Source organism: Triticum aestivum, chromosome 2A (genome assembly GCF_018294505.1).
Source record: "Triticum aestivum cultivar Chinese Spring chromosome 2A, IWGSC CS RefSeq v2.1, whole genome shotgun sequence".
NCBI lineage: Eukaryota > Viridiplantae > Streptophyta > Magnoliopsida > Poales > Poaceae > Triticum > Triticum aestivum.
The window spans coordinates 22448092-22520180 of NC_057797.1; the positions used below are offsets into that span (position 1 = coordinate 22448092).

General features: G+C 44.2%; 2 protein-coding genes and 2 pseudogenes across 2 annotated transcripts; 1 reads left to right on the forward strand and 3 right to left on the reverse strand.

Moving 5' to 3' along the window:
* Positions 1 to 30821: 30821 nt before the first annotated feature.
* On the reverse strand, positions 30822 to 31679 carry LOC123187142 (transcription factor PCF1-like). The gene has a single exon (XM_044598918.1). It carries the CDS (start codon positions 31642 to 31644, stop codon positions 31144 to 31146), a length of 501 nt encoding a protein of 166 aa, XP_044454853.1. The 5' UTR covers positions 31645 to 31679; the 3' UTR covers positions 30822 to 31143.
* Positions 31680 to 36665: 4986 nt separating this feature from the next.
* Positions 36666 to 40751, forward strand: LOC123187143 (ruBisCO large subunit-binding protein subunit alpha, chloroplastic). The gene is made up of 8 exons (XM_044598919.1): positions 36666 to 36880; positions 37103 to 37256; positions 38127 to 38248; positions 38344 to 38551; positions 38763 to 38908; positions 39043 to 39349; positions 39457 to 39908; positions 40230 to 40751. Exons 1-8 carry the CDS (start codon positions 36824 to 36826, stop codon positions 40518 to 40520), a joined length of 1737 nt encoding a protein of 578 aa, XP_044454854.1. The 5' UTR covers positions 36666 to 36823; the 3' UTR covers positions 40521 to 40751.
* Positions 40752 to 41087: 336 nt separating this feature from the next.
* Positions 41088 to 41688, reverse strand: LOC123187144 (putative invertase inhibitor; annotated as a pseudogene).
* A 27878-nt stretch (positions 41689 to 69566) lies between these two features.
* Positions 69567 to 70167, reverse strand: LOC123187145 (putative invertase inhibitor; annotated as a pseudogene).
* Positions 70168 to 72089: the final 1922 nt, after the last annotated feature.

A 72089-nucleotide genomic window follows, 5' to 3' on the forward strand; every position in this document is an offset into this window, starting at 1 on the left:
ACCCTCACTGATGACTTGAGTAGATATGGGTATATCTACTTAATGAAACACAAGTCTGAGACCTTTGAAAAGTTCAAGGAATTTCAGAGTGAGGTTGAAAATCAACGTGATAGAAAGATCAAGTTTCTACGATCAGATCGTGGAGGAGAATACTTGAGTCACGAATTTGGCACACACTTAAGAAAATGTGGAATAGTTTCACAACTCACGCCGCCTGGAACACCTCAGCGTAATGGTGTGTCCGAACGTCGTAATCGCACTCTATTAGATATGGTGCGATCTATGATGTCTCTTACCGATTTACTGCTATCTTTTTGGGGCTATGCTTTAGAGACTGCCGCATTCACTTTAAATAGGACTCCGTCGAAATCCGTTGAGACGACACCGTATGAATTATGGTTTGGGAAGAAACCTAAGCTGTCGTTTCTAAAAGTTTGGGGATGCGATGCTTATGTCAAGAAACTTCAACCTGAGAAGCTCGAACCCAAGTCGGAAAAATGCGTCTTCATAGGATACCCAAAAGAAACTGTTGGGTATACCTTCTACCTCAGATCCGAAGGCAAGATCTTTGTTGCCAAGAATGGATCCTTTCTAGAGAAAGAGTTTCTCTCGAAAGAAGTAAGTGGGAGGAAAGTAGAACTTGATGAAGTGTTACCTCTTGAACCGGAAAATGGCGAAACTCAAGAAATCGTTCCTGAGGTGCCTGCACCGACTAGAGAGGAAATTAATGATGATGATCAAGATGCTTCTGATCAAGCTGCTACTGAAATTCGAAGGTCCAAAAGGACACGTTCCGCACCAGAGTGGTACGGCAACCCTGTCTTGGAAATCATGTTGTTAGACAACGGTGAACCTTCGAACTATGAGGAAGCAATGGCGGGCCTAGATTCCGACAAATGGCTAGAAGCCATGAAATCCGAGATAGGATCCATGTATGAAAACGAAGTATGGACTTTGACTGACTTGCCCGTTGAAAGGCGAGCCATAGAAAACAAATGGATCTTTAAGAAGAAGACAGACGCGGATGGTATGTGACCATCTATAAAGCTCGGCTTGTCGCTAAGGGTTATCGACAAGTTCAAGGGGTTGACTACGATGAGACTTTCTCACCGGTAGCGAAGCTGAAGTCCGTCCGAATCATGTTAGCAATTGCCGCATACTATGATTATGAGATATGGCAAATGGACGTCAAAACGGCATTCCTTAATGGTTTCCTTAAGGAAGAATTGTATATGATGCAGCCGGAAGGTTTTGTCGATCCTAAGAATGCTGACAAGGTGTGCAAGCTCCAACGCTCTATTTATGGGCTGGTGCAAGCATCTCGGAGTTGGAACATTCGCTTTGATGAGATGATCAAAGCGTTTGGGTTTACACAGACTTATGGAGAAGCCTGTGTTTACAAGAAAGTGAGTGGGAGCTCTGTAGCATTTCTCATATTATATGTAGACGACATACTTTTGATGGGAAATGATATAGAACTCTTGGACAGCATTAAGGCCTATTTGAATAAAAGTTTTTCAATGAAGGACCTTGGAGAAGCTGCTTATATATTAGGCATCAAGATCTATAGAGATAGATCGAGACGCCTCATAGGTCTTTCACAAAGCACATACCTTGATAAGATATTGAAGAAGTTCAATATGGATCAATCTAAGAAAGGGTTCTTACCTGTATTACAAGGTGTGAAATTGAGCTCAGCTCAATGTCCGACCACGGCAGAAGATATAGAAGAGATGAGTGTCATCCCCTATGCCTCAGCCATAGGTTCTATTATGTATGCCATGCTGTGTACCAGACCTGATGTAAACCTTGCCGTAAGTTTGGTAGGACGGTACCAAAGTAATCCCGGCAAGGAACACTGGACAGCGGTCAAGAATATCCTGAAGTACCTGAAAAGGACTAAGGAAATGTTTCTCGTTTATGGAGGTGACGAAGAGCTCGTCGTAAAAGGTTACGTCGACGCTAGCTTCGACACAGATCTGGATGACTCTAAGTCACAAACCGGATACGTGTATATTTTGAATGGTGGGGCAGTAAGCTGGTGCAGTTGCAAGCAAAGCGTCGTGGCGGGATCTACATGTGAAGCGGAGTACATGGCAGCCTCGGAGGCGGCACATGAAGCAATATGGGTGAAGGAGTTCATCACCGACCTCGGGGTCATACCCAATGCGTCGGGGCCAATCAAGCTCTTCTGTGACAACACTGGAGCTATTGCACTTGCAAAGGAGCCCAGGTTTCACAAGAAGACTAGGCACATCAAGCGTCGCTTCAACTCCATTCGTGAAAATGTTCAAGATGGAGACATAGAAATTTGTAAAGTGCACACGGATCTGAATGTCGCAGATCCGTTGACTAAACCTCTCCCTAAGGCAAAACATGATCAGCACCAGAACTCTATGGGTGTTCGATTCATCACAATGTAACTAGATTATTGACTCTAGTGCAAGTGGGAGACTGTTGGAAATATGCCCTAGAGGCAATAATAAAAGCATTATTATTATATTTCCTTATTCATGATAATTGTCTTTATTCGTGCTATAATTGTGTTAACCGGAAATCGTAATACATGTGTGAATAACAGACAACAACATGTCCCTAGTGAGCCTCTAGTTGACTAGCTCGTTGATCGACAGATAGTCATGGTTTCCTGACTATGGACATTGGATGTCATCGATAACGGGATCACATCATTAGGAGAATGATGTGATGGACAAGACCCAATCCTAAACATAGCATAAGATCGCATAGTTCGTTTGCTAGAGTTTTCCAATGTCAAGTATCCTTTCCTTAGACCATGAGATCGTGTAACTCCCGGATACCGTAGGAGTGCTTTGGGTATGCCAAACGTCACAACGTAACTGGGTGACTATAAAGGTATACTACGGGTATCTCTGAAAGTGTCTGTTGGGTTGACATGGATCGAGACTGGGATTTGTCACTCCGCTTGACGGAGAGGTATCACCGGGCCCTCTCGGTAATGCATCATCACAATGAGCTCAATGTGATCAAAGTGTTTGATCACGGGATCATGCATTACGGTAACGAGAAAAGTGACTTGCCGGTAACGAGATTGAACGAGGTATTGGTATACCGACGATCGAATCTCGGGCAAGTAAAATACCGATTGACAAAGGGAATCGTATACGGGATTAATTGAATCCTTGACATCGTGGTTCATCCGATGAGATCATCGTGGAGTATGTGGGAGCCAACATGGGTATCCAGATCCCGCTGTTGGTTATTGCCCGAGAGCCGTCTCGGTCATGACTGCATGTCTCCCGAACCCGTAGGGTCTACACACTTAAGGTTCGGTGACGCTAGGGTTGTGAAGATATGTATGTGCAGTAACCCGAATGTTGTTCGGAGTCCCGGATGAGATCCCGGACGTCACGAGGAGTTCCGGAATGGTCCGGAGGTAAAGAATTATATATAGGAAGTGCTATTTTGGCCATCGGGACAAGTTTCGGTGTTATCGGTATTGTACCGGGACCACCGGAGGGGTCCCGGGGTCCACCAGGTGGGGCCACCTGCCTTGGGGGGCCACATGGGCCTTAGGGGGTGCGCCTTGGCCCACTTGGGCCAAGGGGAACCAGCCCCAAGGGCCCATGCGCCAAGGAAACTTGGAGGAGGGAGAGTCCAAAGGGGGAAGGCACCTCCGAGGTGCCTTGGGGAGGATGGACTCCTCCCCCCTCTTGGCCGCACCCCTTCCTTGGAGGAAGGGGCAAGGCTGCGCCCTCCCCCCCTCTAATGCATCTATATAAAGGGGGGCAGGGGAGGGGGCAGCGCACCCTATTGCCCTGGCGCCCCCTCCTCCCTGCAACACCTCCTCCTCCTCCCGTAGTTGCTTAGCGAAGCCCTGCCGGAGTTCTGCTGCATCCACCACCACACCGTCGTGCTGGATCTTCCTCAACCTCTCCTTCCCCCTTGCTGGATCAAGAAGGAGGAGACGTCTCCCGTCCCGTACGTGTGTTGAACGCGGAGGTGCCGTCCGTTCGGTACTAGATCATCGGTGAATTGGATCACGGCAAGTACGACTACCTCATCCACGTTCACTCGAACGCTTCCGTTGCGATCTACAAAGTGGTATGTAGAAGCTATCTAATCTGAATACTCGTTGCTAGATGAACTCATAGATGGATCTTGGTGAAACCGTAGGAAAAATTTTAATTTTCTGCAACGTTCCCCAACAGTGGCATCATGAGCTAGGTCTATGCGTAGTTCTTCTTGTGCGAGTAGAACACAATTTGTTGTGGGCGTAGATGTTGTCAATTCTTCTTGCCGTTACTAGTCAATCTTGATTCAGCGGTATTGTGGGATGAAGCGGCCCGGACCAACCTTACACGTACGCTTACGTGAGACCGGTTCCACCGACTAACATGCACTAGTTGCATAAGGTGGCTGGCGGGTGTCTGTCTCTCCTACTTTAGTTGGATCGGATTCGATGAACAGGGTCCTTATGAAGGGTAAATAGAGATTGACAAATCACGTTGTGGTTTGAACGTAGGTAAGAAAACGTTCTTGCTAGAACCCTAATTCAGCCACGTAAAACTTGCAACAACAATTAGAGGACGTCTAACTTGTTTTTGTAGCAAGTGCTTGGTGATGTGATATGGCCAAAGTTGTGATGAATGATGAATGATATATATGTGATGTATGAGATCATGTTCATGTAATAGGAATCACGACTTGCATGTCGATGAGTATGACAACCGGCAGGAGCCATAGGAGTTGTCATTATTCTTTTATGACCTGCGTGTCGCCATGTAAATTACTTTACTTTATTGCTAAACGTGTTAGCCATAGTAGTAGAAGTAATAGTTGGCGAGCAACTTCATGGAGACACGATGATGGAGATCATGATGATGGAGATCATGGTGTCAAGCCGGTGACAAGATGATCATGGAGCCCCAAGATGGAGATCAAAGGAGCTGTGTGATATTGGCCATATCATGTCACTATTATTATTATTTGATTGCATGTGATGTTTATCATGTTTTTGCATCTTGTTTACTTAGAACGACGGTAGTAAATAAGATGATCCCTCATAATAATTTCAAGAAAGTGTTCCCCCTAACTGTGCACCGTTGCGACAGTTCGTTGTTTCGAAGCACCACGTGATGATCGGGTGTGATAGATTCTAACGTTCAAATACAACGGGTGTAAGACAGATTTACACATGCAAACACTTAGGTTGACTTGACGAGCCTAGCATGTACAGACATGGCCTCGGAACACAGAAGACCGAAAGGTCGAGCATGAGTCGTATAGAAGATACGATCAACATGAAGATGTTCACCGATGTTGGCTAGTCCGTCTCACGTGATGATCGGACACGGCCTAGTTGACTCGGATCATGTAATACTTAGATGACTAGAAGAGGGATGTCTATCTAAGTGTGAGTTCATTAAATAATTTGATTAAATGAACTTTATTATCATGAACTTAGTCTAAATCTTTACAATATGTCTTGTAGATCAAATGGCCAACGTAGTCCTCAACTTCAACGTGTTCCTAGAGAAAACCAAGCTGAAAGACGATGGTAGCAACTATACGGACTGGGTCCGGAACCTGAGGATCATCCTCATAGCTGCCAAGAAAGATTATGTCCTAAGAGCACCGCTGGGTGACGCACCTATTCTCCCTGCAGAACAAGACGTTATGAACGCTTGGCAGTCACGCTGCGATGATCACTCCCTCGTTCAGTGCGGCATGCTTTACAGCTTAGAGCCGGGGCTCCAAAAGCGTTTTGAGAGACATGGAGCATATGAGATGTTCGAAGAGCTGAAAATGGTTTTCCAAGCTCATGCCCGGGTCGAGAGATATGAAGTCTCCGACAAATTCTTTAGCTGTAAGATGGAGGAAAATAGTTCTGTCAGTGAACACATACTCAAAATGTCTGGGTTGCACAACCGCATGACTCAACTGGAAGTTAATCTCCCGGAAGAAGCGGTCATTGATAGAATCCTCCAGTCGCTTCCACCTAGCTACAAGAGCTTTGTGATGAACTACAATATGCAGGGGATGGTAAAGACCATTCCTGAGGTATATGCTATGCTGAAATCAGCAGAGGTAGAAATCAAGAAGGAACATCAAGTGTTGATGGTGAATAAAACCACTAAGTTCAAGAAGGGCAAGGGTAAAAAGAACTTCAAGAAGGACGGCAAGGAAGTTGTCGCGCCCGGTAAGCAAGTTGCCGGGAAGAAGCCAAAGAATGGACCCAAGCCCGAGACTGAGTGCTTTTATTGCAAGGGAAGTGGTCACTGGAAGCGGAATTGCCCCAAGTACTTAGCGGACAAGAAGGCCGGCAAAACAAAAGGTATATGTGATATACATGTAATTGATGTGTACCTTACCAGTACTCGTAGTAGCTCTTGGGTATTTGATACCGGTGCAGTTGCTCATATTTGTAACTCAAAGCAGGAGCTGCGGAATAAGCGGAGACTGGCGAAGGACGAGGTGACGATGCGCGTCGGGAATGGTTCCAAGGTCGATGTGATCGCCGTCGGCACGCTACCTCTACATTTACCTACGGGATTAGTTTTAAACCTCAATAATTGTTATTTAGTGCCAAGTTTGAGCATGAACATTGTGTCTGGATCTCGTTTAATTCGAGATGGCTACTCATTTAAATCCGAGAATAATGGTTGTTCTATTTATATGAGTGATATGTTTTATGGTCATGCTCCGATGGTTAATGGTTTATTCATAATGAATCTCGTACGTGATGATACACATATTCATAGTGTGAATGCCAAAAGAGTTAAAGTTGATAATGATAGTCCCACATACTTGTGGCACTGCCGCCTTGGTCACATAGGTGTCAAACGCATGAAGAAGCTCCATGCAGATGGACTTTTAGAGTCTCTTGATTATGAATCATTTGACACATGCGAACCATGCCTCATGGGTAAAATGACCAAGACTCCGTTCTCAGGAACAATGGAGCGAGCAACCGACTTATTAGAAATCATACATACTGATGTGTGCGGTCCAATGAGTGTTGAGGCTCGCGGTGGCTATCCTTATGTTCTCACCCTCACTGATGACTTGAGTAGATATGGGTATATTTACTTAATGAAACACAAATCTGAGACCTTTGAAAAGTTCAAGGAATTTCAGAGTGAGGTTGAAAATCAACGTGATAGAAAGATCAAGTTTCTACGATCAGATCGTGGAGGAGAATACTTGAGTCACGAATTTGGCACACACTTAAGAAAATGTGGAATAGTTTCACAACTCACGCCGCCTGGAACACCTCAGCGTAATGGTGTGTCCGAACGTCGTAATCGCACTCTATTAGATATGGTGCGATCTATGATGTCTCTTACCGATTTACCGCTATCTTTTTGGGGCTATGCTTTAGAGACTGCCGCATTCACTTTAAATAGGACTCCGTCGAAATCCGTTGAGACGACACCGTATGAATTATGGTTTGGGAAGAAACCTAAGCTGTCGTTTCTAAAAGTTTGGGGATGCGATGCTTATGTCAAGAAACTTCAACCTGAGAAGCTCGAACCCAAGTCGGAAAAATGCGTCTTCATAGGATACCCAAAAGAAACTGTTGGGTATACCTTCTACCTCAGATCCGAAGGCAAGATCTTTGTTGCCAAGAATGGATCCTTTCTAGAGAAAGAGTTTCTCTCGAAAGAAGTAAGTGGGAGGAAAGTAGAACTTGATGAAGTGTTACCTCTTGAACCGGAAAATGGCGAAACTCAAGAAATCGTTCCTGAGGTGCCTGCACCGACTAGAGAGGAAATTAATGATGATGATCAAGATGCTTCTGATCAAGCTGCTATTGAAATTCGAAGGTCCACAAGGACACGTTCCGCACCAGAGTGGTACGGCAACCCTGTCTTGGAAATCATGTTGTTAGACAACGGTGAACCTTCGAACTATGAGGAAGCAATGGCGGGCCTAGATTCCGACAAATGGCTAGAAGCCATGAAATCCGAGATAGGATCCATGTATGAAAACGAAGTATGGACTTTGACTGACTTGCCCGTTGAAAGGCGAGCCATAGAAAACAAATGGATCTTTAAGAAGAAGACAGACGCGGATGGTAATGTGACCATCTATAAAGCTCGGCTTGTCGCTAAGGGTTATCGACAAGTTCAAGGGGTTGACTACGATGAGACTTTCTCACCGGTAGCGAAGCTGAAGTCCGTCCGAATCATGTTAGCAATTGCCGCATACTATGATTATGAGATATGGCAAATGGACGTCAAAACGGCATTCCTTAATGGTTTCCTTAAGGAAGAATTGTATATGATGCAGCCGGAAGGTTTTGTCGATCCTAAGAATGCTGACAAGGTGTGCAAGCTCCAACGCTCGATTTATGGGCTGGTGCAAGCATCTCGGAGTTGGAACATTCGCTTTGATGAGATGATCAAAGCGTTTGGGTTTACACAGCCTTATGGAGAAGCCTGTGTTTACAAGAAAGTGAGTGGGAGCTCTGTAGCATTTCTCATATTATATGTAGACGACATACTTTTGATGGGAAATGATATAGAACTCTTGGACAGCATTAAGGCCTATTTGAATAAAAGTTTTTCAATGAAGGACCTTGGAGAAGCTGCTTATATATTAGGCATCAAGATCTATAGAGATAGATCGAGATGCCTCATAGGTCTTTCACAAAGCACATACCTTGATAAAATATTGAAGAAGTTCAATATGGATCAATCTAAGAAAGGGTTCTTACCTGTATTACAAGGTGTGAAATTGAGCTCAGCTCAATGTCCGACCACGGCAGAAGATATAGAAGAGATGAGTGTCATCCCCTATGCCTCAGCCATAGGTTCTATTATGTATGCCATGCTGTGTACCAGACCTGATGTAAACCTTGCCGTAAGTTTGGTAGGACGGTACCAAAGTAATCCCGGCAAGGAACACTGGACAGCGGTCAAGAATATCCTGAAGTACCTGAAAAGGACCAAGGAAATGTTTCTCGTTTATGGAGGTGACGAAGAGCTCGTCGTAAAAGGTTACGTCGACGCTAGCTTCGACACAGATCTGGATGACTCTAAGTCGCAAACCGGATACGTGTATATTTTGAATGGTGGGGCAGTAAGCTGGTGCAGTTGCAAGCAAAGCATCGTGGCGGGATCTACATGTGAAGCGGAGTACATGGCAGCCTCGGAGGTGGCACATGAAGCAATATGGGTGAAGGAGTTCATCACCGACCTCGGGGTCATACCCAATGCGTCGGGGCCAATCAAGCTCTTCTGTGACAACACTGGAGCTATTGCACTTGCAAAGGAGCCCAGGTTTCACAAGAAGACTAGGCACATCAAGCGTCGCTTCAACTCCATTCGTGAAAATGTTCAAGATGGAGACATAGAAATTTGTAAAGTGCACACGGATCTGAATGTCGCAGATCCGTTGACTAAACCTCTCCCTAAGGCAAAACATGATCAGCACCAGAACTCTATGGGTGTTTGATTTATCACAATGTAACTAGATTATTGACTCTAGTGCAAGTGGGAGACTGTTGGAAATATGCCCTAGAGGCAATAATAAAAGCATTATTATTATATTTCCTTATTCATGATAATTGTCTTTATTCGTGCTATAATTGTGTTAACCGGAAATCGTAATACATGTGTGAATAACAGACAACAACATGTCCCTAGTGAGCCTCTAGTTGACTAGCTCGTTGATCGACAGATAGTCATGGTTTCCTGACTATGGACATTGGATGTCATCGATAACGGGATCACATCATTAGGAGAATGATGTGATGGACAAGACCCAATCCTAAACATAGCATAAGATCGCATAGTTCGTTTGCTAGAGTTATCCAATGTCAAGTATCCTTTCCTTAGACCATGAGATCGTGTAACTCCCGGATACCGTAGGAGTGCTTTGGGTATGCCAAACGTCACAACGTAACTGGGTGACTATAAAGGTATACTACGGGTATCTCTGAAAGTGTCTGTTGGGTTGACATGGATCAAGACTGGGATTTGTCACTCCGCTTGACGGAGAGGTATCACCGGGCCCTCTCGGTAATGCATCATCACAATGAGCTCAATGTGATCAAAGTGTTTGATCACGGGATCATGCATTACGGTAACGAGAAAAGTGACTTGCCGGTAACGAGATTGAACGAGGTATTGGTATACCAACGATCGAATCTCGGGCAAGTAAAATACCGATTGACAAAGGGAATCGTATACGGGATTAATTGAATCCTTGACATCGTGGTTCATCCGATGAGATCATCGTGGAGTATGTGGGAGCCAACATGGGTATCCAGATCCCGCTGTTGGTTATTGCCTGAGAGCCGTCTCGGTCATGACTGCATGTCTCCCGAACCCGTAGGGTCTACACACTTAAGGTTCGGTGACGCTAGGGTTGTGAAGATATGTATGTGTAGTAACCCGAATGTTGTTCGGAGTCCCGGATGAGATCCCGGACGTCACGAGGAGTTCCGGAATGGTCCGGAGGTAAAGAATTATATATAGGAAGTGCTATTTTGGCCATCGGGACAAGTTTCGGTGTTATCGGTATTGTACCGGGACCACCGGAGGGGTCCCGGGGTCCACCAGGTGGGGCCACCTGCCTTGGGGGGCCACATGGGCCTTAGGGGGTGCGCCTTGGCCCACTTGGGCCAAGGGGAACCAGCCCCAAGGGCCCATGCGCCAAGGAAACTTGGAGGAGGGAGAGTCCAAAGGGGGGAAGGCACCTCCGAGGTGCCTTGGGGAGGATGGACTCCTTCCCCCCTCTTGGCCGCACCCCTTCCTTGGAGGAAGGGGCAAGGCTGCGCCCTCCCCCCCTCTAATGCATCTATATAAAGGGGGGCAGGGGTGGGGGCAGCGCACAATATGCCCTGGCGCCCCCTCCTCCCTGCAACACCTCCTCCTCCTCCCGTAGTTGCTTAGCGAAGCCCTGCCGGAGTTCTGCTGCATCCACCACCACACCGTCGTGCTGGATCTTCCTCAACCTCTCCTTCCCCCTTGCTGGATCAAGAAGGAGGAGACGTCTCCCGTCCCGTACGTGTGTTGAACGCGGAGGTGCCGTCCGTTCGGTACTAGATCATCGGTGAATTGGATCACGGCAAGTACGACTACCTCATCCACGTTCACTCGAACGCTTCCGTTGCGATCTACAAAGTGGTATGTAGATGCTATCTAATCTGAATACTCGTTGCTAGATGAACTCATAGATGGATCTTGGTGAAACCGTAGGAAAAATTTTAATTTTCTGCAACGTTCCCCAACAGCGGTCGCCTCAAATTGGTCCAGGCGCGTCTTCAACGCCGCTCCAATCCGCGCCTAACACGCGGCCCCCTGTGACGGGTCTGGGCGATGCGCGATTCGGCACCCACCCACGGTGTTACGCACGCCGCGCCCCGGTTCGCCCGACCGGGATGGGGTCAGGAGCAGAAGCGGTCACGGCGCCCCGCGCTAGTGCTGAACCCAGCGGACCTGATCGCCCGACACGCGCATGCTCCGAGGCCGATACGCCATCATACAGCAATGATGAGCTGCGGGGATCTTCTGCGGCTGCTGCTGAGGATCCAACGTCGTCTCCTGCCACAGAAGATCCAAGCCCTGCAGATTCAGCTGCAGCGGTCAGCGAATTTCTCTCGGGATCGGCAACGGCAACTCCTATTCAGCCCACAGGATCTTCTGCGGCTAATCTACAGACCACCTCATCACCACCACGTCGCACACGGCTTCAAAAAGGGGTAATACAACCTGTTGATTACAAGCATATAACTAAATATGGCATGATCTATTCCACAGGCGAACCAGGTGAACCAAACACACTTGAACAAGCTCTTGGTGATGAACGGTGGTAGAAGGCAATGAATGAAGAGTTTATTGCATTAAAGAAAAATAATACGTGGCATTTGGTTCCTCCACAGCAAGGTAAACTTGATCGAATGCAAGTGGGTATTTTGAATCAAAAGAAAATTTGATGGAACCATTGATCGCTACAAAGCTAGACTAGTTGCAAAAGGCTTCAAGCAACGGTATGGTATAGACTATGAAGACACGTTTAGTCCAGTTGTAAAAGCTGCAACTATTCGTCTTGTCATGTCTATTGCTGTTTCCAGGGGCTGGAGTCTCAGACAACTTGACGTACAGAACGCGTTTCTCCATGGTGTTCTGGAAGAGGAAGTGTACATGAAGCAACCTCCTGGGTTTGAAAGTAAAAGCAACCCCTCTCATGTATGCAAACTTGACAAGGCACTATATGGTCTAAAGCAAGCTCCACGGGCTTGGTATTCTCGTCTTTGTCACAAAATGCAAACTCTTGGCTTTATTCCTTCAAAGTCTGACACCTCATTGTTTATTTACAACAAGTCCAACACATGCATATTTGTCCTTATATATGTTGATGATATCATTGTGACAAGTTCATCCGATGAAGCGATCACAGGACTATTGAAAGACTTGGGGGCAGACTTTGCTCTAAAGGATCTTGGAGACTTGCATTATTTCCTTGGAATTGAGGTGAAGAAACACAAGGATGGACTTCATCTCTCTCAGAAAAAATATGCCAATGACCTAGTAAAGAAGGCGGGTCTGCAAGGTTGTAAACCTACACCCACTCCATTATCCAGCTCAGAAAAACTATCTCTTATGGAAGGAACACCCTTGAGCCAAGAGGACAGCACAAAATACAGAAGTTTGGTAGGAGCACTTCAATATCTCACTCTAACCAGACCTGATATTTCCTTTGCTGTCAATAAAGTCTGTCAGTTCCTTCATGCACCCACTACTGTTCATTTGACTTCTGCAAAACGTATAGTAAGATATGTCAAAAATACTTTGAGTGTTGGTCTCAGTTTCAGCAGATCATCTTCTACCCTTGTCAGTGCCTTTTCTGACTCTGATTGGGCAGCATGCTTGGATGATAGGCGTTCAACTGGTGGTTTTGCAATATTTTTTGGGCCTAACTTGATCTCCTGGTGTGCTAGAAAACAAGCAATAGTTTCTAGGTCAAGTACAGAGGCAGAATACAAGGCTCTAGCAAATGCCACAGCTGAAATCATTTGGGTGCAGTCCATGCTTAAGGAACTTGGTGTGAAAAGTAAGCAAGCTCCCTGTCTATAGTGTGACAATCTTGGTGCTACCTATCTGTCTGCCAATCCTGTGTTTCATGCAAGAACGAAACATATTGAGATAGATTTTCATTTTGTCCGCGAAAGGGTTGCTCAAAAACAGCTTGATATTCGGTTTATACACTCTAGAGATCAGGTTGCAGATGGATTCACAAAGCCATTGCCAACAAGGAGCTTTGAAGCTTTCAAGTATAATCTCAACTTGATGAAGTTGTGATTAAGGGAGGGTGTTAAACATGTCATGTAACGTGTCAATGTGTGCACCGCACCACCTTTACCTAGCGCATCTCTTCCTGATGAGGTTGTTGTGATATAGATTAGATTGGTAGTTGTAACCAATTCTATCTCTTGTCCTCCAAGTCTCAATCTTTGTCACAACTCATGTATGCGCTGTATCAGGGAGGTGCGCCCCTGCTATTTAACACGAACCCGTCGCCTCCAATGAGGTAAGACGTTTCCGCCATCGCACACTCGTATCTTCTGAAAGTACCATTGTGCAGGAAAAAACAATGGTTAACCAAAAATCTTAAACTACAGCGATATTCTTGCAAGAGCAGAACTAGAACATAATCACCATCATCTCCACAACCAAATCTTCCGTCGCCAACATCTCAAGGGCTTCTCTGAAACTATATTGCCACGGCATGAATCAGCAAAAGATTGGCGTTCACATTAGCATGAACATTTAGGTATCCTATGTTTGTTTAAGTTCTAAAAAAAACTTGAGAAAACAGTCACCAACAGGATAGTAGAACACAGAAACTACAGCTTATTAGTTACATCATTTCTAAATACGAGGTGAAATAAGATGCATCTGAAAAATGACATTTAGGCCTTGTTCGGTTAGGAAGGGTTTTGGAGTGGTTTGATAGGGATTGAAGGGGATTAAATCCCTTGCAAGTCAAAATCCCCGCCAAACCTCCCCAATCCCCTACAATCCCCGTGGCGAGGGGATTAAAAGAACAGGGCCTTAAGTGGCTGGTGGTGATACCATCTTTGATCTGTGTTGTTCCTTACTGATCCAGTGGCCTAGGACTGAAGTTTTCACTGGATACTTCGCCAATCTTCAATGAATAAAGGTATGAAAGATTAGCTTTCAGAAAGTACATATCTGTGACGTAAATAAAACACTAGTACTGATAAAAAATGCTCAATTATCATATGAACGAACTCTGTCAAGAACACCATGCTCCTGAAGTGCCACACGCACAGCATTTCTCTAACATTATTACATGCCAACTCATGCCGATTCCATTGCAGTAAAAAAATATTGTTAAAGGAAGAAAACCAAAACTTAACGTTCGTCTGAAACTATGCGCAGTGGCTCCACATCCTAAAATGCCATCTCTTCTGCTCAAGCTGGGCATCAAAAAAGCTTTCGACTCCATGCGATGGGACTACATTTCAACCCGAAACTACTGGCATCGGCTCCACAGACTAGAACGACATGTCTTCTGCTGGAGGCGCAGTTCAAGGCACAGCTTCTCTAGTGGTGTGGACAAAAGCAACAACACTCTTGACGGAGCCATCGCTCTACGAAGCTTGACCTCGCAGGAACTTGAATCCTACACCTGTCAAAATGTCTACCGTTGTTACGGAAAACATAAGATCCCAATACCTCACATGCCTGACGAGTGACCAATGGAGTGAGCCTTCATGCTAAATGACTGGTATCTCCATGAAAAATATCAAGACTCATAGACTGGCTGCTCGGTCGACCCGTGTTTGTTATGTATGCGGGCAGAACATAGGATGGACCCTACGGTACATTTATGACTTGATTGTACACAATTATTCATGATTATTCAATGGTTCACCTACTGCTGCTCTACTTGATCTTCATCACTCCATTTAAAGTAATTGAAATGAAAAATGTGAGCTGTTTTAACAAGAGACTTACCTCCTATAGGAAGTAAAAACAGGAATATCATCTTAGCCATCCATCCACAATGTAAACATAAAATATATTGTTTAGGAGTTTTTGCAAAAAGGAGTGTGCTGATTAAGTTGGTTGGGGTTTCATCTCTGTAATGAGGATCTTATTTCACCTCGGATGCAAGTTCTCATGATATGTTATTCGCTCCTGCTCAAGTCAAGATTTTTATGTGTTGGTTAGGTGCACTTCTGATTGTGCTCTTTCCTACTCCCTCCGTCCCGTAATTCTAGTCGTGCCCGTAGTTTATTGGTAATTTTGCAAAAAAAAACTCGTAGCTTCAAAACCGTCGCAAACAAGTCCCTGCACCCCAGTCTTCTTCCTCCGTCGTCGCCCGTGCGTCGCTTTTTTTTGGAAATGGAGGCGTACCCCCGGCCTCTGCATCATGATGATGCATGCAGTCATCTTATTATAAATTCTCAAAGTAACACAAAGTCATAAAGGTATTACAGCTCACAAACGGAGCAAATTAAACAAAGAAAAAGAAAGTATAAGCTCCATATTACAACCGGTAAGGCAAAATAAAGGATAAGCTTCCTAGACTCCTATCCTGTTATGCGACCGCCATCCGAACCGGTTAAATATAACCCGTGCTACCATCTCCCACTGGTTGCACCCAGTAACCAAAGGCTCTCTGGAATCCATAGGAGTGAGTAAGGACCACATACGGATCCATGCGGTAGCTCTGAATATAACCTGCAAGAAAGTTAAATCGTACTGTCTGCTAAAATTCAAATCATTTCGACAATTCCATATAGCCCACAAAAGCGCACATATTCCAATCCGAATACGAGCTGCAGTAGTATGTTCAACCCCAGCTAACCATGTTCCAAACAATGATCCAATGTCAACTGGAGGATTAATGTTGAAGGCTATATGGATGGTTCGCCAAAGCAATTTGGCTAGTGGGCATTCAAGGAATAAATGTTGTATTGATTCGTCATGATCACAAAAACAACAATGTGAACTACCAACCCATCGCCTTTTGATTAAGTTGTCCTTGGTAAGTATGACTTGCTTGTGGACAAACCACATAAAAAAATTTGATACGCAGGGGAACCTTAATCTTCCAAATATGCAATGATCTTGAGATTGGGCCAGAATTAATCAAGTCCATATAGAACGATTTCACCGTAAAAATCACATTCTTAGCTAGTGTCCATTGCGTCGAATCCGGTTGGTCAGAGAGTTGAACATCTATCAATCTCCGAACCAAGTGCAACAAGGCCGTCCATCGCTTACCAACTAACGTACGTCTGAATTGAATATTCAAGGGAGTCGTTTGGAACACTGTGCCTACGTAATCCTTCTTGCTTTGCACAATGTTGTAAAGGGTGGGATATTGCACGGCCATGGGTGTCTCTCCTAACCACGTGTCCTCCCAAAATCTTGTTGACATCTCATTGCCAACCAAGAATTTGACCCTACGAAAGAACAAATCCTTCATTCTCATAAGCCCTTTCCAGAATGGTGAGTCAGTTGGTCTCATGGTGTCATAAAGGTATTACAGCTCACAAACGGAGCAAATTAAACAAAGAAAAAGAAAGTATAAGCTCCATATTACAACCGGTAAGGCAAAATAAAGGATAAGCTTCCTAGACTCCTATCCTGTTATGCGACCGCCATCCGAACCGGTTAAATATAACCCGTGCTACCATCTCCCACTGGTTGCATCCTGTAACCAAAAGGCTCTCTGGAATCCATAGGAGTGAGTAAGGACCACATACGGATCCATGCGGTAGCTCTGAATATAACCTGCAAGAAAGTTAAATCGTACTGTCTGCTAAAAATCAAATCATTTCGACAATTCCATAAAGCCCACAAAAGCGCACATATTCCAATCCGAATACGAGCTGCAGTAGTATGTTCAACCCCAGCTAACCATGTTCCAAACAATGATCCAATGTCAACTGGAGGATTAATGTAGAAGGCTATATGGATGGTTCGCCAAAGCAATTTGGCTAGTGGGCATTCAAGGAATAAATGTTGTATTGATTGGTCATGATCACAAAAACAACAATGTGAACTACCAAGCCATCGCCTTTTGATTAAGTTGTCCTTGGTAAGTATGACTTGCTTGTGGACAAACCACATAAAAAAATTTGATACGCAAGGGAACCTTAATCTTCCAAATATGCAATGATCTTGAGATTGGGCCAGAATTAATCAAGTCCATATAGAACGATTTCACCGTAAAAATCACATTCTTAACTAGTGTCCATTGCGTCGAATCCGGCTGGTCAGAGAGTTGAACATCTATCAATCTTTGAACCAAGTGCAACAAGGCCGTCCATCGCTTACCAACTAACGTACGTCTGAATTGAATATTCAAGGGAGTCGTTTGGAACACTGTGCCTACGTAATCCTTCTTGCTTTGCACAATGTTGTAAAGGGTGGGATATTGCACGGCCAGGGGTGTCTCTCCTAACCACGTGTCCTCCCAAAATCTTGTTGACATCTCATTGCCAACCAAGAATTTGACCCTACGAAAGAACAAATCCTTCATTCTCATAAGCCCTTTCCAGAATGGTGAGTCAGTTGGTCTCATGGTGACCTGGGCAAGCGTTTTTTACTGCAGATATTTATTGCGCAAAATCTGTGCCCAAATGCCCTCCGTCTCCGTCTCTAACCTGTAGAGCCATTTGCTCATAAGGCATTTATTCTTAACTTCTAAGTTCTCAATACCAAGACCCCCTGGTCTTTTGGCCGGCAAAGGATGTCCCATCGCGCCAGCCGGTATTTCCTTTTGGCCTCATCTGAACGCCAGAAGAAACGAGACCTGAAGAAATCAAGCCGCTTCCGTACCACTTTCGGAATTTCGAAGAAAGATAGTAGGAACATCGGCATACTAGTCAGTACTGAATTAATCAGTACGAGCCGACCTCCATAAGACATAAGCTTGCCCTTCCAGCAGCTCAGTTTTTTCTCAGTTTGATCTTCGATACACTTCCATTCTTTATTAGACAACTTACGGTGATGAATTGGTATGCCCAAATAACTAAATGGTAAAGACACCAATTCACACCCGAACATTTGTCTATATGTGTCTTGCTCGTCTTTGGCCTTCCCAAAGCAGAACAACTCACTCTTGTGAAAGTTTATCTTTAAATCCGACAATTGTTCGAATAGGCATAATATAAGTTTCATGTTGTGCGCTTTGGCAATGTCATGTTCCATGAAAAGGACAGTGTCGTCAGCATACTGCAAGATGGAAACACCTCCATCGACCAAATGAGGAACTAAGCCCTCCACTTGGCCATGATGTTTGGCTCTGCCAATAAGAATGGCCAACATATCGGCTACTATATTAAACAAGAGAGGAGACATGGAATCCCCTTGTCTCAAACCCATATGTGTCTGAAAGTAATGACCGATATCATCGTTGACCTTAATTCCAACACTACCATTCTGGACTTGAGAACCAACTTGGTTCCGCCAAGCCTCACTAAATCCTTTCATGCGCATTGCCTGCTGAAGGAAAGACCATTTAACTTTATCATATGCCTTCTCAAAATCCACTTTGAAGATAACCCCACCTAGCTTCTTCAAATGGATTTCATGAAGCGTTTCATGCAAAACGACTACCCCTTCAAGTATGTGTCGCCCTGGCATGAACGTTGTCTGACTCGGTTGTACCACTGAATGAGCTATTTGTGTCAATCTATTGGTACCAACCTTTGTGAAAATTTTGAAACTCACATTAAGAAGACATATTGGCCTAAATTGCTCGATCCGAATGCTACTTCTTTCTTAGGCAACAACGTAATCAAGCGAAAGTTAAGATGAAACAGCTCGAGATGACTGCTAAAGAAGTCATGAAACATAGGCATAAGATCATCCTTAATAATATGCCAACATTACCTATAGAATTCAGCTGGAAACCCATCTGGTCCCGGTGCTTTATTTGGTTTCATTTGTGAGATGGCATTCAGAATCTCCTTCTCAGTAAATGGTGCCGACAGAATATCATTCTCCTCGACCTGGAGTTGTGGTATGTCTCCAAAAACAGATTCATCAAGGGTCACCGTGCTTGCTTCCGGATGCCCAAAAAGTTGTTTATAGTAATTAGAGATATACGCTTTCAAATTCTCATGCCACACAATTGTCCCCTCGTCCTGTTCAAGCTGTATGATTTTCTTCTTCCTATGTTTACCATTCGCAATCATATGGAAGAATTGTGTGTTGTCATCCCCTTGGACAACCTTAAGCACTTTAGCACGCAGTGCCCACTTGAGCTCCTCTTCTCTAAGAAGAGCTCATAAGCCTTGCTCAGCTTCGGACTTGGAGTTTTGCTCACTAATTGTAAGGAGATTGCTTTCGGCTTTTAAATCTAGCGCCTCAATAACTTGAGTAAGTCGATATTTCTCTTGTTTGTAAATCCCACTCTCATTTCTAGCCCAACCTCGTAAAAACTGTCTCAGATGCCTGATCTTATTTTGCCATCGTCCAATACTAGTTCGTCCACTAATAGGTTTTGCCCATTCGCGTGCAATGATCTCCAAAAAGTTTTCTTTCTAGAACCAACCCAGTTCGAAAGAGAAAGCGTTCTTATTCGCGACGTGTGTAGCCTCTCCTGAATCTACAAGGAGTGGTGTATGGTCTGAGATCGCTCTCTGCAACGCATGAACCGACACCAATGGGTACTTTTGTTCCCACCCGACACTAGCGAGTACCCTATCCAACTTCTCATAAGTCTGAGTGGGTAAAGTGTTGGCCCAAGTAAATTGTCTACCGGTGAGTTCAATTTCTCTCAAATTAAGACTCTCGATAATCATGTTAAACATCATAGACCAGCGCCCATCAAAACTATCATTGTTCTTTTCCTCTCTCCTCCGAATTATATTAAAGTCCCCACTGACTAGGATTGGCAGATTTTCATTTCCACATATACGCACTAAGTCGGCTAGAAAATCTGGTTTAAGTTCAGGTTGTGCTGCTCCATATACAACCACAAGAGACCATCGGAAACCATCCAATTTCGATCTCACCCGGAACTTGACCGCAAAATCTCCCCGAACCACGTTAAGCACCTCAAGTGTTTCACACCTGAGCCCTAGCAAAATCCCACCAAATCTTCCTCTAGGGGGTAAGATGTGCCAATCAAAATCAATTCCACCGGAGAGAGTTCCAAGGAACTGTGAAGTAAAATTATCTCGTCGTGTTTCCATAAGTGCAATAAAACCTAAATGTTGTTCTATCCTTGTCTCAGCCAAGAACCTACGTTTAGCCAAGTCAGCTAGACCTCTGCTATTCCAAAAGATTCCTTTCGTAGGTCATCATGGAATTTTTTCTTATGCTTGACCCTAGCACTTCTACGAACAGCCAAATTAGGATAGATTTTCCGTTTCCGGGATCGTTTGGGCTTCTCCTCAACACCCTTCAGAAACGGAACAATGCCCTCCATCATTGGAGGTTCTACAGTGTCCGTAGTCTCCAAACCCTCCTCATCTTCGGCCTCCTCACTAGGCAAGAGGTTGTTGCAAATATTTTCAAGGGCTATAATTCCAAGGTTGTTTATGTCATCATTACTCATAGGTTTGACTGATGCGAGGTTTCTAATTATCTCAGAAGCTCGCTTTGCTTCTAAATCTAAAAGACCATTAACTGATTTTGCTACCTCCTTTTCATTTAAACCCAAGGTTATTCCTAGATCGTTTGCCTTATCAATAATTTCATGCTCGGTGAAATGCATAATTGAACATCTCGTATCAAAAGACATAACTGTAGTTGCCTCGACATCTCGAAGCATGGCCGCCCTCTTGGCGCGCGCTAGCTGCAGGTCATCAGCATCTGGCTGTCCCTGGATCCGGTGACTGACACGCCTGCAGCCGTGACCGGATCTGAGATCCCACCAAAAGCAAAAAGCTCCTTCGTAGTCCTCTCCCGAGGCATGTGGTCCCCACTCCGACTCCCTACCCTATCTGCCGGTGAAGAAGGGCAAGGCTCGGTCGAGCGGGTAACACCAGCCGGAGAGGTGGGAGAAAAAGACCGTGGAGCCACCTGCTCGACAGTCTCATTCCCCACCAAAGCACCTGCGCGCGTGGGGACGACGTCGGAGAAGAAGACTGGGACACTTGCCCGTGCTCCCGACCCTGCTGGCAGAGCCGTCCCTGTGGTGAGACAGAACGGGCCGCCAGCCCACGCCTCTCCTCCGAGCGGGAAGGGACCGTCGCGACCGGGCTGGGGTTGCAGGCCTCCTGCCCGCCCCCCCCCCCCCCCCTCCACCCACTAGAGGGATACCACTGCTCAAGGAAACATGTGACCCGGGATCCACCCTTTGTGACAAAACCTCAGGTGAACCAACATCAGTAGACATCACTGGCGGTAAGTCAAGCTCCGCTGGATCATCAGTCTCAACTCTGTTACTCCATAACCTGCTAGGCACAGACTGCGCTCCAAAAGATCCAAACCGAAGTGTGGTCATCGGTGTCGTGGAAGGTGGCGCCTTATCGGCCGCAGAATCCACCTTACTCTGTGACTCCGGTCCCTTGGTCGGCTCCCATGGTGTGCTCACAGGCCCCTTGTCCAGATTTCTGGGGGCGCCATCACCCTCAGTCGTATCCATGTCCTGAATCTCATCGCCCTCCTGGGGTATCGGGGTATCCTCAATCTCGATTTCCAGCACGTATGTGACCCCGGCATATGTCCATCTGACCACGTCCAGTACAAACTCCAAGCTAACCATGCTGATAAGTAACCTCGCTGCTCCATGTGCGCGAGTAAAAGCCATATCAACCTGCTCCATCTTACCAATGAGGGACCCCAAACTCCAAGCAACCACGAAATGATTAATACATTTGCGAGGTGCACCAAAAAAACGAACCCAGACCTTCTCTAACGGTGTACCCTCGGGCTCCTTCTCTTTCCACTCATCAAAGGTTATAATAATATTGGTACTTTGTACCCTGCACATACCCCACTTAAGAAAATGCAACTGATCCTCCTTAGTAGGGAAATCAACCTTGTAAGTCTGGTTCTCCAACTTGACAAGGTCCCACTGATGATTACCTGGTACTAAGTCCTGCAACTGACGCATAATCTGTGCCTCTGTCAAAGTCCCATTAGTAACCTTGACAACAGCGGGAAAGGAGCTCTCATGCACATGCGTCATAGGTGCCATCTTCGGTGACTCAAAGAACATAAGCTCCTGACAACAAACTCCATAGATAGTGGCCACCGGCTTGGGGCCAGAAAGAAGCGGACAGTCACCGGTCACATGCTGCGATCTACAACAGTAATCACATAATTCAGTGGTACACTCTGCCACAAAATGTCCCGCCTCGCCACATCGATAACACGGTAACTTCTTCTTCTTAATGGCCCACTTGGATAATTTCGCCCCATCTCGCTTATATGGCACCTTATCAGCACCGCCGTCACCAACTTGAACTCCGGTACTGGTCACCAGAACGCTGACCTCTACCAAGGCCCGGACTGTATCTACAACCACCTTGGGAAGGGGAGGCGGTTCCGCCTGCACTGAAGCAGCAGGCTCAAGTTGTGCCACCGTGCCTGTAGCAACCAGCGGTGGAGGAGACCGCGGTGGTGGTGGACGCCGACCCCCCTCCTCTCCCGCCTCGGAAAGTACGATGAACTCCCCGGTTATACCGGTTCATGGGGCTGGCCACCCCTTCAACGAAATTACCGGGAGGTCCATGAAAACCGTGTCCGGTCCGTCGACATTGTACCATCTAGAGCCACGTCCACTGCCCGATGAAGAACCACGGTGCAAACCCTCGCCTTATGTATTGTATCCGTCATCGCCCCACTGCCCATATAGGTTATACTTGTAGCCATCATCGCCATATTCCCGGGCATCGCCGGCATAGCCATCTCGCCTCTGACAGCCGCCCCGACCAGCGACCAGTGCACCGCCTCTACCATTGGCATGGTGACCGGCCCGCCCGGCGGTATGAGCGCCACCACGACTGGCAGCAGGAGCACCGCCCCTCCCAGCAGCAGGCGTAACGCCCCGCCCTGGGACCTGCCATCGGACTGAGCCGGCTGCGTTACGGCGTCCCTGCCAGGCGCAAGTGCTGAGGCAGCCCGGCTAGGCGCCGCCAAGCTGCGTGATTTGCCGCCCATCACGAAGTGCTCCGCCTCCGTCCCCACGTACCTTCGACGTTGCCGTCGTCGCCATGTACCTACTCCGCCAGCGCCGCCCAAACCTGCGCCGCCGCAATCCCCTCGTGCCGAATTACCTGCAGACGTCGCCGGAATTTCCCACCATGATCCGGCGGAGCAGGAGTTCCCTCTCATCTTCCTCGAGATACCGTAAGTCCTCCTCCAGCTCCCGCGAGTCCACCTTGAGCTACCTCCCGTGCGCCGCCGCGATCCCTCCCGTCGTGATCTCCTACGGGCATCGCCGGAACCGGCCTCCACGATCCAGTGGACAGGAGCTCGCGCGCGTCCTCCTCTATCTCCCGCAAGTCCTCATCGAGCTCCCATGAGCTACCGTGCTGCTCCTTCTCCTCTGCCCGTGTGCCTGCTGCTGCTTTGTTTCTCCTCTGCTTCTCCCCTGCCGCCAGTGGAGCTAGCCCGTGCTACTGCTGCTCCTCTGCCTGTGTTGATGCTGCTGCTCCTCTACCTGTGCTGCTGCTGCTGCTGATCCAAGTGACTGTGTTGTGTTGCTTTTGCACTCAGAAGAAGGTACAGTGTAATCTCTGATCTCTAGATTGATCTGTAGAAATGAATTGTTCGGTATGATATTAATGAGAGGAGTAGCACTAGATTTGTCCCTTCTAAAAAAGCACTGGATTAATCCATCTCAAGGTCCTGGATGTAGATTAAACATCAAATTAGAGACAGGCAGGTGTTATAGTCATTTTAGGCTATAACATGAGAATAAATACTCATCGTAAATTCAGTTGCTACCATCATGAATAACAACTGCAACTATTCATCATAAATTCAGTTGGCCGGAAAAACAAGGGAGGCCTGGGTGTAGATTAATCCATTTGAATTGATTTGGATTAATTTTAGTTATTCCAAAATTGCCTGGTTTCAGTTTTAGTTTCAGCTTCAGTCAATTTTCAGCACCATATTTTGTTGTACATGGTGCCAATGAATCAAAGCATGTAGTAGTTTTAACAGTAATATTGATAATTCAAGCAAATTAATTGAACCTATCCAGTAACAATGAGGCATTGCAAACTTCATTAAGAAGAATGTCTAAGTATTATGTATAGGATTATTAGAATTATTTGAATTTATATGAATTATTTGGGATTATTTGAATTATTTGGAATTTTCTGTTTTTTTGAATTTATTTGGATTATCTCCTAATAAAATGTACTCCATGAGCTACAAAACCCTTGCAGGGAAAACTTAGTCCATCTGCTCAAGTAGGGACCTAACTTTGTCTGCTCAAGTAGGGAGTCCCTTGCAGTGCCATGCAAATGTATTCCATCAAAAACAGAATCAAAGACATCACTTCACAGGGTTACCTAGTACCATCAAAAACAAAAACAAAGATGGCATGGCATGCTTGGCAATAGCAGAAGTAACATGGACATGGACCGATATGGTGGCATGCCCACTGACCTGTGGCTGGCATCTAGACAGCACACACACATACAGTACATTATATGTACTTTATATTCAACTCAAAATTTGCTTTCAAAATTTTGTTAACTGAATTTTGCTTTCAAAACTGCTGGTGATCATGGTCATGGTCATTTGCAATCTTCAAATTTTGGCTTGAAGATTTGTGTTTACCAGCAACCTTCAGCCTTCTACAGAGAGGAGCACAACTATGTGCACAACTTGGTTGATCTTTCACTATGTTTGCATAACTAACAGTCTTAACATCCTCAAGGGTGCTCCTAAAGCATTGTGCCGCGGCGAGCCTGGGCAGTGATGTGGACTGGAGCAACCCTGCTGACATAGCTCATAGCAGTAGGTATTTCAGAAAATATGGAGTAATGCATAAATTTGTACTCCAGCAAGTTTACTCCAGTACTCAGTTTAAAATTCAGTTTACGGTTAAATGACAGTAATTCAGTTTACTTTTAAATGACAGTACTCTAGCAAGGAGTAATTCAGTACATGGATTAGCTTGGAGCATTTCAAAAAATAATTTAATGCATACTCAGTTTAAATTTCAGTTTCACAGGCTAGTTTCCAACAAACAAAAGCCTATGCTTATGAAGAATAAATCAGCTGAGATGAGATACTGATCCTTTTTACTTTGTTTGTTCAGATTGTTGGAAATTTTAAGCTCTCAATCACTGAAGGCCACTGCAGTTCTTTGAATTCAACCATTTAGGTGAGCTACAACTAGGAGGATTTTGGAGTAGTACTCTGAAACTGTTGCTGTTAGAACATGATGTTACTTGCTGTCAGTTAACTGAATCAGTACAAAACTCTTCTATGGAGTTAACTGAAGATCAGCAAGCAAATCAAAATCTGCAACGCATTTTCTTCAGTCCCTAACTGACAACACAATTTCGTCAGTCTAGTGATGCAGCAATTTCTTCAGTCTAGTAAAGTGCCACTCCAAGCATAGCAAGTCCACTGACACCGTACGCCAAATGAACAAATTGAGTTCAGGAATGCAACAATGGAGCAATCCAGTAGACATTTTTACAAGAAAATAAGGTGGCAGGAGAAGATGGCGAGAAAAAGAAGACCTGTTTACTCCGGCGAGCTCTTTGCCTTGATGCAGATGTGTGCAGATGCAGGTGAGTGGCACCGGCGTGCAGATGCAGGTGTGTCGGGACTGGCTTCATGCGTGCAGGTGCAAGCGTGTGGCGCCGGCGGGGAGGTGGTCGACGACGGCAGGGGAGAGATGACCAGTCGTGGAGTCCAAGACAGGAGGGGGCCCCGCCGCCGTTCCGGCAACGTACACTCCCAGTGCTCCGGATATAGACAAGCAGCGCTGCAACTCGCCGTCGGAGAGCAGGTCGGCCAAAAAAATCCAAGCTTATGCAGCAGCATGGGGCGGCGGCGTGGCGTGGGGAAAGCAAAACGGCGGCAGCGTGGGGCGGCAGGGGAGCATGTGGCATGGGGCGGAGGCGAGGCAGGAGCAGGCGGCGTCCGTCGGAGAGGAAGGAGGAAGAGAGCGAGTGAGCGACCGTAGAGAGGGACTTCGGGTTTGGTCGGAAAAAGGCTGAGGACTGAATTGCAAAATCTCCCTCGCGACATGAATTTCGGGACGGAGGGAGTACTTCATATTTCATAATGCCAAAAGCCTCAGCATGGCAGAACTCAGTAAATTTTCTTCTCTTCCTTAACGAAAATATGTGCCGAGTATCTAAACATCTCTAAAAAGAAAGCGCATGACTGAAGAAAAAGAAATCGGAGGTCAGACATGTGATATTTGATTCAGTGAGTTATTTCATCAAATGAAATCAGTTCAATGAAGGTGCCCCTTCAATCTGGTGTCTTCTGAAGTACCATTGTGCAGGAAAATACAAACAGTTATGCTCTAATATTTGGCTTAAAAGTTAAGACGAACTCCTTCCAGTTCGATGACAGAACACACAACTGCATTCATTCAGTTATACTGAAAGTACCTTTATACAAACCTGCAGCTCTCCCACACCCGACCTTCACAGGGAAACAGGCTTCGATAACTGCTGGCTTGGCAGGTGACATGATAAACCTATTATCTTAAGAGTTGCAGCAATGTTTCTTCCAGCAGTGGGACCAGAACATCATCACTATCGGCTCCACAACAGGATCTTCATCACCAGCAACTCAAGGGTTCCTCTGAAAATATATTGTCACAGCATAGATCAGCCAAACAATGGCGCAAATGTCATCCACATTAGCCAGAACATATAAGTATCCCATGTTTACTGAAGTTCTGTAAATGCTAAAAAACTGGACAGTGTAACACAGAACTACAACTTATTAATTACATCATTTCTAAATATACAAAATCTCTAATGAATAAGGTATCAGCAAAACTTTAAGTCAGAATAGATTAGCTTTCAGAAATGAGACATGCGTCCGTACACCCCCTTGCAAAACATGGAAAGGGTATTTGAATCTTCGCGTTATAATGGCCAGAGATACGTGAGTCAACACCAACTGGATGCTGCGTGTACTAGGACACCGCAGCAAGACGGGAGAAGCAGCTGCTTAGCTGTAGCGGAGATAACGGAGGAAGAGAAACAACATATAATAACTACAGTCCTTTATATGCAGCAGGATTTCCTTAATTTTGATCTTTCCTTGAAAGATATTGTTCTCTTTCATTGATTTGTATTTTGCTTTCCACATATGGTTCGTGACTACATAAAGGATCAGATTGATCGACCGGGGCTGATCATCCCGGATTTAATGAGATCGCGTCCCCCTGTCGAACTGTCATTATACCCTAGTCGATCTCTACTTTTGGCCACCCAGCGATCCACCCTTGTTATGGAAAATATCCCAATACCTCACTGAATAACTTGGGTATCTTCATGAAAAACATAAGCCTCAGAAACTAGCTGCTCGGTCTGATCCATGTTTGTTATTTATGTGGGCAGAAAAGAGGATGGACCCTGTCGTACATTACTTATACACGATTATAAAGGCGTGCCCAGTGCTGAAAGCTCCCACACAAGGTGGGGTTGGGGAAGGGGAAGGGAATTTCTAGACAGCCTTACCCTTGCATAATATTCTGCAAGGAGGCTGGTTCGAACCCAGAACCCATTTCCTTCATTACTTATACACGATTATTCATCAATTATTAAATTGTTCACCTACTGCAGTAATTCATCTTCGTTACAGTAAGTTACATGTTCAAAAGTATTTAGATGAAAAATGTGAACTTTCTAGAAAGGAAAGTAAGATCAGAATTTAATCATAGTCGTCCATTGATCTTAATTAGAAGTTTTGAAAAGAACAAGGAGGAAATGTGTACTGATGATGTTCCCACTATGAGTTTAGAAAGAATTAAATCCAAAGCAGAAACAATGCATTCATGATATGTTATTAGCTCCTGCTCTAGTACCAACTTCTGTTCGCTTGTTAGGTGTAACTTTCCCTCTTCATCTTTCATAATCTAAAAAGCCACCACGTGGCTGCCATAAATTCTCTTCCTTGATCAAAAGATGTGTAAAGTATCTACAAATCTCTCAAAAGTAAAAAAGAAAGCATAGGACGGACGAAAAAGAAATCAAAGGACAGACATGTGCCATTTGATTCAGTGAGTTATTTCATCAAACAAAATCAGTTCAATCCCTTATTATATTCTAATGTACCATTGTGCAGGAAAACAAGCAGTAATACAATCTCTGTTTGGCTTAAAAGTTGAGAAGAAAGAACTACTTTCAGTTCGATGCCAGAACACACAACTGCATTCATTCAGTTATACTGAAAGTATCATACAAACCTGCAGCTCCCCTCCTTGCGACCTTCACAGACAGACAGGCTTCGATCGCCGAACTGCTGGCTTGGCAGGTGACTTGGTAAACCAAAAATCTTATAGTGGTGATGTCCTTGCAGGAGCGGGACTAGAACATCGTCACTATCATCTCCACAACCGGATTTTCATCACCAGCATCTCAAGGGTTTCTCTGAAAATATATTGCCACAGCATGTATCAGCCAAAGAATGGCATTCACATGAGCCTGAACATTTAGGTATCTCATTTCTAATACAAAATCTTTAACGAACAAAGGTATCAGCAAAACAGTAGAACTGCGAAAATATTAGCTTTCAGAAATTACATACTCACTCCGTCCCGAATTACTTGTCGGCAGAAATGGATATATGTTAAGTGCAATCAAAACACTAGTATTCGTCTAAAAAACTCAATTGTCACATGAACAAACATTGCAAAGCAGGCTCCAGACATACCAAAAGCAGAGCAGTTTTCAATGACATTACAGGTAACTCTTGTTGATTCAACTGCAGTAAAAGATTATATTACAAGGAAGAAAGTGAAAGTTCTGAATGATGGATTCCATGTTTTCCTACATTACACTGCATACAGAATTTTTAAAACAAAATAATCATAAATCTAATGATATTGACAACATCTCTTCGAAAAATGATACAACAACCAGAAAGTTTACAAAGCTAGTGTTGTCCAGAATAACACAACAACAACGTTCTATTAACCAACACTACAAAATGGAGCTTTGTTGAGCCAGCCGAATTTCAGGAAAACAACCAGGAAGTTTAAAACAGCTCGAGTGTTCTCCAAAATAACACAAAACGTCCTCTTAAGCAACATTACAAAATGGAGCATTGGCAAACCAATCGAATTTCACAAGATGTTTTCTGTAGTTTGCTAGGTTATTTATGGTCATTGCTAGTTATGGAGCCATTCCTGACGGAAAACAATCGTATGCAATATCTTGGAGCAGTGACAAACAATAATCAATTAACAATTCAAATTTCAGAAAAAGTTTGCTAGTTTTTTTATACACGCTTTACAATCCTGCTTTATATCAAGGGACTACAACTACGAAAACAATGAAAAAAAACAGGAAAAGGATTACGCATTTTGGTGTATTTTGAGAAAAAACTAATCTATGGAGATTGAGTCCTGTATATTCTGTCTCAACTTTGGTAGTTTAGTCTCTCCTCCCCTAAAGAAGCTAGTTTGAAAAAACCTGTCCTCTGGGCAGCCTGTACCCTGTTATGATCCCTCTGGGCAGCAGGGACCATATCACCTCTGTTAGGACCAAACAGTAGTTTTCCTGATCATGTATAATAAACTACAGACATGGCTAAAAATAGTATCAGCTCTAAATAGGTCCTTGCTTTGCAATAATATGTGAGATTTTCAGTTTCAACTCTGTTCATATCAGATACATGCAATTCCATGACTTGTCATTCAGTACAAATATAGGTATGTATATGTTTCTGTTATCAATGATTATAACTTGCGGGTAAACTTATAACTTCTGGGTAAAATTGTAACAATACTCCCCTCTGTTCCAAAATATAAGGCGTATTAATTTTTTCAGAAGTCAACCTTTTCTATGTTGGACCAAGTTTATAGGGAAAAACTTAATACACATCAATTTTACAACATATTCTGAAGAAAAAAAAACTTGCTTATATTTTGGATCAGAGGAGGTACATCATACTACTCTTGGTCTGCAGCATGATAATACAGCATAGAACATCATGCCAAAAGGCACTTCCAAAAAAGTAAAATAGCAGTACATTCATACCTGGATTCGCAGCATATTAGTTAGTAGAAGTGCATGATCTTTTCCAAGCATTTGGGTCACAAAACTGACTGGGCTTCAGGGGCACATTGAGTGCAATCGTACATTGCTGTTGATCAGAAATGTGTTCAGAGAGAAATAAATATGACCATCATTTTGATTTCTCATCATGGCAAAACTTAAAACAGAAAATATAGCTTAAACGTCAGCAAATGATAGACAAAACTCATGGTGGTAGATATATTCTAAACTGTCTAAAGAAACCTGATGCTTGAGCTAACCATAAAATGTATTACAAAAAGTTTGTTAACTACCGGAAAAAAAATGTCTTACCTGACTTCCATTCTACCAAAAATAGGCGAAGCATGCACGGTATATTCATACTGTCCTGGCCTTCCAAATGCAACGGTATGCAACCACATGGAACATATGACCTGACTACAAACCGACATGCAGACTCGTGTGAAGAAAAACGCTTTCCTTCACTATTTGCATTAGTTCAGAACATATACAATTAAGCAAACAGTTATAATGATCAATCTCGTCTGCCACAGGTTGATCTCCAATTTCGACTATCACAGGCCGATCTGATAATAAGCATGAAGGAAGTATTATGCCAAACTTCTGCTGCAGGTTCAAATCAGGTATTACTCAGAAGACCAAATAACGCCAAAAACATGCAGAAAACAGGACATTGCCATAAAAGGCTAAGCACCATTTAAATTAAAATGAGCACCAAACCATTCACAAGAACTTGGACATTGTTCCCAACATCAAGAACACTCGCTCAACAAACACTGACAGAAATCTGCCTTTTTTTAAGCCACTAATAATAATTCTACCATCCGAATCCCCCTCCCCTGATCACTCGAATCGCCAATCATCTAAAGGCCTAACCCGTGCCGTGGCAATAAGATTCAATTATTCCGGAGGGGGAGACTGATACTACAGAACCCAATAGGCCCCTCAACACTCTAAGACTAACAAGCCCCTAACCCTAGCCTCCCCTGTGCCAATTACTTGTTCTCCCCGCCGGCGGCGGACGGCGCGGACGCGAGGGGCGGCTCGTCGGCGCTGGGCGGCTGCATGAGGAGCGCGGTGTAGTAGGGCACCTGCACGAACGGGGGGACGGGGACGGCGGCGGGGGGCGCCTCCTGCGGGGTGACGCCGGTGCCGGTGGCGGCGATGATGGAGGGCTCGGCCTGGCGGAGCAGCCACTCGGTCTCGCCGTCGGTGCGGTGGCCGAGCTCGCGGGTGAGCTGGAAGACGCGGGCGGCGACCATGGCTGGGATGCGGACCCGGCGGCCGCGGCCGGCGACCTTGGCGTGGCGGTCCGAGGGGCGGCGCGGGCGCGCCCGGCGCGCGGCGGCCGAGGCGTTGGTGCCGGAGGAGCCGTCGGCGGCGAGGGGGGAGGGGTGGCCGGCGGCGGCGGCGGCGGCGGGGGAGGGGCTGGGGTTTAGGGTTTGGGCGGGGACGAGGTTGTAGAGGACGAGTTCGGAGGCTGCGGTGGACATCATTGGATTTGGGGGGTGGGGTGGGGGTGGGGTGGGTTCTGGATGGTGGGGCCGGCGAGCGGTGGTGGGGTGCGCGGCCGTGGTGGGGCTACGGGGTGATTTTATAGGATGGAAGGCCCTCGGCCTCTGAGGGGTGGGGGTGGTGGGTTGGGCCGTTTCACTTGTTTCCATCTCCATTTTCCATCTCAAAATAGATCTCTTTTTCTCAAAATAAATCTCTTCCCTCAAAAAAAATTCTATTTTTCAAATAAAAACAAATTTATATCCCTAAAAAAATTAAAAAAATTATACCTACACGATGATCCTACTATTATTTTACGTTTGTTAGTACTCTTTTCCTTCGGAATTATAAGATGTTTTGGATATTTCAATATGGACTGCATACGGGCTGAAATAAGTGAACAAAGACACTAAACGCGTCTAGATACATCTGATTCAAAAAGAATTTAGAACATCTCATAATAGTGAATGGAGGGAGCATGTAATTATGACCTCCTGTATTTAAATATATATTGATTATCTAGATCGATTGCAAAAAATGGATTAAGATTGGGATGGTTTTTCCTTCGTAGTCTGGTTTTTATTCGAATTCATGAGTATCCATCTAATGGTTCTAGTCAATTTTTATATCGTCCTATAAATTACGCGTATATTTATGGCCTCTTAATTGTATTTAGTGTCTCATAAGTACTCTTCGATTTTATTTTCTACACGGTATAATTCTTTTGCTAATAGAAATTGCTCTTGAGGTGTGAATGTAAGATTTCATACAATGTTTCATACTGACATAGAATCTTGCAATGACTCGCATGCGATGGATTATAATTTTCTTGTGGTTGTAATATGCTCAAGTAACATATATAGAGTTTATTATGGCTTATAGTATACACAATTTAATTTTATTCATACTATTTTCTTCATCAGAAGTTTTCAAGGTAAGAAACACATTCAAATTAAAATATTTAAATATAAGTTATCTAGATCAACTAAAAAGTAGGCTAAGTTGGGGATTTTTTTTCTTAGTAAGCTTTCTCTTTATTCGAATTAATGATTATCCATCTATTGGTTCTAGTAAAATTTTATGCCATCCTATAATTACGCGTATATTCATAGCCTCTTAATTGTATTTAATGTCTCATAGGTACTCTTTGATTATTAATTTTTTTTGAATGCGCTATAATTCGTTTGCTAATAGAGATTGATTATGTATTTTCTTTTGAGGTGTGCATGTAAGATTTCAAACAATGCTTCATACTAACATAAAATATAGCAATGACTGGCACATGATGAATTAAAAATTTCTTATGGTCATAATATGCTCAAGTAACATATACTGAAGTTTATTATGGCTTATAGTGTACACAACTAAATGCTCTTCATACTCTTTTCTTCGTCAAAAGTTTTCAAGGTAAGAATGTAATTGACAAAGTAAAACAATATTTTCTCACACTTTTGGATGTGTTAGATGAACTTGCTGAGTTGGTCCAATGATATTAATGCAACCCACTATTCCATGGAAATAAACCTCATTCCTCACACAAAATTGTGGTATGTCGAGAGTTTCACTATACCTAGTGACATTCATACAATATTCACATTTTCTTTATCAATTTGTGAAAATATTCATCTAATTATGCATAGCACTTTGATAGGAAATTATATAAATTGCCAAAAGGTCATATGAACCCGACAAATGCATAATCTTCTTTATATGGTATTTTGGAGTCTTATAGTATCTCCTATTATGTGGATTTTGGTTTATACACTTTCTCATTGAAAGAGCATATATTCCCCTAAGTGGATTTTAATTTTGATGACGACAAAATAAGGGACTAATATATGTGGTAAGTGTTAACTATACTTTGGTCCTTCGGTGCGAAGGTTGTGAGCGTCGATGCCCCCACCCACCAAAGGAAAAAAAATAGTGTTTTCACGTGACTTATTTATTAGTTATCTATCTTTACTAATGATCTTGTGGCATCGTCTTTGAGTCGATGGGGAAGTCGCACTATTAAGACAGACAATGATGGGGAAGTTGGTTGCTAAATGTTATCCATGCTCATCTTGTCACCCTCATGGCCCAAAAGATCTAAGCATAAACCATTGGGAACAAATCCATAGTCAAGTTCATGTTTGGTGAGGGTTGGAGTATCACGGGTTGCAAAACCAAAATGGTCTAGATGTACACTTGAATGACCATGGCTGATTCCAAAAATTGGGCCAGCATCCAGGCTCACCTAGGTGGCTTGATCTTAGGGCTAGAGGGTCACCTAGGTCTTAATAGTGCGACTACATAGGGTTTCTCCTACAAAATGGTTTGTTGTCCAAGCTCACCTAGGTTACTAATTACTAGATATATATTATTTTGTGGTGTATAACCTAAAACTAATCGATTAGTTTTAGTAACGCCGTAACAGGAAATCACTAAAATAGTGGTGCTTATTTTAATTGACGTTAACCAAATTTGCTTCAAAGCCGAAGTTAAATTTTAATTTTGATTATATTTTATTATGCACTTCCTCTTCTTCTTTGGCACTTTTCATGTACATCGCAGTCGTTCCCATGTCTTCACTATGCGACCTAACTCACCAGCTTGCGGTCACTGCTCGCCCTACTGTCACCTCCACAAAGAATTACAACTTCACAAGGGTTTAGTTCAGTCATGAAGTCAAGTTCCAACACGCAAGTACAGACCAATGCATTAGGTCCGCCACTAGGCCAACAATCAGGTCCTAACACGCTTGAATCCTACCAGTTCAAAGTTATGCATGTACTAGTATGTATACTAAGGCGTAGTTGCAGTAAGTATTTGGTATGGCAGCTGCCAAACCTTGCGAGATAGCTGTCACCATCCCTGCTTACAGGTTGGCCACTCCTAGGCAGTCGGGTGTCACAAGTGATCTTCCAAGTTGTGGATTGCCTCCGAGTTTGTGGATTGCCTCCAGGTTTGTGAATGTTGGATGTCACTTTAGTGGTTGAGCTTATGCTTGATTGCCCAGAACTCGAGGAGAATACGGTGAGACTTTTGTGTTGGTAGGTGCTTTGTTTGGCCTTTGCCGCTCCAACGAAGACTAGCATTCTTCTAAGGACCTGAACTTCGGAATACATCATAATACGTGTGTCTATTTGGCTATTTCTACCCCCATATATTACTTGTGCTTAGAGTAAATTAGCTTGATAGGTTTCTTCTCATATAGGATGTATCTTTTTTACATTTATAGATAACTTATAATTCTGCAGTCCATAAAATTAACTGAGAAAAGATTAAAACATGTAGTCACATATTCACACCCCCCCTCGGGTCGACATTTTCGATGCTTCCCTTGTTTATGCTACTAGAGAAAACCTTTCTCATGAAATAGAAAGCAAACATCAAACCAAATGGTTCCATCACATAGCAAACCCCATCAATTTTGTTTGTATCAGTTTGCTTCAAATATTACTCATTTTTCAACAAATCACTTCTTTTAATCGATGGTGAAGAAGGAACAAGCTAAAGTTTAATACGAGAACATAAAATAAGTTGGCAATATTTGTAAGTTATACTAAAAGTTTCTACATGGGAAACATCCACATCATCTTTTTGTAAATAATAACATTTTAAATTTCCAAGAGGCATCAAACTTTAGATTTAACATGAAAAATCATTATGCTTGATCCTTTGAAACCCTAATATCACTACAACATTTTAGAGTAGTACATGTACACGAGCTAAATGAGGACTTTGAAGAGGAGAAGAGCCTTGGAGAGGCCACATCACTCTATGAACATTACAAAGTACATAACAAATGATGAATAAACATATGTCAAAAAATTTCATGTCAGTGTGAGTGCCAAATCACAAAAGGTAAGGGTCTATTTTTTCATTGCAAAAATGCTAGTTATGCATAAAATTGGCTAAATATATGCCTACTATTGATTCTAGGCAAGAAGAGAACGATATTTTTGGTGGCCAGGGGTAACATTCCTTCCAGGCAAGAAGAGAATGCTATTCGGGTGGTGGGGAAAGCGAGTGAACAGAGAGGGGAAAGAGAGAACACATTTTTCAATACATTATTTTGCCTATAGAAAATATTAATATGAACCAACCCAAAGCAAATTATGAACCGATCACTGACTTAATCACAATGCAACACATACATAAAAGTCATCATAAAAGAAATTATAGTGAAATCAAACAAGTAATCAAAAATGGAACTGAATGCTAGGGTTCTCTTTTTCGCTTCTTGGGTCCTATATGAGCCAAACAAAAGGTTATTGCTTATTTGAATAATCTAGAATTGGTTTATTCGGATGCTGATCTCGCATGATTATCTATAACTATAGAATATTGTTTATATGGCATATATCTCATGTAGGGGACCGGCTAGTCGCAAGTTGCTTGAAAAATAATTGGTGGTTAGTCGATTTGTCATCCCCGTGATGGAAGTCCAACGACTCATGTGCCCTTTTTCTTCCCGCAACCAGTCTAATTTTTCTCTCCTTTCTTCAGTTGCCACCGATCGATCCACCTGCCTTTGTCGCCCGTGGCCGCCGCCTCTCCTGCACTAGCCTTGTGGCCCCACCCCTCCCTCAGCTCCACCCATAGTCGTGCATTCGTCGCCCTCGACCATCCCCCTAAAGCTCGCGAGCACTAGATTTCTACGGATAGCCCGCAATTGAATCGTCAAGCTCCGCCCCGCCTCCACCCGAGACATCGCAGCGAGCTGCGTCGTCTCTGGCCATGGTTTGTTCTCGGACAAGGCCTTGCCGGCGTGTCCCCGGGCATCGCTACGCTCACCCCAGCACCCCCATCTGCAACATCGATGCCTTTCCTCATCCCCTCCTTCCTTCTATCATGAATCAACCAACCCAAATTCGAAATTCAGACAACTTACGTTTAGCTTTTTTGCGCTCATATATACATTCAATCAATTCCATAATTTACATGTTGGAATACAAAACTCAAATCCACACCAGTTTCACCTTTGCCCATATATGTAACAAAAAATATGTTGAAGGTTCGGGAGACGCCTCAACCCCTCTCCCTCCAAACCCCTCTGTTCCATCCCCATATAAAGCCACGCAACCTCATCTCTAAACCCCCCTCCCTCACCGTTCTGCCTCATCGACTCCCTCCTCCTCCCCTGCCTCCACCTTATCCTCACCTCAGCTCAGCTCACCAGCTCGCCCCCCACCTCCAATGGCGTCGGCCAACGCCATCTCCACCGCCTCCCTCCTCCGCTCCTTCTCCTCCCAGGTAACCCCCGCCCGCCCCTCTCTCACGCGCCGTCCCTCTGCACCGTCCCGCATTCCCCTGCTCCGCCCCTCAATCTGTGGTCTCATTGGCCAAATTCTGGCATGAATTGTGTGTTCTTGCGAAATTGTGGTTGCCTGCTCGAATTTGTCCCCATTTTTTCTCCCTGGGTTGATGTGAAATTGGCCTCGGTTTGTGATTTGTGTTGTTGGGTGTAATGAGCAGGGGAGGCTGAGGAGGTCCAAGAACGGCCGCTCGTCGCGGCTGGTGGTGCGCGCGGACGCCAAGGAAATCGCCTTCGACCAGAAGTCCCGCGCCGCGCTCCAGGCCGGCGTCGAGAAGCTCGCCAACGCCGTCGGCGTCACCCTCGGCCCGCGAGGTGATGCTCAGCCGCCTCTAACAAATTGCAGCTCGCGTTCATATGCCTGAACCGCTAGTTTTTCTCTGTTACCACTGTGGTGCCCTCTAGCTCCATGATAAGGTTGTCAGAAAGTTCCACATGTTCAGTATCTGCTGCCAAACCTGACTGCACGCTAGCTAATTGCTCATTTCATCCGCATTTTCTACGCGCCGCGGTCTGTTGTGCAACCCAATTTTGAGTTAACAGAGCCACAAAATAGCATGAAGCAGTGAAATTGTAATTTGGGGGTTTGACACTGTCCCTTGGTGGTGATGGTGCATAATGCTTACTGGACTGCAAGACTCTGAATTAAAACCGAGTACTGTACAAAATAAGCCACAAGCACGGATCGAATTGAAACATGTATAGTTAAGGAATTCCAATCAATAACCGTATAATCTAGAAACAGTTTTAGACTCTGAGGGGTACCAAGGTGGAACACAACATATCTTTCCAGATTTCTTTCACATACTGTACCAAAATGCTGTACCACATCAAAGTCTGGGACAAAGGTTTGCACAAGAATGTTATATATAATCTAGGACTTGTTATAAGATTACTTGAGCAATACTAAGACCAAAGAACACCTAACACACGCACACTTCTTATTGTTTGCTTAGATACCAATAGTACAACCTTTTCATACTGAATAAAAAGAAACTAACCAGCTACTTAATTTTTTTTACTGATTGGCATTTGACTTTGTATGTAACCTGAGGCTGTGTGCATTTATCAATGCGGAGGCCAGGATCAATTTTTTTTTTTTCATTTTCTGAAAAAGAGGAAGAAATTTTGGTGTTGAATTGCAGATTTTTGTCATGCAAGCTCTAATCTTTGGATGCTTTACAGGGAGGAACGTAGTGCTGGATGAGTATGGCAACCCCAAAGTGGTGAACGATGGTGTTACCATTGCCCGTGCTATTGAGCTAGCTAACCCAATGGAAAATGCGGGTGCAGCTCTGATTCGTGAGGTGACCTGCTTTTAATTAAGATGTATATTATATTCTTATGTTATTCCAGCAATCACAATTCCTAATGCATGTTGTCCACTTATTCATGATTGAAGGTTGCTAGCAAGACCAATGATTCTGCTGGTGATGGGACTACGACTGCTTGTGTCCTTGCTCGAGAAATCATCAAGCTGGGCATTTTGAGTGTAACTTCTGGTGCAAACCCTGTATCACTAAAGAAAGGAATAGACAAAACTGTCCAGGGTCTGATTGAAGAGCTTGAAAGAAAAGCTAGACCAGTCAAGGGCAGTGGTGATATCAAAGGTGATTGTTGTTTCTTTCATGTTATAGATAGCTTAGCCCTGTGACAACGAGGTTGGTATGAGTCTTTTTCAAAGTGAGGTTTGAGTTTGAAAAAAAAGGATTCAGAAGATAGGCGCCTAATTTGACGTTTGTTATTTAGTACGGCTGTTGCCTCTGTCTGAGGATTCATCAGATAATAGTTGCCTAACTTGGATTGTGGTCTGTATTACAGCTGTTGCCTCTATCTCTGCTGGTAACGATGAACTTATTGGAGCCATGATTGCTGATGCCATTGACAAAGTGGGCCCGGATGGTGTCCTTTCGATCGAGTCGTCTTCATCTTTTGAGACTACTGTTGATGTTGAGGAAGGGATGGAGGTTTGTTGAAAATCCAGCCTGTATTTTCATATCCTTTATATCAAATAGCAGTTTCATATTTTTAGACGTGCTGTCAATGCATATATGCTGTCACGTTCTCTCTCTTCCTGAAGCTTTCTTAAATTTCGACGCAGATTGACCGAGGCTACATTTCCCCTCAATTTGTGACAAACCTTGAGAAATCTATTGTGGAGTTTGAGAACGCTAGAGTTCTTATAACTGATCAGAAGATCACAAGCATAAAGGAAATCATTCCACTTCTGGAGCAGACTACACAGTTGAGATGCCCTCTGTTTATTGTAGCTGAGGACATTACCGGTGAAGCTTTGGCAACTCTTGTTGTTAACAAGCTCAGAGGTATTATTAATGTTGCGGCGATCAAAGCCCCAAGTTTCGGTGAGCGGCGGAAGGCTGTCCTTCAGGATATTGCCATTGTGACAGGTTCGTCCTGTAACCGATACTGACGTTCTTTTCGTTCTTAGCCTGTTTTTTATCTTGTTATCTTTCCTGATTTCTTAAACATTTACTTATCCTACAACTGCTTTCAGGTGCTGAATACCTGGCGAAGGATCTTGGTCTGTTGGTTGAGAATGCAACAGTAGACCAACTTGGGACAGCAAGGAAAATCACAATCCATCAGACTACAACAACCCTCATAGCAGATGCGGCTAGCAAAGACGAGATCCAGGCCAGGGTTGCACAGCTAAAGAAGGAGCTTTCTGAAACTGATTCCATCTATGACTCAGAGAAATTGGCTGAGAGGATTGCCAAGCTTTCTGGCGGTGTGGCCGTCATCAAGGTTGGAGCAACAACCGAGACAGAGCTCGAAGACCGTCAGCTTCGGATCGAGGACGCGAAGAATGCCACTTTCGCAGCCATCGAGGAGGGCATTGTTCCCGGTGGTGGCGCGGCGTATGTGCACCTGTCTACCTATGTCCCTGCGATCAAAGAAACAATCGAAGACCACGACGAGCGCCTTGGTGCTGACATCATTCAGAAGGTAACTTGCTTAGACATCAATATGTTAATGGGTTGAACTACATCGATCTCTTTCATGACAACCAGATGGTAGAAACTGCATTTACGAGAAAACTCACCTGATAATGGTATGTTCCACACATGCTTGTCTATACTGATAGAGAATGCAGCTAAGGACGATCATTTAGGATAGTTAGACATGTTAAAAGTTGATGTTCTGACTGAATAAGGTTTCAGGCTAAGGATGTGAGGCGCATACTTAGTACTTGTCAGGACTGTATATCTCTAGAAATGTGGAATAACATTCGTATACTGTCCTTACAGTAGTTTGGTGATTCTGCAGGCATTGCAAGCACCGGCATCGCTGATCGCCAACAACGCCGGAGTGGAAGGGGAGGTTGTGATCGAGAAGATCAAGGAGAGCGAGTGGGAGATGGGTTACAACGCAATGACCGACAAGTACGAGAACCTGATCGAGTCGGGCGTCATCGACCCCGCCAAGGTGACGAGATGCGCGCTCCAGAACGCCGCCTCGGTGTCCGGAATGGTCCTCACCACGCAAGCGATCGTCGTCGAGAAGCCCAAGCCCAAGCCCAAGGTCGCCGAGCCAGCGGAGGGGCAGCTCTCCGTCTGATCGAGCTGTATGTAAAGCTCTCTTCAGGCCTCCTCCGTTTTTTTAGATGCCTCAGTTCAGGCCAAGCAGTAGAATTTCGGTTGAGATCAACTGAAAGTGAAAGGTCTAGAGTAAGAGTAGGATTGCCATTTTTGCGAATCGAACGGTAACCTTCCTCGCCTGATCTGAATGAACTTTTGTGAATCAGAAAAAATCTTCAGCGTCATTTTTCAAATAAATAAATACTGATAAGACCACAGCGTCCTACAATCTGGACGCAGCTCCTCTGACGTACGGCCCACACACTGCCGTGTGGGCCCGGACCCACCTGTCAGTGGCCCCACGTCAGGGGCCGTACGTCAGGGGATCCTGCTCCCTACAATCTCCATTGGAAATTGTCAAGTTATTTATTATTACTCATTATATTGTTGCACGTCACATATTTCATTGCCGGAAAAGATGGCCATTTCTCTTCCGGAGGTAGAAGAAGGCCTCTGCTACTTGCTCATTTTTCCCTATTGTTTACGGCATGCCACAAGATATTAAACGCCAGCTCGATCACACTGTCCAGCTCGCGGTCCGCGTCGGTCAGCGGCGACCTCTCGCCGGCCCAGAGGACGAACATCTTGTCACAGCGCACCGGCGTGCCACGAACCTCCAGCAAGGCGGTCACCTCCCTCAGCCTGTCCTCGTCCCCGCCCGTGGCGAAGTCCTTGACGGCGCGCTCCAGCCGGCGCACCGTCCAGGCGTAATCCTTGGCGCACTCGTCCAGCCCCAGACGCCGCCGGGGCGACGTCTCGGCGGCCCGCAGCTGGGCGATGCGGTCGCCGGTGGCCTTGGCCGTCACCCTGGCCATCCTCAACGCGATGACGGCCAGGCCGAGCTCGTCGGCCGTCGCGCTCGCCGGGTGCGCCCCCAGCGTCTTCACGCAGAAGTCGTAGTCCTGCGACCCGCCGGTGCCGACGAGCCTGCACGTGTCCTCCAGCGTGCTCGCCCTCGCCGTGCGCGCGTGCTGCGTGAGGAGCAGGAGGACGAGGACGGAGGAGAGGGCTTGGAGAGGAGCCATGGTCGTCGTCTGATTTGTTTCTCTCTCGACTCGACCTATATATACCGTAAGACGTATGAGTAATTAGATTAGATGGTGGCGCTAGCTATAAATTTGTGTTTATGGTTTCAAACGTTTCCATTCGTTGCTCATGCATCAAAGTGAAACTCTTTTAGTAGTTAAAATCACATTGAACAAAATTGAATGTGTAATAAAACAGTTTTACTAAGTACTCCGTCGACTGAGACATGCGTTACGTCTCAATCGATACTATATTCTTTTGATCTTCCATTTTCATGGAGATTCATGCAAAAAAGGAAAAATCATCTTCATTTTTTTCTTTTTCTTCTTGTACTACATCACTAACTGAGACTTGGTTAAGTTTCAGTAGACTGAGATATAGCCACATCTACAATAAAATTTTGACAAATGTAATTAACAAATGGTAAAAAAAATAGAGAAACTATTCACCGATCACGGACAGCGTTCCGCTGTCCACATAGCATTGGATCCCATCTAATCCTACCGCACACGTTCACATATGTTTTTACTAGCCCCAACCAGCCATGTGCCCCTTACCTTATCTTCAAAAACCTCCGTTGTCTTTTCCCAGCCATTTCCCTCTCTTTCTCCGAGCTCTCATCCTCGCAGGACGCAGGTTCCATCTGTAGCCGCCCCAAGTCCTCAAGTCACGTCCGCCGTATCGGAGAGCACCGGCGTCCGCGTCCGCCGTCGCCCCGTCCTCCCGAGGGAGCACCGGCATGGACAAGCATGCATGGTTTTTTTTTCTGCGGAGTAAAGAGAGTTTTATTCAAATGTCATAGTGTTACAGTCGAGAGGCCACAAATCCTCAATACAAGGTGGAACCGAACGCAGCCACACTGCTGTAGTCTGTTCGGAACGACTATAATTGGCCTAACGATCGGCAACTCTATTCTGAGACCGACAAATTTTCAGAGGTACAAACTCCCTATTACTTATCAACTCCTTAATCTCTAGAACCAAATGACCGTAGGCGGAGCGAGATAAAGCATCGCTTGAGAGATTCGCCAAGGCTTCATAGGAGTCTGACTGGACGACGACCGGAAGGACCGAGTGTTGGATGGCCAAGGCCATACCCTGCAGCAGCGCGTGAAGTTCAGCCTCCAGAGCGTCGTTGCAGTGGAACAGGACACGGTACGCTGCAAAGATGATCTGTCCTTGATGGTCGCGCAACACCATTCCGGCCGCTGTCGAGCTATCTGTTCCCGGGAAAGAACCGTCAACAGTTAGGGCAACATAACCCAGATCCGGCGCCGGCCAAGATAGTGGTATGTTTTCCTTCTCCGGAAGAGCTATAGGAACCGCCGAAGATGGCATTTTTCCTTTCAGAATTTCGTCCACCGAATAACGACCAGCAAGCTTGATGGATCTGTAGTAACTCTCTAGGAAGTCCACCGTAGCTGGGACAGGCGGAACCTCCTTACCATGGGTCTGGTCATTCCTAAGCTGCCAAATGCGCCAAACTAGCATGATGATCATGTCCCGTACATCATTAGAAACTCTACACAGGAGGTGCATAAGCCATTCCCTGCCGTTATCAATAAGAAACTCGTCCGGTGGGAGAGGCCATCTGTCCCGCATCTATAACCAGATTCATCTCGCGTGAACGCATGCAACCAAGGCATGGAAGGTGCGTTCCTCCTCAAGTCCACACAACCGACATGGATGTTGTGGGTATGTGACGTAACACCTTACACTTCTGCGTAGGTAAAGCCCCCGTTATAACTTGCCATGCAGTGATCTTCATCTTCTGCGGGACCGATGATTGCCATACGCAGTTCCATAGGGAACGGGTTCCACTCGCCGACACACTTGTTGCCCCTTCAGAAAATGTCATGTTGTGATCACATGTAGCCAATTTGTAAGCACTTCTAACTGAGAAAACACCACTCTTCTCTAGATACCATGAAATGAAGTCAGAACGCTGTCTTGGAGAAGTTCGAATTTTGAGAATATGCTGAACATTCATCTCCCAAAAGTATTCACGGAGGCGCTCTGCCCTCCAAGCCCCATTAGCATCCAGAAACGCTGAAACACGATTGAGACGGCAGGAGCCTTTGGGGGTGATCGGCCGGAAAGAAGAAGGCCGTGGGATCCAAGGATCTTGCCACGTCAGGATATGCTCCCCGTTTCCCACCCGCCATATAACACCTTTTTTGAGCAGTTCCAAACCATGCAAAATACCCTTCCACACTGCTGAACCAGAGATTGGAAAAATTGTATCTAGCAACTGGCCTTGAGGGTAATACTTTGCCTTCACGAGTCTCGCACATAGGCTGTCAGGGGAGTCGAGGAGCCTCCAAGCTTGCTTAGCCAGCAGCGCTTGGTTGAATGCTCTCATATCCCTGAAGCCCATGCCCCCCATAGCTTTGGGGAGCATCATTTTGTCCCAACTCCTCCATGCCATTTTCTTCTTCCCGTTCTCCACTCCCCACCAATATTGGCGCATCATACGGGTCAGCTCATCACAAACTGAGGCTGGAAGCTTGAACACACTCATAACATAAGTAGGAATAGCTTGAGCCACGGATTTAATTAAGATTTCTTTGTTACCTGATGACATATATTTGTCACTCCAATCAACTAGTCTCTTCCTTAGGCGTTCTTGAACTGTTTCAAACTTGCCTTTGTGCATCCGTCCTTCTGGCACTGGAAGACCTAGGTATCTAGGCTCAAAAACTTCCTGAGTAATCTCGAACACACTCTTAATATTTGCCACAACTGTTGGCAAGCAATTGTCTGAAAAAAAGAATGGAACACTTTGAAGGGTTTATCAACTGGCCCGTGGCCGTCGCGAAGGTGTTCAACAAATCTTTAACCAGTGCCGCTTGCTGCTCGGTTGCTTGAAAAAATAACAGCGAATCATCCGCGAAAAGAAGATGAGAAATCTGAGGAGCTCCACGACAGATTTTCACCCCTTGCAGACCCCCTTCCCTCATAGATTTACTGATCAAGGCAGAAAGGGCATCAGCCACAAATAAGAACAGAAAGGGGGACAGAGGGTCACCTTGTCGCAGCCCCCTCGAGGGGGAAAATGAATCCAGTAACTTGCCATTGAACTTTACTGAGTATCTGACAGAAGTAACACACGCCATCACTCACGAAATCCAGATTTCCGAGAAGCCCCATTTGACAAGGGCCTTCTCAAGAAAGTCCCAATCCACACGATCGTAGGCCTTCGAGAGATCCAGTTTATAAGCACACAAAGCCAGAGAATTCTCCTTCACTGATTGGATATGATGAATGCACTCGAAAGCAATGATAGAATTATCAGAGATGAGTCTCCCTGGAATGAAAGCGCTCTGGTTCTCTGAGATAAGTTCATTAAGCATCGGACGCAACCTATTCACCATGCACTTCGACACAATCTTATAAACCACATTGCACAAACTTATTGGGCGAAAATCCTTTAGTTCCTTGGGATGACGAACTTCAGGAATTAACACAATAGATGTATCATTTATACCCTCCGGCATAATCCCGGTGTTAAAAAACTCTTGAACTGCAGCAATAATCTCCGGTTTAAGCACAGCCCAATTGCATTGATAAAAACGCGCATGAAAGCCATCACATCCAGGGGCCTTCAAGGGGCCTATTTGGAAGAGGGCGTCAGAAATTTCCTGCTCAGAAAACGCCTTGCAGAGGGCCTCATTCATCTCCAAAGTTACTTTAGGAGCTATGCAGTTAAGAACCTCATCTGCGACCAAGGTAGGATCCTTGGTGAAAATCTCCTTGAAGTAGGAGGACGCCATCCTCTCCATCTCCGTGGGAGCCGAGTACCAGGAGCCATCCGCCTTCAACAGGCGCTGGATATGATTTCGCCTAGCTCTCCACACAGCCCGACTATGTAGATATTGAGTATTAGTTCCCCCTCCTTCAACCATGTGATACGGGAACGCTGAAGCCACATCATTTCCTCTCTGTATAACAACTCGTCTAGCTGGTTCATCTTGGCTCAAAGAAGAGCCCGATCCGCACCAGAGAGCTGTAGGTCAGCAAGTTGAGAACGGAGGAGTTCTATCTCCTTCAGGACATTTTCGAACTTTGCAGCACTCCATTGCTTCAGGTCTGTCATGAGCTGCTTTAATGCAGCCGCCACCGAGTTCAGGTTCCCACTAGGTTTGCTAGTAGCCCATGATTTTGCAATTATCTCCGGGAGCGCCTGATGCCTCTCCCACATGATCTCATACCTTGGGTTTGCGCACCTCCTTCGGTCTCCCTGCACTCCTTGCTGCTGCACTAGGAGTGGGCTATGGTCAGAACACGACGAAGCTAGGTGCACAACCCTAGCAGCTGGAAACAACTCTCTCCACGTTTCATCCGCACATGCACGGTCAAGACGTACTTGCACATTGTGGTTACCATCCTGCCCGTTATTGTATGTGTAGGGAATACCACTGAAGCCTAGATCATCGAGCTCACATAGAATAAGACAGTCTCGAAAGGCTGCCATCTGGGGTTCTGCTCGCATCATCCTAGAAAGATGCTCATGTTGCCACAAAGCTTCGTTGAAATCTCCACAAACAAACCAAGGTAACGGGGATGCAACTCGTAGCCTGGTTAGATGATCCCACATGTTATGTCTGTTTTCAACTCGTGGTTCCCCGTAAACAAAAGTACTCCTCCACTTTGTACCAGCACCAATATCTGCCACTGACACATCAATGTATCTCTGACAAGAATCCAGGACGGTGACTGAGAGAGATTCGTCCCAAAAGAGCGCTAAACCTCCACTCCGACCGTCACTACACACACCATGGAAACCTTTCAGACCAAGTCTCCATCTCAAGTTCTCCACTCTATTTGATGCTTTCCTGGTTTCGCAAAGGAAAACAAGCTTGGGGTTATTGGCTTTTGAGAGGGCCACAACCTCACGAACTGTCCGGCGGTTCCCCCCGGCAGTTCCATGCTAGGATATTCATTGCGTCCGGCGGTCCTCCTCGAGGGAGGCCGCCGATTCTTCCCCAGACACCTTTTGCGAACTGATTTTGGCTCTCTTACTGTTTGAGCTATTGGTAGGAGATGTATTTTCCCCCCATCCTCCCCAAAACCCTGGGTTAAAGTTAGCGTTGCAGCCATAGCTCCCTTCTGCTTACCCACAGCTTCCAGCTCCAAAGCCAGGCGCTTCCGTGCCCCCGGATCCACCTGCATGTCCCTGCCCACCTGCTTCGATGGACTAGTGGCCGTGTCAGCGAGATCGGGGTCCTGGACCTTTTGCACACCCTTCTCCCTTGATGGTGTGAATTCTTGCTGTTGCTGCTTATCATTGCCACGCCCAAACTCATCCATTCTTGTTTTATTTGGCCCATCTGCATAGAGCCAAGGACCAAACTTCTTATCCTTTTCATCATGAACGCCGGAGCTGCACTCCTTATGATCATGTCCAATAAGACCACATACGCTGCAGAAACGAGCTACCTTTTCATAACGAACCAGGAGCACTTGCCTTTCCTCTCCTCGGACAATGCTCACGAACTTTGTGAGGGGCTTTCGGATATCATGGCGAACCCTAACCCTCACATAGTCACCACGTATATTCCCGTTCAACCTCATCTCCATGATCTCACCAGATTTCCTCAGCAAGGATTCAACTATGTTCTTCTTGCAGAACCCATCGGGCAACTTGTGAATCTTAAGCCATATCGGCAAGAACAGCATGGGCACATCTTCCGCCTTCGTGAATCCATCATACGGGGCCATCAGCACCACTAAATTGCTGAACAGCCAAGGCCCTTGTTCCACCATACGCTCCCAATCCCCGAGGCACTCCGCCTGCACCACGAACACGTTCGGTCCGACGGGTCTGAACCTCACAGGCTTCGATGTGTTCCATGCCGCGCGCATATCTTTGTAGAACGCCGTCGGACTAAAACTCTTTTGTGTGTGAACCCTAGCTAGGGCTAACCAACGCACTCCCTCGTTAACGACCGGATCGTCTTCCTCGATGATCGGATCGTCAAAATCCTCCTCATCCAAGTTAAGTTGTTCCATGAAGTCACCCAGATCTGAGGCTTTGGCGGCGCCGCCGCCAGCGCTAGTACAAGACATGGCATCGGCTACCGGCTCCATCCCCGCTAGCAGAGAGGACGCGCCGATCAGGGCCTCGCAAACCTCGGCGGAGGGGTCAGCAATCCGTAGGAGAACTCACGGGCGATGCGATCGCCAGCGAGGAGAGAAACCCTAGCCTTGGCGTAGGGGAAAAGAAAACACTGATGGGGAGAGGTTGACAAGCATGCATGGTTGTTACCTCCTCGAGCTCAGTCACAACTGCTGGTGCCGCTATAACAACAGTTCCGACAAGTGTGCCAATGTTGTGATACACGACGATGTTTATGCAATAAGACCTATGTTGTAAAATGGTTCTCACAACACGACTTCTGTTACAAAAGCGAGGAAGACGCTCGGCTGTGAGATTATATTAGATTCGACGGCTCAGAACCCGACGGATCTTTTAAAAAGATCTGTCGGCCGACGCGTAGACGCCCCAAAGAATTAGCCAGAGATTTGAGGGAAATAGATATATTAGTGAAAACTAGTAGAACGCCCGTGCCTTGCCACGGGCCAACAAATGGATCTATCACAAGCCCCTCAACTTCAGCATTTTTTTAAAACCCCCATATATTAAACAGAAATAACAAAATTCTTACAATCGTTCATTACAAGGCTAGCCACGCAGGGTGGAACACTATTACATAAAACAACGTCTAACGTACTATCGAAACAAAATTTAGCAATCTCATGCGCCATCCTATTTGCCTGCCTGTCAATCTTCACTATCTTGAAATCCTTAATGAGGTTTGAGACATTCATCACCTCCTTTTTTAGGTCCACAAAAAGAGACCTGTCAAAAGAATCTTTTGCAGAGAAAAAGCAACAGCCGCGCTGTCAGTCTCCAAAATAACAGGACTTTGGAATGTAATACTAATATATAACCCAGCGAGCGCCGCACGAAATTCTGCTTCATCCACACAAGTGCACGACCCGATAAAATCCCATGAGGAAACCAGGACTTCGAAAAGGTGTTTCCTGGCAATTATCCCAATGCTGGCAGATCTCATGCTCTCCACAAAACTAGCATCAACGTTTATCTTAATATACCCTTGGTCCGGTGGTGGCTCCCAATTACAACGAACCTTCGTGATTGGTGTGATGTACCTCAGATTATCAATCACCCCCTTACCTTTGATACTTAAGTCAACTTGCGCACAATTTTTGACATTTGTGAAGGATTTCCAGTAATTTCCCACAAAAGTGACGGAAGCATGTAATGATTCTTTCCCCTTCCCGAAGATCATATCATTTCTGAGATGCCAAGCTCTCCAAAGCATGAATAAAACTTGATCACATTCCGGCAACCCCAATTGATCAAGCCGAATAAACATCCAGTCCGGCCCCGTAAATCTGAAAAGCTCCTCAGCAGGAATATTCCACTCTTCTCTCATAGCGAAACGGAACGCACGCACCTTTGGACAAGACACAAGGGCATGGAAAGTACTTTCATCCTCCATCCCGTATATAGTGCACATACCTGACACCGTTTGGTGATGAATAACTCTGTTTACCTGGGTCGCCAAACTGTTAGACGCAGCTCGCCAGGCAAAAATTCTTATTTTTCCGGGACTTTGGCTTTCCAAATAATATCCCACACACTTCTTTCCTTGTCAGCATCATAACTAGACGATCATGTCTCGCCCTTGCCATCCTGAAAGTTTAAAGCCAGTCTATACGCACTTTTAACCGAGAACATGCCATTTTTCTCATAGTACCAAACAATTAGATCTCCCTCACCTATAGTCTGAATACGTAAACTTAGGATCTCCTCAGCATCATGGTTATAGAACAGGTGCCTGATTAAATTTTCATCCCATCTTCTTGTTCCGCTTATGAATAATTCAGAGACCCATTTCAGTCTAGCGCGGTTCTTTTTGACTAAAACTATGAGGCCAGAATTTCTAGGTAGCCAATTATCTCTCCAAATATTAACATTTTTTCCATCGACCACTCTCCATATGACCCCCTTTTTTTAGCGGATCCAATCCGTGCACAATGCCTTGCCAATTCACGGAGGTAGCCTGCGGGAAATCAGTATCCAATATGTGACCATTAATATTTCGCCTTCAAAACCTTAGCACATAAAGAATCTGGATTCACTAGCAACCTCCAAGCCTGTTTAGCCAAGAGAGCTTGATTAAACAATCTAAGATCTCGGAAACCCATGCCTCCCTCCCTTTTAGGTTTTGTGAGTTTATCCCAAGGTAGCCAATGAGTTTTTCTTCTGTCATCTTCGTCCCCCCACCAGAAGTTTCTCATAATCTGAGATAACTTATCACATAATGAAGATGGAAATTTAAAAATACCCATGGCGTACACTGGGAGTGCTTGCAAAACTGCCTTTATTTGATTTTCTTTTATACCACTTGAGACATATTTTTCAATCCAGTCTTAAGCTCTTTTAAATGCCCTGTCTTTTGTTGATTGGAACTTACCAACCTTCATTCTACCCTCAGGTACCGGTAAGCCAAGGTACTTATCTTCAAACTCTTCTGCAGTGATATTAAGAATGACCATAGTGGCCACCTGATCCTCCATACTACACTTTTTGCCAAACTTGATCGAACACTTATCGGGGCTCAGAAGCTGACAAGTTCCCACCTCATAGCCCGACAGAATATTTTTAATGACCAAGGCTTGATCTATGGACCCCTTGAAAAACAAAAGACTATCATCCGCAAATAATAGATGAGAAATACCTGGCGCATGTCTGTTTAAGTGGAAATCCTTTAGAACACCTTTGTCACATGCATCCTTTAATAACAAACATAGGACCTCAGCCACAAACTGGAACAAGTACGGCGATAATGGATCACCTTTCCTGAGCCCACAAGAAGGATAAAAGGGTTCCAACAATTGACCATTAAACTGGACTAAAAATTTCACTGAAGTAACACATGTCATGATCCAGTTAATCCAAGTTGGCGCAAAACCAAAATCCCCTAGCATACTCTTTAAAAAATGCCAATCTACGCGATCATATGCTTTTGCCAGGTCCAACTTATAAGCACGAAACTCTCCACGCTGATTGCTACCTCTTGAGCTTGCGTTGGTTTTCCCCGAAGAGGAAAGGATGATGCAGCAGAGTAGCGTAAGTATTTCCCTCAGTTTTTGAGAACCAAGGTATCAATCCAGTAGGAGGCCACGCGCAAGTCCCTCGTACCTACACAACACAAAGAGCTCAACGCAACCAACGCGATTAGGGGTTGTCAATCCCTTCACGGTCACTTACGAGAGTGAGATCTGATAGATAATATTTTTGGTATTTTTGGTATAGAGATGCAAAGTAAAAGTAAAAGGGCAAAGTAAAAAAGCAAAGCAAAGTAAAAGTGATGGAGATTGATATGATGAGAATAGACCCGGGGGCCATAGGTTTCACTAGTGGCTTCTCTCAAGAGCATAAGTATTCTACGGTGGGTGAACAAATTACTGTTGAGGAATTGACAGAATTGAGCATAGTTGTGAGAATATCTAGGCATGGTCATGTATATAGGCATCACGTCCGTGACAAGTAGATCGAAGCGATTCTGCATCTACTACTATTACTCCACTTATCGACCTCTATCCAGCATGCATCTAGAGTATTAAGTTAAAAACAGAGTAACGTTTAAGCAAGATGACATGATGTAGAGAGATAAATTCATGCAATATGAAATAAACCCCATCTTGTTATCCTCGATGGCAACGATACAATACGTGCCTTGCTGCCCCTTCTGTCATTGGGAAAGGACTCCGCAAGATCGAACCCAAAGCTAAGCACTTCTCCCATGGCAAGAACTACCAATCTAGTTGGCCAAACCAAACGGATAATTCGAAGAGACTTGCAAAGATAACCAATTATACATAAAAGAATTCAGAGAAGATTCAAATATTATTCATAGATAGACTTGATCATAAACCCACAATTCATCGGTCTCAACAAACACACTGCAAAAAGAAGAAGATTACATCGATAGATCTCCACAAGAGAGGGGGAGAACATTGTATTGAGATCCAAAAAGAGAGAAGAAGCCATCTAGCTACTAACTATGGACCCGAAGGTCTGAGTTAAACTACTAACACTTCATGGTAGAGGCTATGATGATGTAGAAGCCCTCCGTGATGACGGCCCTCTCCGGCGAAGCTCCGGAACAGGCCCCAAGATGGGATCTCGTGGATACAGAAAGTTGCGGCGGTGGAATTAGGTTTTTGGCTCCTTTTCTGTTCGTTTGGGGGTACGTGGATATATATAGGAGGAAGAAGTACGTCGGTGGAGCGTCGAGGGGCCCACGAGGCAGGGGCGTGCCCTAGGGGGGGGGGGGCGCCCCTACCCTCGTGACCGCCTCCGGCGTTCCTTGGCGTAGGGTCCAAGTCTCCTGTGTCATATTCGGGAAGAAAATCACGTTCCAAAAAGGATTTTTCTGTTTGGACTCCGTTTGATATTCCGTTTCTTCGAAACACTGAAATAGGCAAAAAACAGCAATTCTGGGTTGGGCCTCCGGTTAACAGGTTAGTCCCAAAAACAATATAAAAGTGGAAAATAAATTCCAATATAGTCCAAAACAGTAGATAATATAGCATGGAGCAATCAAAAATTATAGATACGTTGGAGACGTATCAGGCATCCCCAAGCTTAATTCCTGCTCGTCCTCGAGTAGGTAAATGATAAAAAGAGAATTTTTGATGCGGAGTGCTACTTGGCATAATTTCAATGCAAAATTTCTTAATTGTGGTATGAATATTCAGATTAGAAAGATTCAAGACAAAAGTTCATATTGACATAAAGAATAATAACACTTCAAGCATACTAATAAAGCAATTATGTCTTCTCAAAATAACATGGCCAAAGAAAGTTATCCCTACAAAATCATATAGTCTGGCTATGCTCTATCTTCACCACACAAAGTATTTAAATCATGCACAACCCCGATGACAAGCCAAGCAATTGTTTCATACTCTAACTTTTTCAAAACTTTTTCGATCTTCACGCAATACATGAGCGTGAGCCATGGATATAGCACTTATATGGAATAGAATGGTGGTTGTGGAGAAGACATAAAGAGGGGAAGATAGTCTCACATCAACTAGGCGTATCAACGGGCTATGGAGATGCCCATTAATAGATATCAATGTGAGTGAGTAGGGATTGCCATGCAACGGATGCACTAGAGCTATAAGTATATGAAAGCTCATCAAAAGAAACTAAGTGGGTGTGCATCCAACTCGCTTGCTCACGAAGACCTAGGGAAATTTTGAGGAAGCCCATCATTGGAATATACAAGCCAAGTTCTATAATGAAAAATTCCCACTAGTATATGAAAGTGACATAACGAGAGACTCTCTATAATGAAGATTATGGTGCTACTTTGAAGCACAAGTGTGGTAAAAGGATAGTAGCATTGTCCCTTCTCTCTTTTATCTCTCATTTTTTTATTTGGGCCTTTTCTCTTTTTTTTATGGCCTCTTTTTTTTCGTCCGGAGTCTCATCCTGATTTATGGGGGAATCATAGTCTCCATCATCCTTTCCTCACTTGGGACAATGCTCTAAAAAATGATGATCATCACACTTTTATTTTTCTTACAACTCAACAATTACAACTCGATACTTAGAACAAATATGACTCTATATGAATGCCTCCGGCCGTGTACCGGGATATGCAATGAATCAAGAGTGACATGTATGAAAGAATTATGAATGGTGGCTTTGCCACAAATACGATGTCAACTACATGATCATGCTAGCAATATGACAATGATGGAGCGTGTCATAATAAACGGAACGGTGAAAGTTGCATGGCAATATATCTCGGAATGGCTATGGAAATGCCATGATAGGTAGATATGGTGGCTGTTTTGAGGAAGGTATATGGTGGGTGTATGATACCGGCGAAAGGTGCGCGGTATTAGAGAGGCTAGCAATGGTGGAAGGATGGGAAAAGTGCGTATAATCCATGGACTCAACATTAGTCATAAAGAACTCATATACTTATTGCAAAAATCTAGAAGTTATCAAAGCAAAGTATTACACGCATGCTCCTAGGGGGATAGATTGGTAGGAAAAGACCATCGCTCGTCCCCGACCGCCACTCACAAGGAAGACAATCAATAAATAAGTTATGCTCCGACTTCATCACATAACGGTTCACCATACGTGCATTCTACGGGAATCACAAACTTTAACACAAGTATTCTTTAAATTCACAACTACTAAACTAGTATGACTCTAATATTATCACCTCCATATCTCAAAACAATTATCATGCTTCAATCTTCTCTTAGTATTCAACACACTCAAAAGAAAATTTCACAAATCATGAATACCAAGCATATTAACATTAAGCAATTTACCATGCTATTAAGACTCTCAAAATAATTTAAGTGAAGCATGAGAGATCAATAGTTTCTTTAAAACAAACCACCACCGTGCTCTAAAAGATCTAAGTGAAGCACACAGAGCAAAATTATAACGCTCAAAAGATATAAGTGAAGCACATTGAGCAAAACTACATAGCTCAAAAGATATAAGTGAAGCACATAGAGTATTCTATCAAATTCCAATTTATGTATGGCTCTCTCAAAAGGTGTGTACAGCAAGGATGATTGTGGCACACTAACAAATAAAGACACAAATAATACAAGACGCTCCAAGCAAAACACATATCATGTTGGTGAATAAAAATATAGCTCCAAGTAAATTACCGATGGAAGTGGACGAAAGAGGGGATGCCTTCCGGGGCATCCCCAAGCTTTGACTTTTTGGTGTCCTTGGATTATCTTGGGGTGCCATGGGCATCCCCAAGCTTAGGCTCTTGCCACTCCTTGTTCCATAATCCATCAAAAGAATTCACCCAAAACTTGAAAACTTCACAACACAAAACTCAACAGAAATCTCGTGAGCTCCGTTAGAGAAAGGAAACAAAAGACTACTTCAAAGTACTGTAATGAACTCATTCTTTATTTATATTGGTGTTAAACCTACTGTATTCCAACTTCTCTATGGATCATAACATATTTTACTAACCATAGATTCATCAAAATAAGCAAACAACACACGAAAAACAGAATCTGTCAAAAACAGAACAGTCTGTAGTAATCTGTAACTAACGCAAACTTCTGGAACCCAAACAATTCTACCAAAATTAGAAGACCTAGAAAATTTGTTTATTGATCAGAAGCAATTGGAATCAGTATTTTATCACTTTCTGATGATTTTTAATAATTCGGGCACTGAACACAAAGTTTCTGGAAATTACAGCAAGATCAAACAACTATCATCCAAGAAGATCCAATAGGTCTAGCTTGGCACAAACACTAATTAAAACACAAAACCACATCCAAACTGAGGGTAGATGGGTTATTTATTCCCTAACAGAAGAAAAACACAAAAAACTAAAAATAAAATTGGGTTGCCTCCCAACAAGCGCTATCGTTTAACGCCCCTAGCTAGGCATAAAAGCGAGGCTAGATCTAGGTATTGCCATCTTTGGAAGGCAATCCATAAGTGGATCTCATGATAGTTTCATACGGCGATTTTATTTTATTTCTTGGAAAGTGTTCCATGCCCTTCTTTAATGGAAATTGGAATCTAATATTCCCTTCCTTCATATCAATAATCGCACCAACCGTTCTAAGGAAAGGTCTACCAAGAATAATAGGGCAAGAAGGATTGCAATCTATATCAAGAACAATGAAACTTATGGGCACATAATTCCTATTAGCAACAATAAGAATATCATTAATCCTTCCCATAGGTTTCTTAATAGTGGAATCCGCAAGATGCAAGTTTAGAGAGCAATCATCAAAATCGCGGAAATCTAGCAAATCACACAAAGTTTTGGGGATGGTTGAGACACTAGCACCCAAATCACACAAAGCATAAAACTCATGATCTTTAATTTTAATTTTAATAGTAGGTTCCCACCCACATAGAGTTTTCTAGGGATAGGAACTTTTAACTCAAGCTTTTCTTCATAAGATTGTATCAAGGCATCAACAATATGTTCCGTAAAGGCTTTCTTTTGACTATAAGCATGTGGAGAATTTAGCACGGCTTGCAACAAGGAAATACAATCAATCAAATAGCAACTTTCATAATTAAATTCCTTGAAATCCAATATAGTGGGTTTAGCAACATCTAGGGTCTTATTTCTTCCAATCCCACTTTCATCAATTTCATCATAAAGATCTAAATACTCCGAATTTTTAGAACGCCTTCTAGGTAAGGGAAGATCATATTCAGTTTCATCAAGATTTATATTGCAAAACAAAGATTTGATAGGAGACACATCAATAACTTTTAGATCTTCATCTTGATTTTCATAGGTATTGGAAGAACACGCTATAATAAAGGCATCTTTGGAAGCACGCATCCTAGCGGTTCTTTCCTTGCACTCATCAATGGAAATTCTCATGGCTTTGAGAGACTCATTGATATCATGTTTAGGAGGAATAGATCTAAGCTTTAAAGAATCAACCTCAAGAGAAATTCTATCAACGTTCCTAGCCAAATCATCAACTTTAAGTAATTTCTCTTCAAGCAAAGCATTAAAATTCTTTTGTGAATTCATAAACTCTTTAACACTACTCTCAAATTCAGAGGGCATCTTATTATTATTTCCATAAGAGTTGTTGTAGGAATTTCCATAATTATTAGAAGGATTACTAGGATAAGGCCTAGGATTAAAATTCCCTCTATACGCGTTGTTACCAAAATTATTCCTACCAACAAAATTCACATCCATAGATTCATTATTATTCTCAATCAAAGTAGACAAAGGCATATCATTAGGTTCAGAAGAAACACTCTTAGTAGCAAATAATTTCATAAGTTCATCCATCTTTCCACTCAAAACATTGATTTCTTCTATCACATGCACTTTTTTATTAGAAGATCTTTCAGTGTGCCATTGAGAATAATTAACCATAATATTATCTAGGAGTTTATTAGCATATCCTAAAGTGATTTCCATAAAAGTGCCTCCCGCGGCCGAATCTAAAAGATTTCTAGAAGCAAAATTCAATCCGGCATAAAATTTTTGTATAATCATCCACAAGTTCAAACCATGAGCAGGGCAATTACGTATCATTAATTTCATTCTCTCCCAAGCTTGTGCAACATGTTCATGATCAAGTTGCTTAAAATTCGTAATGTCGTTTCTAAGAGAGATGAACTTAGCGGGAGGAAAATACTAAGAGATAAAAGCATCTTTGCACTTGTTCCAAGAATCAATACTATTTTTAGGCAAGGACGAAAACCAAGCTTTAGCACGATCTCTAAGCGAAAAAGGAAATAGCTTCAATTTAACAACGTCATTATCGACATCTTTTTCTTTTGCATATCACATAAATCAACGAAGCTATTCAGATGAGTAGCGGCATCTTCACTAGGAAGGCCGGCGAATTGATCTTTCATAACAAGATTCAACAAAGCAGTATTGATTTCACAAGATTCAGTGTTGGCAAGAGGATCAATCGGAGTGCTAAGGAAATCATTATTGTTGGTATTGGTGAAGTCACACAATTTGGTAGTATCTTGAGCCATTGCGACAAACAAGCAACCCAACACACGAGCAAGCAAAAGGCAAGGGAGAAAAAGGTGAATGGAGAAGGAGAAGGAGAAGGAGAAGGAGAGGGCGAATAAAACGGCAAGGGTGAAGTGGGGGAGAGGAAAACGAGAGGCTGATACGTCCAAAACGTATCTATAATTTCTGCTTGCTCCATGCCTCTTTTGGGTGATATTGCTATGATATTTATACACTTCCATACAATTTTGATCATATTTGGACTAACCTATTAACTCAGTGCACCCCAGTGCCAGTTTCTGTTTTCTGCTGTTTTTGTATTTCAGGTTTTTCCATTACGAAAACTGCCAGAAAAATTCCGGAAAAAATATATAAAAAATCAGCGTTCCGGAACCTTCCAGGACCCCGAAGGAGAGCCGGAGGGGGGCCACCAGGGCCCGAGGCGCCCTGGTGGCGCGGCCCCCCTCCTGGCCGCGCCGGGGGGGGGCGCCTGGGCCCCCCAGGTGCCCTCTGACGTCACCCTTTGGCCTATATTTAACACTCGTCTCGAAACCCTCGGGACGGGAACCCTTTTTCGCGATCTCATCTCTGTTCCGCCGCCGCCGCGCTTCCAAGATCGGGAGCGCCAGGAGAACTCTTCCCGGCACCCTGCCGGAGGGGAGGATCACCACCGGGACCTTCTCCACCACCATGGACGCCTCCCGGATGATGCGTGAGTAGTCTCCCTTGGACCATGGGTCCATGATCAGTAGCTATGTGATGTTCTCCTCCCTTCTTGTGCTTCACTAATTAGACCTCGTGAGCTGCCCTACATGATCGACGCACATATGTAATCCTTATGCTGTTGCTATGATGAGTTTGCTGGGATCCGATGGATTGTGAGATTATGTTCAGATTGTGTTTGAGTAATATATTTGATTTACCTCTTTTATATTTATGTTCGTAAGTAATTCTTGCATGTTCTCCGTTGCTGTTTATTGCTTTGGCCGAGTAGTAGATAGTAACTCCAAGAGGGAACGTTATGCTTGATTGTGGGTTCATGCCCCTCGATGACTAGCTTGAGTGACAGAAACATGAGTCTAGGGGATGTGCTGTTGCCACAAGGGGGAAAACAACGGTGCTTGTGCCCGCGGGTGCAAGGATTGTTTACTTTACGCAAAGTTATTTTAATGCAGTTGTCTGTTGCTTTGAGTTTACACTTTGGGTGGGGCTCGCAACTTAATACCAGCGAGATGTTCTGGATAGATATCTCAAGGTGGATGATTAGTAGTAGATGCAGATGGATTTCGGTCTACTTACCTTGGCGTACTGCCCATGCTTTGAACCTCAACCAATCTTGCAATATAGTTAGCATTGGTTTGCGCACATAATCCTGTCAATTGCCCAGCTGTAATTTGTTTACCTCGCATAGCTGTTTTATCGTCTTTTGGGAGAGACATCACTAGTGAACATCATGGCGCCCCGGTCCATATTCCTATCATTGATCACATCGCTATTTACTTTCCGCTTTAATTTACTTTCCGCAGCACTATCCATCACTATTACCACTTGCGTTTAATCCTTTGTAAACGACAAGGCCGGAGGGATTGACAACCTCTCTGTACTCGTTGGGAACAAAGTTATTTGTATCTGTGTGCAGGTCCACGTTGATTGCTAATACACGGTGCCGTTAGCGATTGACACCTTCTTGTTGAAACTGGGAGTCTCTGGGGATTCGATCCTTGGTATCTTTGCCAAGGGAAAACTACCGCTACACTGCATCTCAAACCTTACACTTGGGGTAACCAACGAGGGGCGAGAAGCCATCAAGGGTGTTTTCTGGCGCCGTTGCCGGGGACTCCGCTCTTCGAGATAGGGGAGTTGCACGCTATCTTTTACCTTTGTTTTTTAGTCTTGTTAGTTTACCTTTCAGTTTTTGCTTTAGTGTCCTTTATCGAAAATCACAAAAATAGTTATCTTGCTTGCTTGCTGCTATGGGTTCCACCGAGAACACCAAGTTGTGTGACTTCACTAGTCACAACAACGATGACTTTATCTGCACACCTATTACTGCGCCTGCCACTTCAGCATCCTCTTATGAGATTAAACCTGCTTTATTGAACTTGGTCATGAAAGACCAATTCTCCGGTGCTGGAGATGATGCTGCTTTACACTTGAACAATTTTGTTGCGCTCTGTGATATGCAAAAGTACCAAGAACTAGATGGTAATATTGTTAAGCTTAAGCTTTTTCCTTTCTCCTTGAGAGGAGGAGCTAAGATTTGGTTTCAGTCTTTGCCTAGAAATAGCATTGACTCTTGGGACAAGTGCAAAGATGCTTTTATTGGAAAGTACTATCCCCTGCTAAGATTATCCAACTGAGAAGTACCATTATGAATTTTAAACAATTGGATAATGAACACGTTGCCCAAGCTTGGGAACGCATGAAATCTCTTGTCAAGAACTGCCCTACTCACTGTTTGTCTACTTGGATGGTTATCCAAACTTTTTATGCAGGCTTGAACTTTACCTCGCGGAACTTGCTAGATTCGGCCGCGGGAGGAACCTTTATGTCAACTACACTTGGTGCTGCCACAAAACTTCTCGATGAGATGATGACCAACTATTCCCAATGGCACACCGAACGCGCTCCAACAGGTAGGAAGGTAAACTCTGTCGAGGAGATCTCCTCCCTAAATGAAAAAGTTGACTTGATTATGTCTCTACTTTCGAAGCAATCTCTGTTGATCCTAGTGATGTTCCTTTGAATTCTTTGATTGCTCAAGAACAAGTAGATGTGAACTTTGTCTCTAGAAACAATTTCAATAACAATGCTTATAGGAGTAATTTTGGTAGCAATCCTAGACCGTTCCCCTCTAACTCTTATGGGAACAACAATGCTTATCCTAGCACCAAGAACTCCACTACTGAACTAGAGACTATGCTTAGAGATTTCATCACTACTCAAAAAGCTTTTAATAAAATTGTAGAAGAGAAACTAAACAAACTTGATGATCTCTCTTCAAAGGTAGACAATTTAGCCCACGAGGTAGAATTGCTTAAAATTAAAACTTCTCCTCTTGAGGAGAGGACGGTCACTCCTATGAATGCTATTCAAGTGCAAATTAATGAAAACATTAGGATGTTGGCTAAACTTAAAGAAAGATGGGCTAGAGAAAGGGAGGAAGAAGAAAGAATTAAGAGCCTTCCTACCCACCACACTGTTGCTACTATTAAGGTAGTTGAAGATACTCAAACTCTTAGCACCCAACGCGCTCCTGGTCCCATTGGACCTATTAATGGTGATGCTATGAACATTGAAACTACCGAACAAGTGAGCCCAAAGGACACTACTACTTTTCTTGATAGTAGTGACCTTGATTTTGATAATTGCACTCTTACTGAAGTTATTGATTTCCTTCACAAGATGTCTAGAGATCCACGCACTAGCACGCTTAACCTTGCCTTCACAGAGCATATCACTAATGCTCTCATCAAAGCTAGGGAGGAGAAACTTAAGTTAGAAGCCTCCATACCTAGAAAGCTAGAAGATGGTTGGGATCCTACGATTAAAATTAAACTGAATAACTTCTCTTGCAATGCTTTATGTGATGTTGGAGCCAGTACCTCCGTTATGCCCAAAAGGATATATGACATGCTTAATTTGAAACCTTATGATCCTTGTTCCTTTTGGTATTCGTTTTGTTGATTCTTCCTTAAGGAAACCTTTGGGGAGGATCGATGATGTGCTTATTGTTGTCAATGATAATTATGTTCCCGTTGACTTTACTATTATGGACATTGAAGTTGAACCTTCTTGTCCAATTATTTTGGGACGCCCTTTTCTTCGCACCGTTGGTGCCATCATTGACATGAAAGAGGGGAATATAAGATTCCAGTTTCCTCTCAAGAAAGGGATGGAACACTTCCCTCGAAAAAGATTAAGTTACCGTTTGAGTCCGTTACACGGGCTAGCTATTCTCTTACTCTTGATAAGACTTGATCTCTATGCATTATGCCTAGCTTAAAGGCATAAAAGAAAGCGCTTTTTGGGAGGCAACCCAAATGAATAAATTTTATTTTTCTTTTTGTTGTGTCTTGATGTTGTTACTACAGTAGCATCATCATTGTATCTTTACTTTTCAGTTTTGTGCCAGGTATAGCCTCTGATTGCAGGAAAGATCAAGAGTTGTGACGTGCTGTCCAGGAAACAGATTCTGTCCTCGTACAGAAAAATTCGCATAAAATCACCAGATCATCTTTTTGGTCTGAATTTTTTCCACAGCGTGCTCTATATAATTGTCTTTCAGGCGTCTGTTCTGAGTTTTTTGATTGGAGTTGCAGAAGTGCCCCGAAAAAATCATTTACTGCCTGCTGGTCTGTTTTTCACAGATTCTGTACTGTTTTGCCTTTCCTTCGTTTTGCGAGCCTTAAGCTTGCTTATTCTTTGCAAAAACTTTATGGCAATCCAGAGAAACAGTATGCTTGCAAGAATATCTTTATTTCCAGCAAGGAACAATTATAATATTGTGGGTACTAACCTCGCTAATCAGATTATGATGAGTTTTGTATGAAGGGAGTTTTCAAGTGTGCGAGGGAAGATGATGAAAAGATTCAGGAGTGTCAAGCGCTCAAGCTTGGGGATGCCCCCGTGCACCCCCAAGAAATATTCAAGAAGACTCAAGCGTCTAAGCTTGGGGATGCCCCCCGTGCATCCCCTTCTCCATCGACATTATCAGTTCGTCTCCCGTTCCACTATATTTTTATCACTTCATGTGCTATGTGCTATGCTTGGAGCGTCTTGCTTTTAGTTTTCCTTTTAGTTTTCTTTAGCTTTTAATAACGAGTCGGAACTCAGCTTCTTTATGTGGGAGAGAAACACGCTCCACTTCTACCTAGAACATAACATGGAATTTTCATGTCTATCTTTGCTGTGTGTGTTCTTTGTCTTTCAATAGCTACTACCTTGCTCAGCTCTTAGTTTCATGCTTATCTTTTCAAAGAGCTTTTGTTTAGTTGGTTGCTTGAACTCTCTTATTATCGTGATTATCTTATTAGGAGAGTTTGCTTCTGTTGCAATGATTGATATGTCTATGATAAAGATGCTACATGCATGATGTTGCTTGGTAATTCTGGTTGCTTATGGTTAGTTGCAAATAGCTGGAGGGTTTCCAATGTGATATTGGAGTACCAACATGATTTGTTTGAATATGATGTGGTATGGTTAGTGATATCTTCCTTCGAGAATCTATTTTGATTGACTTGGCGTATGCTCACGCATATTCAAGACTGTAAAGAAAGTCTGTCAAGCCTTGATGATCTTTTATTTCTGAGTAGCGATATAACTTCCATGCCTGATTCAATGTTGCTTTGTCGCTCTGCATGATTATGGCCGTCATTGCTCTCTAAGTTGGTCGCTCACAGTCTTTTGCTAGCCTTCGCCTGTACTAAGCGGACTGACTGCTTGTGCATCCAAATCCTTTAAACCAGTTTTGCCATATGAGTCCACCATACCTTCCTATACATGGTATTTACCTGCCATTCCTAACGAAGACTTTCGTGTACCATCTCGAAATATTCAAATAAAGTTCCTATTTTGTGCCTCTGTTTTAAGTTTACGAGGAAGTAGTGGTTGATTCATGATCTTTTTGAGTTGGACAAGCTTCACCCCCGGGATTGCATGTATAATGTGCAACCCATAATATGAGAAGGAATTGGCATTGAGTGCACCAGGCTCATTAAAAATTAATATAACGAACGAATCTTCCTTCACGCTTTGTTCATGAGAAATCAGAAAACTTTGGCAATGATAAACAAAGGAGATTAAGAGGGTGTTATGATCCTCATTCGGGAGCCATTCCTCGAAACTTGTCCAGCTCAAGAAGTAATTGGGTTAGCTGCTAGCATTCATTGACAAAACATGCATACCAAAAAACATTATTACCCCTGTTTTTAAAACCAAGAGCTCTGGTACATGCTTTGTCTTTGTTTCCGACTACGGATTTTCAACTTGCCAACAAAAGCCACGGTTCGAGAGTCTCCACCTTCTTCTAAAAGCACCGACTACTGAGAGCATGGTTGTCATTCTGAGTGTAATGTGCATTGTCCCAAAGTAGCATTGTCTTTTGCATGATTGTGATATCGTTTATTCTGAAATCATTGTATCTAGTCGTCACTTAAACCTTGGAGGTGCCCCTGCATTTATGTTTTGCTTCACTAAAGGGGGCAAGCTAGATATCACTATATCATATTTACATACCATGCTCATTGCAAATCTATTTGATGCTTCAGTTTCATGTTAAAAAACTTTTAGTTCTTTGAGATTTTCTCAAAGCGACTTAATTACTATAGAATCATTGTCTCTGATAGCTTTTGTCATGTGACTATGAAAAAGTCCTATATGGTTAATAGCATGTCACCACAGAAATTATTCTTGTTATCATTTACCTACTCGAGGACGAGCAGGAAATCATTATTGTTGGTATTGGTGAAGTCACACAATTTGGTAGTATCTTGAGCCATTGCGACAAACAAGCAATCCAACACACGAGCAAGCAAAAGGCAAGGGAGAAAAAGGCGAATGGAGAAGGAGAAGGAGAAGGAGAAGGAGAGGGCGAATAAAACGGCAAGGGTGAAGTGGGGGAGAGGAAAACGAGAGGCTGATACGTCCAAAATGTATCTATAATTTCTGCTTGCTCCATGCCTCTTTTGGGGTGATATTGCTATGATATTTATACACTTCCATACAATTTTAATCATATTTGGACTAACCTATTAACTCAGTGCATCCCAGTGCCAGTTTCTGTTTTCTGCTGTTTTTGTATTTCAGGTTTTTCCATTACGAAAACTGCCAGAAAAATTCCGGAAAAAATATATAAAAAATCAGCGTTCCGGAACCTTCCAGGACCCCGAAGGAGAGCCGGAGGGGGGCCACCAGGGCCCCAGGCGCCCTGGTGGCGCGGGCCCCCTCCTGGCCGCGCCGGGGGGGGGGGGGGCGCCTGGGTCCCCCAGGTGCCCTCTGACGTCACCGTTTGGCCTATATTTAACACTCGTGCCGAAACCCTCGAGACGGGAGCCCTTTTTCGCGATCTCATCTCTGTTCCGCCGCCGCCGCGCTTCCCAGATCGGGAGCGCCAGGAGAACTCTTCCCGGCACCCTGCCGGAGGGGAGGATCATCACCGGGACCTTCTCCACCACCATGGACGCCTCCCGGACGATGCGTGAGTAGTCTCCCTTGGACCATGGGTCCATGACCAGTAGCTATGTGATGTTCTCCTCCCGTTCTTGTGCTTCACTAATTAGTCCTCGTGAGCTGCCCTACATGATCGAGGCACATATGTAATTCTTATGCTGTTGCTATGATGAGTTTGCTGGGATCCGATGGATTGTGTGATTATGTTCAGATTGTGTTTGAGTAATATATTTGATTTACCTCTTTTATATTTGTGTTCGTGAGTAATTCTTGCATGTTCTCCGTTGCCGTTTATTGCTTTGGCCGAGTAGTAGATCGTAACTCCAAGAGGGAACGTCATGCTCGATTGTGGGTTCATGCCCCTCGATGACTAGCTTGAGTGACAGAAACATGAGTCTAGGGGATGTGCTGTTGCCACAAGGGGGAAAACAACGGTGCTTGTGCCCGCGGGTGCAAGTATTGTTTACTTTACGCAAAGTTTTTTAATGCAGTTGTCTGTTGCTTTGAGTTTACACTTTGGGTGGGGCTCGCAACTTAATACCAGCGAGATGTTCTGGATAGATATCTCAAGGTGGATGATTAGTAGTAGATGCAGATGGATTTCGGTCTACTTACCTTGGCGTACTGCCCATGCTTTGAACCTCAACCAATCTTGCAATATAGTTAGCATTGGTTTGCGCACATAATCCTGTCAATTGCCCAGCTGTAATTTGTTTACCTCGCATAGCTGTTTTATCGTCTTTTGGGAGAGACATCACTAGTGAACATCATGGCGCCCCGGTCCATATTCCTATCATTGATCACATCGCTATTTACTTTCCGCTTTTATTTACTTTCTGCAGCAATATCCATCACTATTACCACTTGCGTTTAACCCTTTGTAAACGACAAGGCCGGAGGGATTGACAACCTCTCTGTACTCGTTGGGAACAAAGTTATTTGTATCTGTGTGCAGGTCCACGTTGATTGCTAATACACGGTGCCGTTAGCGATTGACACCTTCTTGTTGAAACTGGGAGTCTCTGGGGATTCGATCCTTGGTATCTTTGCCAAGGGAAAACTACCGCTACACTGCATCTCAAACCTTACACTTGGGGTAACCAACGAGGGGCGAGAAGCCATCAGAGGCAAATGGCAACTAATGTAATGCGAGAGATAGGGATTGTGATGGGTACTTGGTATGTTGACTTTTTGCGTAGACTCCCCGGCAACGGCGCCAGAAATTCTTCTTGCTACCTCTTGAGCTTGCTTGGTTTTCCCCGAAGAGGAAAGGATGATGCAGCAGAGTAGCGTAAGTATTTCCCTCAGTTTTTGAGAACCAAGGTATCAATCCAGTAGGAGGCCACGCGCAAGTCCCTCGTACCTACACAACACAAAGAGCTCAACGCAACCAACACGATTAGGGGTTGTCAATCCCTTCACGGTCACTTACGAGAGTGAGATCTGATAGATAATATTTTTGGTATTTTTGGTATAGAGATGCAAAGTAAAAGTAAAAGGGCAAAGTAAAAAGCAAAGCAAAGTAAAAGTGATGGAGATTGATGTGATGAGAATAGACCCGGGGGCCATAGGTTTCACTAGTGGCTTCTCTCAAGAGCATAAGTATTCTACGGTGGGTGAACAAATTACTGTTGAGCAATTGACAGAATTGAGCATAGTTATGAGAATATCTAGGCATGATCATGTATATAGGCACCACGTCCGTGACAAGTAGATCGAAGCGATTCTGCATCTACTACTATTACTCCACTCATCGACCGCTATCCAGCATGCATCTAGAGTATTAAGTTAAAAACAGAGTAACGCTTTAAGCAAGATGACATGATGTAGAGAGATAAATTCATGCAATATGAAATAAACCCCATCTTGTTATCCTCGATGGCAACGATACAATATGTGCCTTGCTGCCCCTTCTGTCACTGGGAAAGGACACCGCAAGATCGAACCCAAAGCTAAGCACTTCTCCCATGGCAAGAACTACCAATCTAATTGGCCAAACCAAACGGATAATTCGAAGAGACTTGCAAAGATAACCAATCATACATAAAAGAATTCAGAGAAGATTCAAATATTATTCATAGATAGACTTGATCATAAACCCACAATTCATCGGTCTCAACAAACACACCACAAAAAGAAGAAGATTACATCGAATAGATCTCCACAAGAGAGGGGGAGAACATTGTATTGAGATCCAAAAAGAGAGAAGAAGCCATCTAGCTACTAACTATGGACCCGAAGGTCTGAGGTAAACTACTCACACTTCATCGGAGAGGCTATGATAATGTAGAAGCCCTCCGTGATGACGGCCCTCTCCGGCGGAGCTCCGGAACAGGCCCCAAGATGGGATCTCGTGGATACAGAAAGTTGCGGCGGTGGAATTAGGTTTTTGGCTCCTTTTCTGTTTGTTTGGGGGTATGTGGATATATATAAGAGGAGGAAGTACATTGGTGGAGCGTCGAGGGGCCCACGAGGCAGGGGGCGCGCCCTAGGGGGGGGGGGGGCGCCCCTACCCTCGTTACCGCCCCCGGCGTTCCTTGGCGTAGGGTCCAAGTTTCCTGTGTCATATTCGGGAAGAAAATCACGTTCCAAAAAGGATTTTTCTGTTTGGACTCCGTTTGATATTCCGTTTCTTCGAAACACTGAAATAGGCAAAAAACAACAATTCTGGGTTGTGCCTCCGGTTAATAGGTTAGTCCCAAAAACAATATAAAAGTGGAAAATAAAGCCCAATATAGTCCAAAACAGTAGATAATATAGCATGGAGCAATCAAAAATTATAGATACGTTGGAGACGTATCACTGATCTTTTAAAGTACTTAACGAATGAATACATTCGAAAGCAATAAGTGCGTTATCTGAAATTAACCTTCCAGGGATAAAGGAACAGAGATCATACCATCCAGAATAGGTCTCAGTCTATTCACTAGGCACTTCGAAATAATTTTATAAATGACATTGCAAAGGCTGATCGGTCTGAATTCCTCGATGGACTGAGGATTTTTCACTTTGGGAATAAGAACAATGGTAGTATCATTTACAACTTCGGGCATAATTCCTGATATAAAGAATTGCTGAACCGCCTTAACAATGTCCTGATTAATTAAACCCGGTCACTCTATTATTAGTACTTCACTTCGTTGTCACCCCGCTCCAAATCCTTTTGGTGTTCCCTCCAAATTTGACAATTTGTTGAGTCCCATCATCCTAGATAATTGCTCGTGCATCTCAACGGGGCACAAATATTTATCCTCATGCATATGTTGCAATTGTCAATTGTTTAACCTTTTTTAGCCAAAATGTTTATGTTAAATCAGTTAGAATTGAATAGCACCCTATCTAGAAACATTGACCTGCCAACAAATATGGAGGTAATGAGATGCGTCTCTCATTTATATACACATAATAGTTAAAACATTTGCATTCAAGCAAATATGGGATGTAATGAGAGGCGCACCTCTCATGTTTACACACAACAGTTACAGTAGCAGGTGATGAAACCCCTAGATTCTGGAACATTTTCCCGTCGATGAAAATGCGGATACGTAGGCCTCTTTGGGAGGCAAAAGCATTTCAATGTTTCATTTTCTTTTCAACCACATACCCAAGTGCGACTCATATTTTTGTTACTTTTAGCGTTTTTGAGTTGTTTGTAAATTGCGATCCCTAATCCCATTCCACTAACAATTAATCAATCCATTCTTTGTAGTTGCACCTCATAATTGTGCAGAGCCCTAATCCCATTCTACTACCCATTAATCAATCCACGCTTTGTAGTTGCAACTCATAACTGTGCAGAGCCCTAATCCCATTTCACTACCCATTAACCAACCCATTCTTTGTAGTTGCATCTCATTGTTTCTAAATTGCGAGCCCTAATCACATTCCACTGCCCATTAATCAATCCATCTCACAAGTTTAGTACATTTTTTTCCACAAGTATAGCAGTTGAATAATGCCCAAGAACCTGAAATCATTCACTTACAAAGAAAGAGGGAAGACACAATACCGTCTTGTTAGCTCACCAGTAAACAATTTGAGTCGGTGACGAAGTGGATTACCAAAGAGAACACAGGGGAAACCATCGTATCAGTGTGTGGCATACTCGACTCCTTCCTTTCTCATCACTATCGTTGTTCATGTTCTCTGCTGGTTGCTGTTCAAGAAAGAACATTTGTGAGGCCAAATAACAAAAAAAAAAATCTTGTTTATATAGACATAATAAAATAAATGGTGAACTACACAAAAATGTCTTATTAATCATACAATAAGCTGGCCCTACTCACATGAAAAATACAGGAAACAATATGTATATAATGATTTTACCTCATAATGAATTTTTGAGAATCATATTATATATGTAGATGGCTGCACTCCAAAAGTATGAAACTCCTCAAGTTGAAAACCTAAAATAAGGGAAATTCCTTCGAACATTTCAACAAAAGTAGAAAAGGTTATATTAGCGACCAATCGGGATTCTGGAAAGTTCAGCACATCAGTCTCTTTCAGGAAATGTACACCTGCAAAGCAATTATTTCACTGAGTGAACCCTGAACTCTTTTGTGTAACATGTAAACGATTTTTTTGTAACATCTAAATATAACATTAAATTACAGTAGAGAAACATGGTGTACATGCATGTGCCGTAGGTGGGCCTATGGGCCTACCAGAATCACAAGAAAGGCATTTAGTTATGAGAACGTCTTTTTTGTAAAGGCCAGAGAGGTTACATAATGAAAAGGAGATTCAGCGAAAAGTACCACGTACACAAGACACATGTAGCTGGAGAATCACTGAACCCTCAATCAAAAAGCTAATTGTCAGTGAAAATCGAACGGTAACCTTCCTCGCCTGATCTGAATGAACTTTTGTGAATCAGAAAAAATCTTCAGCGTCATTTTTCAAATAAATAAATACTGATAAGACCACAGCGTCCTACAATCTGGACGCAGCTCCTCTGACGTACGGCCCACACACTGCCGTGTGGGCCCGGACCCACCTGTCAGTGGCCCCACGTCAGGGGCCGTACGTCAGGGGATCCTGCTCCCTACAATCTCCATTGGAAATTGTCAAGTTATTTATTATTACTCATTATATTGTTGCACGTCACATATTTCATTGCCGGAAAAGATGGCCATTTCTCTTCCGGAGGTAGAAGAAGGCCTCTGCTACTTGCTCATTTTTCCCTATTGTTTACGGCATGCCACAAGATATTAAACGCCAGCTCGATCACACTGTCCAGCTCGCGGTCCGCGTCGGTCAGCGGCGACCTCTCGCCGGCCCAGAGGACGAACATCTTGTCACAGCGCACCGGCGTGCCACGAACCTCCAGCAAGGCGGTCACCTCCCTCAGCCTGTCCTCGTCCCCGCCCGTGGCGAAGTCCTTGACGGCGCGCTCCAGCCGGCGCACCGTCCAGGCGTAATCCTTGGCGCACTCGTCCAGCCCCAGACGCCGCCGGGGCGACGTCTCGGCGGCCCGCAGCTGGGCGATGCGGTCGCCGGTGGCCTTGGCCGTCACCCTGGCCATCCTCAACGCGATGACGGCCAGGCCGAGCTCGTCGGCCGTCGCGCTCGCCGGGTGCGCCCCCAGCGTCTTCACGCAGAAGTCGTAGTCCTGCGACCCGCCGGTGCCGACGAGCCTGCACGTGTCCTCCAGCGTGCTCGCCCTCGCCGTGCGCGCGTGCTGCGTGAGGAGCAGGAGGACGAGGACGGAGGAGAGGGCTTGGAGAGGAGCCATGGTCGTCGTCTGATTTGTTTCTCTCTCGACTCGACCTATATATACCGTAAGACGTATGAGTAATTAGATTAGATGGTGGCGCTAGCTATAAATTTGTGTTTATGGTTTCAAACGTTTCCATTCGTTGCTCATGCATCAAAGTGAAACTCTTTTAGTAGTTAAAATCACATTGAACAAAATTGAATGTGTAATAAAACAGTTTTACTAAGTACTCCGTCGACTGAGACATGCGTTACGTCTCAATCGATACTATATTCTTTTGATCTTCCATTTTCATGGAGATTCATGCAAAAAAGGAAAAATCATCTTCATTTTTTTCTTTTTCTTCTTGTACTACATCACTGACTGAGACTTGGTTAAGTTTCAGTAGACTGAGATATAGCCACATCTACAATAAAATTTTGACAAATGTAATTAACAAATGGTAAAAAAAATAGAGAAACTATTCACCGATCACGGACAGCGTTCCGCTGTCCACATAGCATTGGATCCCATCTAATCCTACCGCACACGTTCACATATGTTTTTACTAGCCCCAACCAGCCATGTGCCCCTTACCTTATCTTCAAAAACCTCCGTTGTCTTTTCCCAGCCATTTCCCTCTCTTTCTCCGAGCTCTCATCCTCGCAGGACGCAGGTTCCATCTGTAGCCGCCCCAAGTCCTCAAGTCACGTCCGCCGTATCGGAGAGCACCGGCGTCCGCGTCCGCCGTCGCCCCGTCCTCCCGAGGGAGCACCGGCATGGACAAGCATGCATGGTTTTTTTTTCTGCGGAGTAAAGAGAGTTTTATTCAAATGTCATAGTGTTACAGTCGAGAGGCCACAAATCCTCAATACAAGGTGGAACCGAACGCAGCCACACTGCTGTAGTCTGTTCGGAACGACTATAATTGGCCTAACGATCGGCAACTCTATTCTGAGACCGACAAATTTTCAGAGGTACAAACTCCCTATTACTTATCAACTCCTTAATCTCTAGAACCAAATGACCGTAGGCGGAGCGAGATAAAGCATCGCTTGAGAGATTCGCCAAGGCTTCATAGGAGTCTGACTGGACGACGACCGGAAGGACCGAGTGTTGGATGGCCAAGGCCATACCCTGCAGCAGCGCGTGAAGTTCAGCCTCCAGAGCGTCGTTGCAGTGGAACAGGACACGGTACGCTGCAAAGATGATCTGTCCTTGATGGTCGCGCAACACCATTCCGGCCGCTGTCGAGCTATCTGTTCCCGGGAAAGAACCGTCAACAGTTAGGGCAACATAACCCAGATCCGGCGCCGGCCAAGATAGTGGTATGTTTTCCTTCTCCGGAAGAGCTATAGGAACCGCCGAAGATGGCATTTTTCCTTTCAGAATTTCGTCCACCGAATAACGACCAGCAAGCTTGATGGATCTGTAGTAACTCTCTAGGAAGTCCACCGTAGCTGGGACAGGCGGAACCTCCTTACCATGGGTCTGGTCATTCCTAAGCTGCCAAATGCGCCAAACTAGCATGATGATCATGTCCCGTACATCATTAGAAACTCTACACAGGAGGTGCATAAGCCATTCCCTGCCGTTATCAATAAGAAACTCGTCCGGTGGGAGAGGCCATCTGTCCCGCATCTATAACCAGATTCATCTCGCGTGAACGCATGCAACCAAGGCATGGAAGGTGCGTTCCTCCTCAAGTCCACACAACCGACATGGATGTTGTGGGTATGTGACGTAACACCTTACACTTCTGCGTAGGTAAAGCCCCCGTTATAACTTGCCATGCAGTGATCTTCATCTTCTGCGGGACCGATGATTGCCATACGCAGTTCCATAGGGAACGGGTTCCACTCGCCGACACACTTGTTGCCCCTTCAGAAAATGTCATGTTGTGATCACATGTAGCCAATTTGTAAGCACTTCTAACTGAGAAAACACCACTCTTCTCTAGATACCATGAAATGAAGTCAGAACGCTGTCTTGGAGAAGTTCGAATTTTGAGAATATGCTGAACATTCATCTCCCAAAAGTATTCACGGAGGCGCTCTGCCCTCCAAGCCCCATTAGCATCCAGA

Bases quoted from the DNA above. Each gene is read 5' to 3' on its own strand.
- LOC123187142 (XM_044598918.1), bottom strand. From the start codon at position 31,644: ATGATGTCCACCGCAGCCTCCGAACTCGTCCTCTACAACCTCGTCCCC.
- LOC123187143 (XM_044598919.1), top strand. From the start codon at position 36,824: ATGGCGTCGGCCAACGCCATCTCCACCGCCTCCCTCCTCCGCTCCTTC. The intron at 36,881-37,102 runs GTAACCCCCGCC...TGTAATGAGCAG, and splicing joins TCCGCTCCTTCTCCTCCCAG to GGGAGGCTGAGGAGGTCCAA. The intron at 37,257-38,126 runs GTGATGCTCAGC...GATGCTTTACAG, and splicing joins CGTCACCCTCGGCCCGCGAG to GGAGGAACGTAGTGCTGGAT.